The 69,081-nt window shown below is 34.4% G+C and overlaps 4 protein-coding genes and 2 pseudogenes across 5 annotated transcripts; all 6 read right to left on the reverse strand.

Moving 5' to 3' along the window:
- Window positions 1-11,232: 11,232 nt before the first annotated feature.
- Window positions 11,233-13,068, reverse strand: LOC123639687 (annotated as a pseudogene). The gene has a single exon (XR_006735790.1). The product of XR_006735790.1 is annotated as a eukaryotic translation initiation factor 3 subunit D-like (transcript).
- Window positions 13,069-15,721: 2,653 nt separating this feature from the next.
- On the reverse strand, window positions 15,722-16,657 carry LOC123639715 (annotated as a pseudogene).
- Window positions 16,658-24,833: 8,176 nt separating this feature from the next.
- LOC123639721 (olfactory receptor 6C2-like) lies at window positions 24,834-25,767 on the reverse strand. Its single transcript, XM_045553780.1, is given in 2 exon segments — window positions 24,834-25,701; window positions 25,703-25,767. Coding segments are annotated over 2 exon segments (933 nt in total).
- A 7,260-nt stretch (window positions 25,768-33,027) lies between these two features.
- LOC123639712 (olfactory receptor 6C2-like) lies at window positions 33,028-33,966 on the reverse strand. The gene is given in 1 exon segment (XM_045553772.1): window positions 33,028-33,966. A coding segment is annotated over 1 exon segment (939 nt).
- An 8,014-nt stretch (window positions 33,967-41,980) lies between these two features.
- Window positions 41,981-42,919, reverse strand: LOC123639709 (olfactory receptor 6C2-like). Its single transcript, XM_045553768.1, has one exon. It carries the CDS (start codon window positions 42,917-42,919, stop codon window positions 41,981-41,983), a length of 939 nt encoding a protein of 312 aa, XP_045409724.1.
- Window positions 42,920-57,084: 14,165 nt separating this feature from the next.
- LOC123639707 (olfactory receptor 6C2-like) lies at window positions 57,085-58,023 on the reverse strand. The gene has a single exon (XM_045553766.1). It carries the CDS (start codon window positions 58,021-58,023, stop codon window positions 57,085-57,087), a length of 939 nt encoding a protein of 312 aa, XP_045409722.1.
- Window positions 58,024-69,081: the final 11,058 nt, after the last annotated feature.

Here is a 69,081-nt window from a genome sequence, read left to right on the forward strand (position 1 = left end):
TTCAGAAAACATTCAAAAGGGTAAATAATTTTATACAAATAAGTCTTGTATGTAGGAATGTTCTTGTAACCATATAAATAATGGACATTATTGTTATTATTTTTACATAATATATTATTTCTATGTATAAGTTATTATTTTTATATATGTTATTTAAATGCCTTGATTGTGCTACAAATATTTTTCTCAATTTTTTGTTGGCCTTTAGTTGTGTTTATGCTATTTTCTTGACATGGAAAAAAGTTTATAGTTTTATGAATAGGACTCATATTTATTTAATATCTATTCTTCATAATTTATACTTTTTAAATGTTATGCTTTTCTATTTTTCAAATAATTATATTATTTAATAAAAAGATGTTTTAATATTGACATTGATAGTTTTCCTTCAAAATTGCTCAATATGTTTAACTTTTTCTCAACATGATTTACCTATGTCTTTTATTATTTGAGATTACCCTTTTTTTGCTCATACTTTATATTTTTAAAAAATTTTGGTAAAATACATATGGCATAAAATTTACCACCCAACTCTTTTTAGCTGTACTGTACTTAACACAGTAGTGTCAAGTACATTCATATTCATATATCTGTGTGCTACCTTTAGTATTTTAATAAATATATTTTGTTTTTTCTGTAATGTCTAGTAATGATTGATATCACAGAGCTTTGTTGCAAATAGAACAAATCACTTGGCCTTACTGTTTTCCTCTTTCCTTTGTCTTTGTATCATTTTATAAGGTGTTATCTAGTGCTTTATTTTGAGATTGTAATTCTTTTTTTTTTTTTAAGGTCAATATCATTTCAGATTTAAGAATAATTGTTATTCATTTTTCTAAATATCTTACTTCTCTTATACTACAGGTATTTTCCTCTCTTGGATTAATACTTTTTTCCCTAGAGTATAGCATTTAGTAATTCTTTCAGTTATAAAATAAGTTAAACTTTTGAGTTCTTTCATTTCTTCAATTGTATTAATTTTGCCCTCACACTTGAATGATTCTTTCCCTAGGTATATAATTTTCTATTTGAAATAATTTTCCTGGAATAATTTTATCTTTGTGCATAAAAGCTTGCAATATAAGTACCTGTTTTTACATTTGTATAATGACAGTTAATAATTATTGGGTGGGTTTTTGAATTTCTAGCTATATCTATTATTATTAAATTTAGTATTATGTGTTTAGGTATTCATTTCTATTTTTTTATCTTGCTTCTTACTCAGTGTTTAAGATCTTATTCATCAGTAGAAAATTATTTCTCTATACTTTCATTGCATTTCTCTTTATAACTATTTTTTTTTTTTTTGAGACAGAGTCTTGCCTTGTTGCCCAGGCTAGAATGAGTGCCGTGGCATAGACCCGTCAGCTTAAGCAATCCTACTGCCTCAGCCTCCCGAGTAGTTGGGACTACAGGCATGTGCCACCATGCCTGGCTAATTTTTTTTTAATATATATATATTTTTAGTTGGCCAGATAATTTCTTTCTATTTTTAGTAGAGATGGGGTCTCGCTCTTGCTCAGGCTGGTCTTGAACTCCTGACCTTGAGCGATCCACCCGCTTCTGCCTCCCAGAGTGCTAGGATTACAGGCGTGAGCCACCGCGCCCGGCCAACTATTCTTTTTTTCTGTCTAGCACACTGTAGGGATACTGGAACCAATGGATCCATCTTTTTTTTTATTTCAGCATATTATGGGGGTACAAAAGTTTAGGTTATGTATATTGCCCTTGCCCTCCACTGCCCCCGAATCAGAGCTTCAAGCGTGTCCATCCCCTAGATGGTGCACATCGGGTTTCACTGATCATCACCTAAGAGCACATTTAGGATCCATCTTTAATGACTCAAATTTTATTTCTTCCTTCTTTCTTTTTTTAAAATCTGGGAATGTCTTTATTACAACTTCACTTTTGAAAAAAATAGTTGTGCTAGGTTTAAAAATGTTTATTATTGATACATATTTCTGGGGTACATATGATATTTTTATACATGCATACTATGTATAATGATCAAATCAATATAATTGGGATATCTATTGCCTCAAACATTTATCATTTCTTTGTGTTGGGGACATTGCAAATCTTGTCTTGCTAATTTTTTTAAATTTCAGAGTATTATGGGGGTACAAATACTTTGGTTACATAAATTACCTTTGCACCACCGACAAGCATGCCCATCCCCCAGACAGTGCGCACTGCATCTGTTAGGTGTGGATTTACCCTTCCCCTCCTCCCCCTCCCACCTGCCCGACACCCTATGAATGTTACTTCCCATATGTGCACATTGGTGTTGATCAATCAGTACCAATTCAATGGTGAGTACATGTGGTGTTTGTTTTTCCATTCTTGTGATAATTCATTTAGAAGAATGGGCTCCAGCTCAATTCAGGATAATCCAATAGGTAGTTCAACTTTTTTATGGCTGAGTAGTACTCCATGGAATGAATACACACACACACACACACACACACACACACACATCTCAATCACATTTTATCAATCCACTCATATATTGATGGGCACTTGGGTTGTTTCCACATCTTTGCAATTGTGAATTGTGCTGTTACAAACACTAATCAGTGTTTGTCTATTGTGTTGATCCATGTATAGTGCAGTTCTGAGTACTTCTTGCAGGGCAGGTCGGGTCTTGACAAGTTCCCTCAGTATTTGCTTGTCTGAGAAGGTTTTTATTTCTCTCTCCTATAAGAAACTTAGTTTTGGAGGATAAAAAATTCTAGGCTGGTCATTAGTCTGTTTGAGAAAACTGAGAATGGGGTCCCAAACCTTTCTGGCTTGTAAGGTGTCAGTTGAGAAGCCTGCAGTTAGTCTGACAGGTTTTCCTTTGTAAGTTACCTGATTTTTTTTGCCTTGCTGCTTGTAGGAGTGCCTTTTTTGTGTTTTCTTTGGCAAGTCTCATGACTGTGTCGTAGTGTTTGCCTCTTTGCGATGAATCTCCTAGGAGTCCTTTTAGGTTCTTGTATCTGTATATCTAGATTTCTAGTAAGGCCAGGGAAATTTTCCTCAATTATTTCTTCAAATAGATTTTCCAACCCTTGTGTATTTTCTTCTTTACCCGCAGGAATGCCTATGATTCTTATGTTTGACCTCCTTACATAATCTCTTATTTCTTGTAGGTTTTGTTTGTTTCTCTTATTTCTCTGTTCTTTGTCTTCAACTGACTTGTTTAGCTCAAAGGTGTTATCTCAAGCTCTGAGATGCTTTCTTCCGCCTGTCTAGCCTACACTTAACTCATTCCACTGTGCTTTGTAAATCCTTGAATGAAGTTTTCATTTCCAGAAGTTCTGTTTGGTTTTTCTTCAATAATTTTATTTCTTTAGAGAATTTTTCATTCTTATCCTGCACTGTTTTTGTGATTGCTTTGTGTTGGGTTTCTATTTTCTCTTGTATATTTTATTGAGCTTCCTTATGGTCCATATTCAAAATTCTACATCTGTCATTTTAATCTTTTCGTTTAGGTTGGTATCCATTGATAAAGAGTTATTGTTTTCCCTTGGGAGTGTCCTTTTGTTTTAATTTTTCATATTTCTGGGGTTCTTTTTCTGGTTTCTTCTCATCAGGCCTCTCAATGGAGAGCTGAGGGTGCTAGGGCTGGCTTATGGACCTGTCTCTGAGCTCCCAAAGATCAGTCCCTGCCCATGCCAGGCAGGGCAGTGCTGATCCTGAATTGCCTTTGGGGTGCTTTAGCAGGTTTGGGGAACCTCTCAGCTTATGCTGCTGTGGTGGTTCCTCTCTCAGTACTGGGCTCAGCCAGGAACACGCCCCCACTGCCAAGAAATAGGCTTGTCAGCACTGAGCACTCTCACGGTTGCTATGGAGGGGGGGAGGGGCTGCAGTTTCCAGGTGCCACTCTCGTGTGTGTGTGTGTGTGTGTGTGTGTGTGTGTGTGTGTGTGTATGCGTGCGCGCGTGCACGGGTTGCGGGGGGCAACGGGTCCTGCTTGCTTGTCCAAACCACCATGCGGTGGTCCCATGAAACCCCACTGTGGCTGCTCTGCTCTCAGTGGTGGGCTCGGCCAGGAATGCGCCCCTGCTGCAGAAAAACAGACTTTTCAGCACTGAGCACTCTCTTGGTTGCTATCGGTCAGAGTCCATGGTCTCTCCACACTGCTCTTGTGTCCTGGGGGCACTGGGTCCTGCTGCCTGTCCAAGCTGCCAGTGGGTGATACTGTGAAATGCTCCTGTGGTGGCTGGATTCTCAGTGGCAGGTTCTGCCAGGAATGTGCCCCCACTGCAGAGAAACAGGCTTCTCAGCACAGAGCACTCTCGCAGTTGCTCTGGGGGCAGGGGCCATGGACACAAGCTGGCTTGAGCCCAAGTCACTTTCTGTGATGCCAGGTATGGAGGGGGTACAGAGGAGGAGGCATCTATGTATAAGAATGCTGGTTCTCTGGTCTCTTGTGGCACTCTCCTTGGGGTGAAAGTTTTGTGTCCCACTGCTCATCAGAGTCACCCCCGTGGTGGAGGGGATCCCCTGTTACCCTGTGACTGCACTTCAGGTCTCTTTGGATTTGGTCCCTGCCACTGTCCTCTCTTCTCTCTCTTCCTCTTTCTGAGCTTCACAGCCCTTCTCAGTGGGGTCCCTGAATGCCTTGGCTGTCTCTCCCTGTGGTCCACACCTGAGCCACAGTTTTTCTCCACTTTCCTCAGTCTGACCTTCCACCCTTCAGCTGGGACAGTCGAACAAGCTGTGTCTCTAGTCGGCCATCCTGGCTCCCCCCCTGGTTATTCTATTTTGATTCATTTTATTTGCTGTCTTTGTTTCTCTTGTATAAATTTTGTTGACTTCCCTTCCAGTTCCTTAACTATTTTATAAACTATGTCCATTTGGTTAATAAGACCTTTGAAAGAATTCTTTAGCTCTGTTTTTTTCTTTAGAATGTTTCTGTTTTATTTTTTTCTATCATTTCAATCTTTCTGCTCAGATTTCATGCATATTGTCCAATTTATCCATTTCATTATTTAAAATATAGTTATTTTAAAGTGCCTGTCTTATAATTACAACATCTGGGACATCTCTAATTCTGGCTTTGATTGCTTTATATTTTAATATGGGTTATTCTCTCTTTCTGATTATCAGACATTGTGCTTACTTACAGGAATAGAGAATAAGGTAAGCAGTATTTTTATGTGGGAATGAATGTTTCTTCTTTTGTCAAGCCATTAGCGTTCGTAGTTGAGTAGTTTAGTAAGGAGTTGAGCTCAGTTTGAGTTTTCTTGTTGCTATTGTTATCAGTAGTGCACCAACAAGCTTAAACTTTGTTAGGAGTGAGCTGCTATTGTCTACTGCTTAGAGTGTGGCTGGTGTGCTGGAGGGTTTCTCAGTGTTTCTAGTTTATGCTCAGTTTTCAGCTATCTTGCATATCTGTGATATACTGAAGGTCTCTTTCTAAAGTTCTTGCAACTGTCCAGCAGTAGATTTCTGATAGTTGTTACTCAGCATTCAGTTTTTGCGGGAGCATGTCTGTTGCCTTGATTCGGCCTTGGTCTTAGACAGACCCTGTGTGCTTGGGCCCTGACACTAGAGCTTTCTCACTATTCATGTCCATTCTCCCCATGAAATTCAAGCTCTGCCTTTTATCTATGTGATCTTAGGTGGAAATTTCCTTCCCTTCTCCCAATGGTAGTGGGAGGTAGAGCATAGGCAGAGAATTGTTAAGCAATTGGTTAAGCAAGTAACCAAGATAATTAAGGTGCTTACTAAAGTTTACAAATACTCACCTCTGGCCAATCTTCCACTGACTCATAAATGGTACTCTCAAATTTACCCATGTAACATGGTTTTATTTTTTTCACAAGCCCATGCTATGTTTTCTTATATCCCTCAAGGGAATATACATTCATTTTGGATGTTTAGATTAACTTTTACAAAAATTTGAATTTTTTATAATGATATCACATTATTATAATTGTGTCTCGCCCCAAGATGATGGGGTGAATATGGATTCCATGTATCTATATTCTCTTTTCTCTTTTCTGATTAATGATTGAACTGTATTTCTTTTCACTCAAACATTCTGTTGGATATTCCTTCCTTATTATTTGCTGATAACTTCTTAAGCAGATGTCATGACTATATGATTACTTTCGTTTGGTAATTGTATCTCATTATCATGTACATAAGGCCCTCAAGTCAAGATCAAAGCTTCAATTTCATATCCATGTTAATCATTCTTTCTTCCCACCAGGTAAGGTTTGTGGCTGGAAGAGACTGTAGAGAATTGAATTTATCAGGCCCTGGTACTTTCTGTTTTAAAAGGTCTTTAATTATTTATTGAATTTTCTTAATAGATATAAGCCTATACAAATTGTCTCTTTCTCCTTATGCTCATTTTTGTAGGTAGTGTCTTTCAAGGAATTTGTCCATTTCATCTAGGTTATCAGTTTGTGGGCATAGAATTATTCATAATATTCCTTTATTATCCTTTTAATGTTCATGGGATCAGTGGTGATGGTCTTTCTTTCATTTCTGGTATTAGTAATTTGTGTCTTCTCTTTTTTTTTCTTAGTTACCCTGGTTAGAGGTTTATCAGTTTTATTGATCTTCAAAAAAACCCCCAAGATTTGGTTTTATTGATTTCCTCTATTGATTTCCTATTTCCAATTTCATGGTTTTCTGTTCTTTTTATTGTTTATTTTCTTCTGCTTACTTTAGATTTAGTTTGCTCTTCTTTTTTTAGTTTCCTAAAGTGGGAGCTTAGATTATATTTTAGATCTTTCTTCTTTTATAATAAATGTATTCAGTGTTATGTTTCCCCCATGCATTACTTTTTCTGCATCCCACAAATTTCAAGTTGTAGTTTCATTTTTATTTATTTCAATATATTTTTAAATTTCTCTTGAGAATTCTTCGATGCATGTGTTATTTAGAACGTATTGTTTAATCTCCATGTATTTTGTGTGTGTGTGTGTGTGTGTGTGGGATTTCCAGTGATCATTCTGTCATTGATTTTGAATTTAATTCCATTGTCTAAGGGCATACTTTGTAGATTTCTATTTTTTAAAATTTGTTAAGGTGTGTTTTATGGGCCAGAATGTAATCTATCTTGCTGAATGTCTTGTGTGAACTTGAGAAATGTGTATTCTGCTGTTGTTGGATGAAGTATTCTATAAACGTCAGTTAGACCCAGTTGATTAATGGTGCTTTTCAGTTCAGCCATGTCCTGATTGATTTTATGTCCACTGGGTCTATCAATTAGTGATATAGGAGTGTTGAAATTTCCAGCTATAATAGTGGATTTATCCATTTCTCTTTGTAGTTTTATCAGTTTTTGCAATGTATTTTAATGTTCTGTTGTTAGTCACATCTACATGAAAGGTTGTTAAGCCTTGGAGATTTGGCCACTTTGTTATTATGTAATGCCCCTCTTCATCCATGATAATTTTCTTTGCTCTGAAGTCTGCTTTGCCAAAAATTGACAGAGATACTGCAGATTACTTTTGATTAGTGTCAGCCTGGTATGTCTTTTGTCATCTCTTTACTTTTAACTTAATATTTATATTTAAAGTGGGTTTCTTTTAGACAGCATATAATTGGGTCATTTTTTAAAAATCCAGTCTTACAGCTTTTTGTTTTCTAATTAGTGTACTTATACAACTGATATTTAAAATGATTATTGATAAAATTGAATTAATATCTACCATTGGTTACTGTTTTCTATTTACTGGCTATATCATTTTGCATTCTCACCAGCAATGAATAAGAATTGCTGTTGTTCTACATTTTCACCAGAATTTTTTGTTATTAGGGTTTTTGCTTTTAGCCATTTTAAAAGGTGAATAGTGGTATCTCCTTATTGTTTTAATTTGCAAATCCCTAATGACCTATGATATTGAGCACATTTTCATATGTGTATTTGCCATTTGTGTATCTTCTTGGTGGGTGTCTGTTCAGATCTTTGGCCATTTAAAAAATTGGTTGTTTTCTTATTGCTAAGTTTTAAAAGTTCTTGGTATATTTTAGATACCAGTCCTTTATTAGATAAGCATTTTGCAAATATTTTCTCTTACTTCGTGGCTCTTTCATTCTCTTAGCAGTGCCTTACACAGAGCAGAATTTTTAATTTTAATGAGGTCCAACTAATCAGTTTTTTTCTTTCATGGATTGTGATTTTGATATATCCAAAAAGTCATAGCCAAACCCAAGGTTAACTAGAGTTTCTTCTACATTATCTTCTAGAATTTTTATAGTGTTGTGTTTTTACATGTAAGTTTAATGATCCATTTTGTGTTACTTTTTGTGAAAGGTTAAGATTTAGTTTCATTTTTTTTTTGCATGTGTATATACAGTTTTTCTAGTATCAATTGTTTAAAAGACTATCCTTTCTCTACTGAATTGCTTTTCCACCTTTGTCAAGGAGTATTTGATTATATTTGTCTGGGTCTCTTTCTGGCCTCTCTGTTCTGTTCCATCAATACTTGTTTAATTTTTCACTTCCACACTGTATTTGATTACTGTAGCTTTATACTAAATCTTGAAGTCAGGTAGTGTCAACCTTCTGAGTTTATTCTTTTTCACTATTGTGTTGGCTATTCTGGATATTTTGCCATTTCATATAAACTTACAAATCAGTTTGCCAATATCTGCCAAATAACTTGGTGGGATTTTAACTGAGATTGCATCGCATCTATAGGTCAAGTTGGGCAGGACTGTCTTCTTGACACTATTGAATCTTCCTATCCATATATGTGAAATACATCTCCATTTATTTAAATGTTCTTTGCTTTTTTTTTCATAAAAGTTTTGTTTTTTTCCTCATATAGATCTTGTACATATTTTGTTAGATTTATACTTATGTATTTCATTTTGGTGCTAATACAAATGGTAATTTTTCCCCCTTAATTTCAAATTATAATTATTCTTTGCTGGTACATAAGAAAGCATTTGACTTTTGTATATTAGTAGTGTATCGTGAAGCCTTGCTGTAATCTTATTAGTTTCAGGAGCTTTGTTGTTGATTCTCTGGAATTTTCTACATAATCATGTCATCTATAAACAAAAACAGTTTTATTTATTCATCCCCAATCTGCATACCTTTTATTTCCTTTTTTTGCTTTGTTTCTGATTATGGATTGTTTTTAAGTCTCCATTTTATAAACTGGTCCAGAGTAAGCTTAATGTTAGATGAATTTTTTCTAATCACTAATGTATGACTTCTTGGGGTGTTATGTGATCTTCACTGAATGCCTGGTTGTTCTAAGAGAACATAATCCTCTTGCTGTTCAGCACAAAAAATTTTCTCTGATTTTTGGAAATTTTTTATGTCCCATCTTCTCTGCCTTTTTTTGCCAGACTTCACAGAGTTTCATCTTATGCATAGACAACTTAGTATTCAGCTCCAGACTGAAAAGATCCCTACACATACTTTTAGAGCTCTTTTTCCATTCTGCTGTCTCCTGTCTGGAACTCTGGCCCACAAATTCCAACTACCTCAGTCTTTGCAATCCATGATCCCTGCCTCCTCCATGCCATGAAACCACTGTGCTTTATTTTGCTTTTGGTTTGTTGCACGTTTCGGTATACTTTTGATTTTGTTTTGCTTTGTTATACTTCTGTCCAAGAAATTACCTTCACACAGAAAGATGGCGTCATAGCTGAGCCCAATTGATTTGTTTCTTGTAGGGACCGTTCCTGGGCAAGAATTGGCTTGAGCCCAGAGTCAGCGAAGCTGGACGTGCTTCTTGGGTCCAAAGGTCAATAGGTCCAGAACACTCCTTGACGCCAGAAGTCAATAGGTCCGGAAGCGGCCTATTGACTGCTGAATGCTCCCTAGAGCTAAAGGTGAATGGCCTATTGAACAGACAAACTGTTCCCTATGGAAAATAGCCAAGGGCCTTAGGTCCTGCACGCAAGCCAAGGCATGTCTCATTGTCCTGCACGTGGTAATGAGGTCCAAAGGTTAACATGCAAATGTCTACCTTCCTTGAGCAATTTCCATAACAAATGGAACATATCACCTCAGGACTCTAAAGATAGTCACGTACCAGAAAGTAGCTGCTGGACAAAAGGAGTATAAGAATAAAGCGACTGGTGCTTTTTGGGCGCTGTACTGTCTTTGTTTGTCTGTGTGTTTCTTTCTGTGTTCATCCCCCGTTCTGTAATCGTGCCGCAACAGTTTCTCATCACTCAGAAATCTAAGTTTTGTGTTGCCTGTTTCAAGTGACCATACAGTGTAGAGTGGGAAAGGTATGCTTATTCTTAGTTATGCCACTTCATGCCATGGCATGAAGTACAACTTTCAAATCATTTTTAACCCAATAATTATTTAGGAGATAACTACAAAATTTATGACTTGGACATTTTCATTCAGCCTTTATAAATATTATAATAATTTTCATTGTATTTTATTCAGAAAAAGGTAGTTTCTGTAATTTTTATGCATGCAAAATTTTGAGTTTCACATAATTTTTTTATGAAGAATGAATGGAAATTTCTTAAATTTTACCCAAATATTTTTTTCACTGTTGCAAAAGCCTACAGTCTGAGAGGAGGAAGAGTAATCCAGATCTACAGGGAATAATACACTGAAGTCTTATTTCATAGTTGTTACAAACAATGCCTATCATTTTCTTAGAAGAATACCATTATTATGAAAGAGAGCTATGTTATTTCGCTGGTAGAATTTTTCAATTAGGAGTCACAGCCATCATGGACCTTCTACTTAACTGTGTCTCCTGATGGTTTCATGACCCATGCACATATGCATCTCTTGCCATTCTATGTTAGGGTATATTAGTGTGACTATGATGCATTACTTTTCCACTTCCTAGTCTATTTCCCTCCCATGAGGACAATCATTTCCCTCCCTTGAGGACACTTCATAAAATGTCAAGACATTTTTTTTTATATGCTTATATTTTGTTGACATATTTGGTAGAAGTACCTTGCAATTAGTAATATCTACCTGTCATCCTTTTTTATTTTCTTATTGCAAAACAAGTTTCCATGAATACAACTCTCAAATCATCATAGACACAACTCTCAAATCAACATTTAGTCACATATCTCATTCCATTTACTAATGTTTCTTCTTAGTCTTGAGTAACCACTCTCCATGTGTTGGACTTTATGTATTGAGACAATCTGTCCCAGATTGATTAGCTGGATCATGCTATAACACATGATATTATAAAATGAGTAGCTATTCAACCATCTCTTCAAAAATTTGTTAAACAATTGGCATTTTTTTTTTTTTTTTTTTTTTTAGGATGAAGGAAGAGACTAAACAGACTTATACTTCATTCCATCTGTCAAATGTCAAAGAGCAAGAGTCAAAAACTCCAAGGCCATTCTGGGCTCGGTAGAATTACAAACCCCAGCTCCATGTCACTGTCTGGTTTAAGTTTCTTCCTCTTCTTCTTCATCTTCCTCCTCCTCATCATCTTCATCAGAGCTAAAGGTGCCATCAGGCAGGCTGTAGACGTGGATGACCTGCTTGTTGGGGTCCTTGAGGATGAGGCATTTGCCCTCTTCCAGCTTCATGCAGATGTCGATGACGCAGTGCAGAATGCCCCAGGCATTCTCCACGCTCAGGTTGATCTGGCTGGAAAACTCATTGGGCTTGAACTGCTGGGTGCCCAGGATGACGTGGCACGAGGAGTCTTTCACATGGTACCAAGACACGTAACCAAGTTTGAGGTACTCAGATCCAGCCAGCAGAGCACAGCAGGTCCACCGGGCCAACTTGTAGCTGTTGTTCTTCAGCTCAGTGGCAATGAGGGCCCCTCGCTGAGAGTCCAGCTTCTGACGCCAGTCAACACCATTACAGTGCCTGGAATCCCACTCATTGAGTGTCTTGATGTTGATGAAGGACACTTCCCCATTGGCTCCGGTCATGACGCCATCATGCTCACAACGAACAATAAGGTCAATATCATCTCCGAGCTTCCATCTGCGATACCGGTACACAACAGAGGCGATCTCATTCTTATCCATGTCATCCTCCACAAAGGGGTTTGAGTTGGGGAAATTGTATCTTTCCTTCCCCATTCTCAGGCACTGCTGGGAGAAATTGTGGTTGATGTAGGTTGCTTCCATGGCCAGGTTCCGGGGCAAATTGAAGGAATTACCTTCATCTTGAAGGGGCTCATTGGCCATCTCACTCACTGTCAGGAGGTTGAAGTCCGAGTTGTCCCTCTTGTCAAAGAAGAGCTTGGACCCGACTTTCTGGACAACAATATCCCGGGAATACACGGAGCGGGTACAGCTCATCAGCGTGGCCATAATGGCATCAGTGGCAAACACATTCCCCTGAGTTTTTGCCAGCTTTCAGATGACAGGGTGGAAGATGCGCTTGATGCTCCACAGCGGCCTCTCACTTCTCGTGGTGATGCGGTCAAAGGCTTTATCATAGTATTCTAGGGCCCCACAACACTCGATGTCCTGTGGCTCTGATACTTCCAGATAACGCATTTTCATCAGCTGAGGAAAATCCATTTCCTCTTTCACCTCCCAGTCACTGCGAACTTCAACTGAAGAGTCTCGGGGTTTCTGTGATTTTTGATCCCATTTCTGCCTAACTCCAAATTGCTTCTGGAATTTTTTCTGTAGTTGTATGCGTTCTCTCTCCTTCTGCTTAGCGCTCTTAGGCAGGGTTTGCAGGTTGAACTGCAACATGTTCCTTCGATCTTTGTCTCTGCGGAGGTTCCGCTGCGCAAATCTCATCCGATTCCGCTGGTAGGCAGTGTTCTGTATGCGTGCTGTATCCACCAGTTGAAAGCTAGTTTCATTCTCCTCATAGAAATAAGCATATTGACTTCCACCACCAAATTGAGAGGAGTACTTACTTGTGTACCTCTTATCCTGGTATGTGGCTCCAGTCCAGTCTGCAACCTTTCCCAGCTGATCTCCTTTGCTGAATGGCCGGTAAGGCATATCCCGAAACTGCTTGGGAACCGCACAGGGCCTCCAGCCTGAGGGATTGTCCTGGATCACAGGTGTCATGAACTTTGCCATCTTCCAATACCTGCAACGGCCTTGGCAGGCCGGGATGGCAAGAGATAGTCCGAGCCGGAGGCCGCGTTACCACCTGCACTCCATAAACCGGGAAAGGGGAGCAACAATTGGCATTTTTTAATGCAATAAATTTAATTGCATTCTATACTGTTAAGCTGAAAAACTAGAGTTAATTCTTTAATAATGAAATGAATGTGATAGTTACCTTCAGTTTCTTATTCATTCTTACATAAATTTTAATAATTCTTAATTTTTCTTAGTTATACTGACCCTTAACTTTTTATTAAAATATGCCTTTCAAGTTGGTTTTATTGTACATCATTAGTGAATTCTGATAATTAATACTAAAAAATTTTTCTAATTTTTTTCTTTTTCCCTCCAGATGGAATCCCCTATGTATGTAATTAACAAAATGATAAAACAATTCTTGTTTTATTTTTATTTTTATTTTTTATTTTTTTTATTTTTTTTTACAATTCTTGTTTTTGAAGCATAAAATTAGCAATGATATTGCTCCTTTTTTAGAGGATATCTTAACTCTTTGTATCAGATATTCTTGATTGTTTTCCATTTTCATTAATTATAAAGAATGTAAGAAAGTATTTCACTAGAGTTAGTATTAGAAATCATTTCAACATAAATGGAGGAAATATTAGCAAATTACCTCATCTGAGATAGAAACCAAATATGTTGTAGTTTTTACTACCCAGGTTCCTGAGCACGTAACCAGTTCAAACTAACATGGAAGGGTGAGGGTAAGGTGGTAGAAAGTTTACAATATTTGCATTAAGTTATAATTTAAATGTTATTTTTCTTTCAATTTTTCGTTGAAAAAATATTTTCTAAGAAAAAAAGAAAAAAATATTTTCTAGACAGTGATCATATTCATAATCTATTAGATTAGTTCCTGTTTTGCATTCTAGAAAAAGAATTATTGTGGAAATTAAAGGCAGGTGTTTACCAGTGATTTGTTCTTCTGCTTTTTGATTAATCTTAGTTTTTTTTTTTTGAGACAGAGGCTTGCTCTGTTGCCCGGGCTAGAATGAGTGCCATGGCGTCAGCCTAGCTGACAGCAACCTCAAACTCCTGGGCTTAAGTGATCCTACTGCCTCAGCCTCCCAAGTAGCTGGGACTACAGGCATGTGCCACTATGCCTGGCTAATTTTTTCTATATAGATTTTTAGTTGGTCATATAATTTCTTTCTATTTTTAGTAGAGACGGGGTCTTGCTCTTGTTCAGGCTGGTCTTGAACTCCTGACCTCGAGCAATCCACCCGCCTCAGCCTCCCAGAGTGATGTGAGCCACCGCGCCCGGCCTAATCTTAGTCTTTTATAGTATAGAAATCTATAATACAATGGAATAGAATTTAAAAGTGCACCAAAATTTGTGCATTGCTTTTTTTCTAATTAATTACATAAATTGAATATGGCAACGTGTGAGTGGAGAAAAAAAATGAATCAAGAGCTGGTCTCTAGAAATGAAGATTTCTTTACTCTATAGCTATTATTTTGCCACATTGCAGTCAGGATTTATTATTATTAATTATTATTATTACCTATTGCCAGGTTAGAGCCTCCTTTTAAAATATTTTTCTATTCAATAATAAAGAAAGATAGGTATAGGTTGCATGAGAGTAGATGTGAGTAACAATATGTTATTATAGTTTTGAAGCCAATAAATGGCAAAGCAAGCTAAGACATAGGAAATATCAAAATTATGATAAATTCTCCTCATATGATTTGAGAAATAATTGTGATACTCAGAAAACAGAAAAAAGAACAGAAAACACCAGAGAAGTTCAGATGCTTTGGTCAATTATGAGTAAATTATACAAGAAACAATACATAACTGTTCTGGGTAGTAAACAATTTTGAAATGGTGGGAATTGAGAAAAAGTAATAATACATAAAAAGATAAAATTTTAGGTATATGGTTAATTTTAAAAGGCAGCTGAAGAGAATATATTATGAAATAAGGCCATCAATAGAAGTGAGAGATTTCATAGGTGAAAATAAATCTAAAAAAGAAAAAATGTATTTTTCTCACTTGCTTGCTTTTTTGGTCTCTTAGGGGTAAAGTTCATGAAAAACTCCATATGAAAATAGTCCAGTCAGTTTTTATAGGTCTTACAAACATTTAGCTTATTTCAAAAATGTGTTTAGGAAGTTCAAAACTGTCATTTAAAATGTGACTGTAAGAGTTTGCATGTTTTTTGAACTCACAGAAATATATCCTCCTTTCATTTATATTCTAAAGTATTTTTTTGTCTTCTTCAGAGCTATTAATTATTAATTTAAATCTTAAAAGTAAATCCTGGATATACATAGATTCCTAAAGTTTTAGAGGTTTTTTTTTTTTTTTTTTTGTACAAGATTGTACAAAATGATCTCTGAAATCTTATTCAACTAATAAGGTGCTGTGATTTTCTTCTATGATTTTTAGGTCCCATCTGCAATTTCTAGATGGACCACTCTATTACCATGGGTTGTGAATATTGGTCTTATTGTTGCTTTTCCTGAAGCAGCAATATATAATACAGTGATTTTTAAACATTTTGTGCTTGCGTTCTTTTTCCTAATATAAAAAAGTTATTCTCAAACTTTTTTATTTGTAAGGAGAAGCAAAATGTGACTTTTGATCATAATAGGTACTGAATGTAAGGCTAAGCCTAGATCAGAAAGAGACAAAATAGAATGGAATTGAATTGAAACTTAAGAAAGTATGTATGGGGATCCAGATATCAGCATTTCCCTAGTTCCTAGAGAGCAATATAATTTTTTTTACTAACTCATTAAGGGCTTGTTTTGTTTGCTTTTTTCTCAGAGTGTAAATAAATGGGTTTAACGTGGGGGAAATGGAAGTAGCGAGTATTACTACCCCCTTATTGATAGCCATTTCATCTTTTGCTGAAGGTTTGACATATATAAAGATACAGCTGCCATAGGTGATGGAAACCACAATAATGTGAGAAGAACATGTAGAAAAGGCCTTTTTCCTTTGCTGGGCAGAGGGGAATCTCAGGATGGTTCTGATGATGTACATGTAGGACAAAACCACACACAAGAGTCATGATGAAAATTAATACAGAGCCAACAATAACCATTTGATCTATGAACCATGTGTCTGAGCATGAGATCCTCAGAAGAGCATTGGCATCACATGCAAAGTGGTCAATGACATTAGAGTCACAGAATTCCAGATTTAGTCCCAAGCTGAGTGGTGGGAATATGATCAATAAAGTAATCATCCAACAGCAGAAGATGAGTCTTTTGCAGACCCTGGGGTTCATGATGGTCATGTAATGCAGGGTTTGCAGATGGCTATATATCGATCATAGGACATGGTGGCCAGGAGAAAAAAGTCTGTTATTCCCAAGACATATGTAAAAAATAATTGGCATGCACAAGCATTATAGGTAATGGCTCTGTCACCTGTTGATATACTGTACAAGAATCTAGGAATACAGGCAGAGATGAATGAGATTTCTAGGAAGGAGAAATTTTGGAGAAAAAAGTACATGGCAGTTTTAAGGTGGGAATCCACTAAGGTGAGGATGATGATGGTCCGGTTTCCAGTTACACTTAACATGTAGGTGATAAGTAGAAATATAAAAATCAGAATTTGCAGTTGGGGGTCTTCTGTCTGTCCCAAGAGGATGAATCTGGTTAGGGATGTGTGGTTTCTCATACCTGGGTTCCAACTTCTTCCAAATCTGCATGTAAAACTGAGAGAGATCAGAACTTATAAGAGGGTAGGAAAATTTTTTTCCAATGGATTTTGGTTAGAAGAGCCAAGAAATGCATTTTCCATTTATTTTATTTCACTTGATAATGAATATCTTAAAATAATTCATGCTTTCAGATATTTTGATATAAGTAATTTAATAGGTTTGAAAACTTGGCTTTCAAACATTTTTGAGCAGAACATATGGTAAAATATACTTTACATGGTATTCCAGTGTATTTGTATACACACCTATATATACTTGCAGATATCTGAAGCAAAAATTTAAAAATGCTAGCTCTTAGACGCTTTGGACTCTAAGGTTTTCAATTCTAATTTATATCATTTAAAACAAATACAACTGTTACTAAGTTAACTTATAGGTTATTAATTGGCTGTGACCTGTGGTTTAAAAAAATCTTGATCATCTTGAATTCTTTCAACAATAATACACTCCAAATAATGATAGCATATCTCCTTTCAGTATATTTTCAAAAATTTACTCTACTCTTTTAATGTACAGTTTGGAGTAGATTTTCCATAGCATTCATTTATTTTTCAACAAGAAAAAGAGATCATGAATATATTAGAGTGTCCTTTTTTGTAATTTTTTTCCCTGTTACTAATTGAAATGTATAGTTTCATTTATTTGCTTGTAGTTTTTTTCCTGTATAAATTGCAAACGGCGGGGGGTGGTTATGATATGACATTTCTAGATTCTTCTGTTAAAACAGTGCAAAACGTAGTCCACAGCCATGACCAAACATATAACTAATTTATAAAAGACATTTATATTCATTTCCCCCATAACAATTATCCCCTGGATCTTTCCCATTACTCTCTAAAAATGTTTATGCTTTTGCCTGATATTCACTGATTATCTATGTTATTAATGAACAGAAAAAGTATATTGATACATACCAGTTCACTAATAAGTGAGGGAAAGTTTTGTATACAGCTGAAGACCGTTATTCTTACTGTTTTATGATTTTAGTCTGTTTTTATCTGGCTGAAACACAGTCTCTTTGTTATCATGACACAAGTTATTATTAGCACTATAATTATTAAATAGAATTCCAATTTCACTCCAACAATCTGCAATAATTTTTTCTAATTCCTGACTTTCCCAATATACTGTACTCTTGAACTGTTTATGAATGCCTTCTGTACACTCCATCCACAGAAGCAGCTCTTGGCAATATTACTTGTGATTTCTTTTAGGTTCAATGAAGTGTAGCCATTTTATTTGACTTATTGGCTGTGTTTGGCCCTGTCAGTCACTCCTTTCTTGATAAAATGTCCAAACATGTAGCTTGCTTGATATCCATGCTCCTAGTTTTTTTTTGCCCTTCTGATTTCTCCTTTGTAGGAATTTCTTCCCCTATTATTACAGTGATATTCCTCAGACATTATCCATAATTATTCTTCTCTGTTTCTCTATGGGTTTTTCCTGGGTATTGCATTAAATTTCATGGCTTTAATTTAGCATTTAAAATTTGATGATTAAAATATCTAGATATGATCCCTGTGACTGTTAGACATCTCCACTTGGAAATTTTACACTCTGCTCAAATTTAACATGTTCAGGATTAAATTCTACATCTTCTGCACCACCATTACTTCTTGCCCTATTCCTTGTTTGCTATACTGAAACCAAAAGCCAACATTTATTGCCCTGTATTAACAATCGAGATAATCTATATTGTTTCTTTGTGTAGCCCTATCTTGAAACTCTACTGACATTGTAGGTATTTTCACTTAATTTTTGTTGCTCCCCTGACTCTAACATGGGGAAGTTGTTAGGTTGGTGGCATTATTAATAGAATCATGGCGAGTGGCTCTAAAAACACACCATACTATGAGACAAGTGTGGTAGCCATTTTACATGAACTATTTGTCTGGAAAAATTTTCATCTGATCATTTGTGTTTTTCCCCTCTTCCTTATTCTATCTCAGTCTCAAACCTGAGTTTTAGTGACTTGTTCCCCAGTTCTCTGTTTAGACTGTTCAGCAAACTTTTTCTGAATCCCCGAAACCACATTAACTACCTCCCTATGTGTTTTGTTGCACACTGTATATAATGGAGGGTATAAAAATTTTGTTGAAATCAAGACTTTAATCTTGTTTATTTGTAATAGCCACAGAATTTTAAGAGTCTGAAACATAGCTTTATTCTTGATATTTACTCTCAGTTGTAGATCAAGAAATGTTGCTTCTTAGGTGAACTTGCTTCTGACACTGCTCTGACTCATGAAGATACTCTCTTCCTCTTAATTTTGCCATACTCCTGCCTCTAACATAGGGGGTTTTTGTTTGCTTTTCCTCTCAGTGGGAGAAATGTGCTGAGCAGCTCTTAGAGTACACTATAACCTGACTACCTACTCAGCATACATGTAATATCTGCATTAAAGTGAAAAAGTGATAACTGACTTCTCAGTTGGACTTGGCAGATAAATAGTTTGCTTTTTGTGGTTGTCATTTATAATCTTACGTACACTTGTCACAAAAATCTTAAACCATAGATTGAGGACTTTTAAATTCTAAATTTAGGTCCACCGCTACTCTGTGGTTATTCTACACTAGCATCTACTAAGGTGCTTCTTTTACTTTCCAAAGCTTGTTTCAAGACCATGAATGCTTTCTCTGACATCAATAAATTTTAAAAAATTCTCGTAGAAACCCCAATTAACTTAACTATGTTAATTGGAGTTAACTTTACTATGTGAAAGGTTTCACTTGATTGCTTTAAAATATTCCTTCCCCCCCCCCGCCCCCACCAGAAGTGGGAGATGGTGTCTCCCAACTGTGTGCTCGTTTCCCATAGTAAATCTACTAGAATTTATATCCTCCATTAGAGACAGGGAGGACTGATCTTGGCTTATGGTTTGGGGAAAAGCTGGGATACTTCCAAGACTGTGAGCACCACACAGGCAACAATAGACGAATTAAAAGTTTAACAATAGATCAAGCAATTAAATCTTTTTATTAATAGTTTTGAGAGGTAGGAAAGAATTGTATTTAGAACCCATCTACCTCTTTTTTTTTTTTTTTATCAATTTAGAGACATCTATTAAATAGTACTGGCACCTTACATAACCCTGGAAACTTTGAGCTATTTCCTTGCTACTAAATCTTTTGTCTGACACTTCTGTTTAATGTTTAAACATTTTTTTAATGCAGGGAACCTAATTATAGCTCCAGACAATGTCCAATTTGTAGCAATTATAAATATGTGTATTTACAAAATTAGGGTGAATGTTTAGCAGTGGCTTATTTTAGAAGTCCTTCATTTAAGCTATATTTAGATTGTCTGCTTTTTATTGATATATAAAACCAACCCTGTCAATATTTTCAATCAATTAAAAAATCATGAGTATATATTTCTTTTTACAACAATTCAATTAACTATTCACATCTCTAATTTTAGTAAAACAAATCAAAACCATTTATAAGACAAAATCATCATCTAAGTCTCCCAAAGAGGAAAGAAAGTGAAATAGCAGGTGTACACTTACTCTTCGGACAGTTCATAATGGTTTCAGTTGGTTATTTATCCTTGAACATCCTGAGGGTTAGAAGAAGAATATGTTTGCAGAGGGTTGTGTGGGGACTTCTGGTCACTCTTACTCATGGACCCATACTCATCTCACAGGCAACTCCAGATGGCATTGATTTAGCTGATTTTTTCATTACTAACACCTGACCAATACTTTATTACCAAGGCATTTTTCTTACTTGAAAGTAAAATGCCCTTACCACCTAAAGTGATCTACAGAATTAATGCAATCCCTATCAAAATACCACCATCATTCTTTACAGATTTAGAAAAAATAATTCTATGCTTCATCTGGAACCAGAGAAGACCTCTATAGCCAAAGATCTCTTAAGCAAAAAGAAAAAATTGGGAGGCATCAGTCTGCCAGACTTCAAACTTTACTACAAGGCTATAGTAACCAAAACAGCATGGTACTGGCAAAAGAACAGAGGTGTAGACCTTTGAAATAGGACAGAGATCCCAGATATAAAACCATCCTAATATTGTCATTTAATCTTCAACAAAGCAGAAAAAATATACACCGGGGAAAAGAATCTCTATTCAATAAGTGGTGTTGGCAAAACTAAATATCCACATGCAGAAGATGGAAACTAGATCCCCACCTCTCACTCTCACAAAAGTCAACTCACGATGGATAATACACTTAAACTCATGGTGGGAAATCCTAAGAATTCTGGAAGAAAATGTTGGGAAGACTGTTTCAGACACTGGCCTAGGCAAAGAACTTATGAAGACAACCCCCAAAGCAATCACAGCGGCAACAAAAATAAACAAATGGGCCTGATCAAATTTAAAAGCTTCTGCACAACCAATGAAACTATCATTAGAGTGAATAGACAACCTACAGAATGGGAAAAACTATTTTCTTTCTACACATCCGATAGAGGGCTGATAACAAGAATCTATACAGAAATTAAGAAAATCAACAAGAAAAAAATCAAACAACCGCATCAATACATGGGAAAAGGACATGAACAGAAACTCATCAAAAGAAGACAGACTCATGGCCAGCAAACATATAAAAAAGTGCTCAACATATCTAATCATTAGGGAAATGCAAATCAAAACTACAATGAGATATCACCTAACTCTAGCAAGAATAGCCCTTATCAAAAAGTCCCGAAACAACAAAAGCTAGTGTGGATGTGGAGAGATTAGAACACTCTTACACTGCTGGTGGGACTGGAAATTTGTACAACCCCTGTGGAAAGTAATTTGGAGATACTGTAAAGAGCTAAAAATAGAAATACCATTTGATCCAGCAATCCCACTACTAGACATCTATCCAAAGGAAAAAAAGACATTCTACAATAAAGACATCTGCACTCAAATGTTTACGGCAGCACAATTGACAATTGCAAGGATGTGGAGGCAACCCAAGTGCCCATCAATACATGAGTGGATTAATAAAATGTGGTATATGCATACCATGGAATACTACTCAACTACAAAAAACAATGGTAGTCTAAGATGTCTTATATTATCCTGGATAGAGATTGAGCCCATCCTTTGAAGTGAGGTATCACAAGAAGGGAAAAACATGCACCACATGTACCCGCCATCAAATTGGTACTAACTGATAAACACTAAGGTGCTCAGATGGTAGTAATACTCATTGGGCGCCGGTTGGCTGTGGGTTGGTGGAGTAAACCCACAACCAATGGAAGAGGAACGCACTGTATGGGGGAGGGACACTCTTGTAGCCATGGCTTGGGTGGTGCAAATGCATTACATGTAACCAAAATATTTGTACCCCCATAATATTTTGAATAAATAAAAAAAATAAAGGGATATACTGGAGACCTAATTACAAAACCTGGATCTTTCACTTGTCTTCATAGTAAAGTTCAACATATTTATTCAATGCAAAGGTATATGTGTCAGGGGGTGAACATTTTCTTCTTTATACATGGTTGGGGCTTTCTGAGCAAACTTTAATAGTACCTGGGTTAAAGGGAAGCCCTGGAAGCTGCAGAATGACTAAGTAGCTAGAGACCTCCAGACACATTTGCAGAATTACTTCCCTATGTGTACTTTAAAAGGGGTTGAAACCAGGAGGTGCAAAGCTAGTTTTTTATATTTCAAAGATTTGTAAGTGACTAGGCAGCAAAGGTTTCTCTCCCTCTCTCTGGATGGAAAGGGGACAGCTAATTAGCTCGGCGGTAAATTCCCAGATTAATAATTTTGGTATTATCTTCTTGTAGTGTACATTCATGTATTTCTTTGTATCACTTTTTAGTTAATTTTACTTTGAACTTCTTTATGACAGAGGCTAGAATTATGCTAGTAGCATCATTCTCTTTTTTCATCCCTATCTGATTTTTATTGCTATATTTTTGTGTTACAGATTAATCTTTCTGTTTAAAAATTTTATGTGTTTTCACCATTGTAAAATTTTGGAACTCCCTTTTATATTACATATCTTATACATTTCCACTGAGTATCTGTGAAGTAAATTTTATAAAATAAATTTAATTTTTTTCAAATAACATTTTGTCTGCATTATTTTATATTGACTTTTCCAGGTATGATTTAAATGTGCTTGTTTTAAGAAAAGGTAGTTGGTGAGAAAGGGAAGAAATAAATAAAATTAGAGTTAGTTATGCACATGTTAGTGATAACCATATATATGATGTGAAAAGTAAGGTTAACTCAACCATCTAAACTTGAGCATTAAGAAAAGATTTCTGAAATTCAATTTCTTTGTATTTGGAATAGGGTAAGAGAAATGTCCTAAAAATGGTGTGTGTGTGGGGTGGAGTCTTTTTTGTTTTTGTTTTGTGGAATTAGTAGATATGATTACCTTTGTCATTACACTAAATATAAGAAGAGATTTTTATGATAGTAAATTATACTACGGTTTCTTTTTCTATTTAGTTTATAGTTGAAACTAAGTAGTCATTTTAGCCTTTTCCTAGTGTTAAAATAACTTAAATCAGGCCTGAGGCTGCCCCCATACTTTGAAACACTATGTAGTAAACTGCAATCTAACTTAGTATGTAAACAAACTGAAACCTAACTTAAGAGTGCAATGAACAGCTGAGTTTCAGGTAATCACAGGTAGCAATTTATCACAGCATGCCCAAATAAGACAAATACCTAATTGTAGCTAATAAGATGATTTCTCTACTTCACTTGTGTGGTTAGCCTTATAAAAGCTCACTGCTCTGCTAGGTGGAGCTCTCTGAACCTCCCTTGGTTCAGGGTGTTGCCCAATCATGAATCATTCTTTGCTCAAATAAACTCTGCTTCATTTAGTTTGTCTTAAGTGTTTCTTTTAACACAAACTAATACATTTTTTAAATCAGAGCGTTTATTTCAATATATATATAAATCAACTTCCAGGCATATGGACAAAATTGGAGATTGCAATGTGTGGTGTTGGTTGTGACAGAGGGAAAAAAACTATGTGTAAACATATATGGTATATGCGTAGTATATCTGTGTGTGTGTGTATATATGTATATCCATATATACATATGTGTGTATATATATATATGTATAGTGGTATGGTTTGAATATTTGTCCCCTCCAAATCTCTGAATTTTAATTGCTACTGTAAGAAAATTAAGAAGTTGCACTTTTAAGAGGTGATTAGGTCACGAGGGCTCTGCATGTGATCTACCCATCTCACATACATACACAGCTGACTTGTTTTGTCATGAGGGCTCTGCATGTGATCTACCCATCTCACATACATACACAGATGACTTGTTGACTTAATTGGAAACACTGGTTTGGAGGTGTGATCTGGCTTGTTCTCCTGGACAATCTCTTTTTTTTTTGAGACAGAGTGTCACTTTGTTGCCCTGGCTAGAGTGAGTGCCCTGGCGTCAGCCTAGCTCACAGCAACCTCAAACTCCTGGGCTTAAGCGATCCTACTGCCTCAGCCTCCCGAGTAGCTGGGACTACAGGCATGCGCCACCATGCCTGGCTAACTTTTTCTATATATATTTTAGTTGGCCAGATAATTTCTTTCTATTTTTAGTAGAGATGGGGTCTCGTTCTTGCTCAGGGTGGTCTCGAACTCCTGACCTTGAGTGATCCACCCGCCTCGGCCTTCCAGAGTGCTAGGATTACAGGCGTGAGCCACAGCGCCCGGCCTAGGACAATCTCTTGATGAGAGATAGTCTTGTAGCACAATTATTTTGCAAGGGGGAGGAATAAACTTATTAGGATCTGTTTTAGCTTTAAGATCAAAAATGTTTTAAGATAGTTAATCTGAATGTAATGATGAGTACAACAATATTAAATAGTTTAATATTGAGGTTTATTGACCCATCTCTCATACTATCTGTGACGAAGGGCCAGTGCCCCCCTCCAATTTATTGAATATTTATACTTTTCTGAAATACAATAAAGATGGATTACTTAATAAAGAAATAAAAAGGCATAAATGAAAGTTCAAATTTTTTACTATTAGATTCAACAAATATTAATTCGGTCAGATTTCTCTTACAGTATATAAAAGTTTACTTTCAATTTCTGTACTTATCAAACATCAGTTTGCTGATCAGTTGTAGTCTTATACTAATCACTATACCAAACTTTTCTGATAACTTGAATCCACAATTTCAATATTTTCTATTTCTTTAAGAGAAATGCAATTCTTTTGATTGAGTCATTGAATGCTTGCTTCACTTGCTTGTTCCTCAAGGTGTATATAAATGGGCTTAGCATTGGTGCAATGGAAGTGGTGAGTACTGACACACCCTTATTAATGTCCACTTCTTCTTTTGCTGAAGGTTTAATGTAAATGAAAATGCAGCTTCCATAGGTGATGGATACAACAATCATGTGAGAAGAACAGGTGGAAAAAGCCTTTTTCCTTTGCTGAGCAGAAGGAAATTTTAGGATTGTCTTGATGATATATATATAGGAAAGAACTATACACGCTAGGGTCATGATGAGAGTCATCACAGCACAAGCTACAACCATCTGCTCTATGAACCATGTGTCTGAGCAAGAGATCTTGAGAATAGGAGTTGCATCACAGATAAAATGATCAATGACATTCGAGTCACAGAATTTCAAATTGGGGAACAGGGTAAGTGGTGTGAGTACTATCAACAATCCAGCCATCCAACAGCAGAGAACAAGACTTCTGCAGACTCTGCTGCTCATGGTGGTCACATAATGCAGCGGCTTGCAGATGGCCACATAGCGATCATAGGACATGATGGCCAGGAGAAAAAATTCTGTTACTCCAAAGACATCAATAAAAAACACTTGAATGACACAAATATTATAAGTAATTGACCTATCACCTGTTGCTATGTTGTACAAATATCTAGGAATGCAGGCAGATGTAAATGACATTTCTAATAAGGCAAAATTTTGTAGGAAAAAGTACATGGGTGTTTTAAGGTGAGAACCGAATAAAGTGAGGGATATGATGGTTAGATTCCCAGTTAAACTCAACATGTACGTGAGAAATAGAAAATAAAATTTGAATCTGAAATTGAGGGTCTTCTGTCAGTCCTAACAGGATGAAAGTTGTTATTGTGTGATTTTCCATCTCTGACTGCTGAATTTTATTCAAACTTCATGTAAAATTTGGAGATATTACTTGAGTAGAGTGATATCAAAGTCAGATATCAATAAACTGGCTACTAGAGACAGCAAACAAATTGACCTGTGGTTTCTTCTGTAATTGGTATTTCCAATACTTGGGTTTGGCTATTCAATTGTTTATTTTATTTTATTGTTTGGATAGTTTGTGATGGATTTTAAATATATTTTAAAAACTGTTCTACCATTCCAGTTTTCTCTTTTGTTTCACATTTGTAATCAATATTCACAACTGGATTTTCCTTTTATTAGATTTGACCTCCAATGTGTTGTGATTCCACGAAATTATAATTTTTTATATCTAAGCTTTCCTGTGTATTTTAAAGGTGAATATTTTAATGTAATAATTTTTAATATAGTTTGTAGATTTGGTCTTTCATCAAATATGAATATGTAGCGACTAATCTGGGCTTTGTACACAGGCTTAGTTGATCCATTTGCAACTTGTATTTTATATTTTGCCACTGTGACCAAGCATGTGTTTATGTTGTTTTGTTTTGTGTTTTAAAGTGCAACTTCCGCATTGTTGAATCACTCCTCTAACACTTATGTTCTCTGTTAGCATGTAATTTATACTTAGCGACCACTGGGATACACAACACAGAGTATTTTAATGCACAATCTATTTGCCACATGTGAAGAAACGTTTGGTCCAAGGATATAAAGCTGGAAAAAAATATTTATTTTATACTTTCGGTCTGCTAAGTATGGAAAGGATTTTAACACCTTGCTATCATCAAGTTCAAAATGAAATTTAAAATACCATATATACTCTCCACAAACTGCCTCTGTACAACTCCTTATTTGTGATCTTCAGTTTGAGTGTCACATCTACTGGAAAGGCTCCTGAAAGTCTATTGTCAGAGCTGACTGCTTCTCATTTGTGCTCCTGTGGCACAAGAGTAATTGTTTCTTCTATTTGAGCACTTCCTCTGAGAAAGTAAGTTTGTTGAAATCAGGGACTATCGTCTTTTTTTTACTGGAATAGCTACCAAACCTACACAATCCTAAATTTGTAATTAATGTGTAAGAAATATCATGGTATAAATATACACATATCTAGTTCATTGGCCTACACATTCAAAACTAGCTTCAGTCCTATTTGGGTTTCATCTTGAAACTGCTTTGTCACTGATTTTAATTATTTAAATTTTACATGTTCCTGTATTTAACATTTAGTTTTGTTTTTTGCATTTGAAACCTGAGTTTTGCCAGTGAATAAAGTCATACCATGAAAGTAGCACTCTCTGTGCTTATGTTATTACATTCCATGCTGACCAAACCATTAGCTGGTATCTCCACCTTGTTTTGGCTCTCAAGCAGACCAATAGCTGTACCTCTGTTGGTGGCAATTTTTGATTCTTTTGGCATCTGTCAGTAAGATATGTAAGCTGGAGGTCAAGGAATTTGCATACCTGAATACACAATTTTCACATCTATTCACTTTAAAAATATTGTAAATATTTTTACATTTTATAAAACAAGTACAGTCAATTCCATTTAATTTCAACCCACTGTATTTGTGTAACCAATTTTTAAATCCCTCTTTATTTTTTAAAATAACTATTTTAAAATTTCAAAAAAATAAATAAAATTTCACGTATATTAAAATAACCTTAGGAATACACTACAAGTTTTAAATTAATTTCTGACACAGTGTTATATATCTTTCTGTTTTCTACAATTCATAAAATAGCTATAAAAAGCATATTTTATAAACATTATAGCACAATTTCATAATAATTCTTAGAAAGGAATTTTGAGGGCAAAGGAGATATTTACTTCAAGCTTTTGTGTACATTTACCAAGCCATCATCTATAAACTTGATATTACTATTTTTGTTCAGCTCATTGTGTGACTGTGCAGTAGTATCCACATTCAAATCACAGCAATATGTCATATGCCTTTTTTCAAGTTTATTGACACTTTTATTTGATACAGGTTTTTGTCCTATCATTCTCAATTTACCCAGTTACACCATGGAATAGTCATCTGTTCAGTCTGCATTTAAGCCTTTCATCTTCGTTTTCTGCAGATAAAGGTTATTTCCCCTAAATTTTTCATCTATGCCTCTTCAACGGGTATTTTAATAATATTTTAAAACCAGAATTAAAGACTTTCTAGTGCTTAATTTGGATTAATAGTTCTACGGTTTTTCCTCAGCTATCACACTTAATTTTATCAACATACTCGAATTCTTAGTTTTGAATTAGTACCTACAATATTTGAATTTCTCTTAAATAGACAAAGAAAAAGAAATTTTCTTTCCCAAGAAAAATAGATTAGCTTGTTATATGAATGGTTATTATTTGTTCCTTTAAGATATTCACTTTCTCCAGAGATGAGGGCTGGATCACCTCTCACTATATCATCACTTACTACAGTTAAACTCCAAAGTTTACTGTCACCATCCCTGGGGGGAGAGCCACAATGGTTTTTTGAAGAACAGTAACATTCTCACGAAGTACAGGAACATCCTATAGAAGTTACAATAGGCAGTGTTAATTAAAGGGAAGGGTACTCTTCTCACCCTTTCTAGTCTCTCCAATCCACTCCTCAACCCCGTAGCTCCTCGAGCTGTATAGTGGGAACCGGCTCTTTGCACCCTCCGGGTGATAGTCCTTGTTCCAAAATATCCTCATTAGTTCGGTTTATTAATAATTCTAGCTTTTATGCAAAATGTAATAAAATAGTTGCATTTTCCAAAGATTTTTATATTCTAAGAAAGTGTGAGGATAACTAATTTTGTCAATACTATTAGATAAATTGTTATGTTAGGTGATTTTAATACAGATATTAAAGAGGAGAGTGAGGGTGTGGCAGAGACAACTTCTCACCAAGTATAAATTCACATGATCTTTATATAACTATAAAAATTGGCATTTAAAAATACATCTCAGGGGGCTGTGTGTTTTCTATTTCAATAGCTCTCTTTATAGTAAAAGTGTAATTATATAAAAGGTTGACTTTGTAAGCTCTACAAATAATTGACCTTTTGTAATTTCCTAAAATTAATAAAAGTAGTACAAAATTTTAAAGGCAGCTAACATAAACTTTAAAAATATTTAAAAAAATAAATAAAAAAATAAAAATACATCTCAGGTCTGTGGCTCTTTACACATTAACTGAAATAACTAATTGTGTTTAATTTTGGTAAATCCTGTCAAACCTGCTTCTCAGAGAAAATCACCATGCAGATTTACCAAAGATGAAAGTAAATGAAATAGCCACTGTGCTTACTATTCTGAGAGTTAATCGTCACTTCAGCTGATTCTCTAACAAGAGTCCTAAGGGCTAATTTGATCAAGAGGACCTAATAGCAAAGGCTTGGGTGGAATATTTTTGTCTCAGTTTATGACTCTCCACTTACTCTGACTTGTGTTCTGGGAGGGCCTGGGAGTCTGAGTTTGTCCGTCTCCAACACACTGGGAAGATTTTCTAACCAAGGACTTTGGTCCCTTTTTTGCCTCGGAAATATTTTCTAGCTCTCTTTTTTGTTGAAAATAAAGCGTTGTTTCAAATGTTGCCCTCTTTGCTTTTAAAGCATTGATATTATGACTTCTCTGGGTAGGGTGAGGGGCCTGCACAGTATTAATATTTATATTTGATTTATTTGCTAAACCTGAAACTAAATAATAAATGACTGAGTCCTTGGTGACCCACATTCAAACGTCACTAATGAATCTTCTTGATAATGAACTAGGGCAAAAATCCTGAAAGATGCTGCAGTGGGGACAGTGTCCTTCGAGACACAAAGATGCAACAGTAGCAACAGGCGTAGGTCCAAATAAAACAGCTAAAAAATCAGCTGGTCAAGAACAAGTCTGCTTTTCCTGCGTTTTTTCCCTACCACGTATGAAAATTGAAAGATCACATAACTAACCCACTTGGTATTTCTTCTCAAATATTAAAAAAGATAATATAACAGGAAAATATTAGAAAACTCAAAGCAAGTGATAATTATTTTTAATATTTTAAAATGGTGTATAAATATTCCTGTAAATATTTTAAAAATAAAAATATAATATCCATTATTTACAGCTATAACTTGCTTTTTTCATCTAATTATATTAACTATTACAACAATAATTATAGAGGTGCACTATGATGCATAATATGAGTTTTGGAACATGCTTTCACATTTCAAACCATTCTTATTAGTTTTAAATATTACATATTCAATAGCGATAAGCAACAAGTGTACACGTTACAGTTTCTACTACTTCCAACTACAAGTAACCAGGTCCCCGGGACAAGTGGCTTAGTCTAGGTTAGGGGCAGGAAATGTTGTATCATTTTTTTTGTCGCTGCTGTAACAAATTAACACACACAAATTTATTTTCTTATCATTCTGGAAGTGAGAAGTCTAAAATGGGTCAGCAAGGCTGTATTTTCACATGTCCTTCTCTTACTTTCCTGACTCTCTCTTTCCCTTATCAGGACTGTTATAATTAATTTGGGCCCACTTTGATAATCTCAGATAATCTCCCTCCTTCATCAAGATCCTTACTTATATCTGTAAAGTCCTTTTTGCCATGTAAGGTAACATATTTTCCAGAGGAGAATGGGACTTGGACCTCTTTGAGAGGCTATTGGGCCTGGAACATTTTGTCATACAAAAGAACCAGGGAGGTATGAAAGATTATTCGTTTTGTGTTAACAGGACTTTCAAACAAACTTGAAAAGGCTCATTGGTCAAAAATAGGCAAATTTGAACATCAATAGGATAATAACCAGAATACATTGAAACATATCAAATAAGTGTATTTACGTGCCTTCATAATGATAATTTAGGAAAAATAAATGAATTGTTCACTATTGGAGGAATTTAATGACTGGACTCACTATATTGATTTTTAATTGTATTTCTAATTTAAAAAAATTAGGAGTTTTCTATATTGTAGTATGAATTATACAGTAAAGTAACAGATAAGAGATATGTTCCTGGCCTATTTGAAAATGATAGCTGCTACCCATTGCGTGGCATAGCTCCACTTCAGAAAAGCAAAATGTGAATAAAATGAGAACTTATAATCACTCAAATGCAACAATTTTATGTATTGTTTTGCACACTTAACCTGAGTATTTTGTTTCCTTCTATTATTTCATGTCCAAGGTCTTTCAATAAGATATTGAACATTTCTATAATTGAGTAGTATTCCATTGTATACATATACCATATTTTATTAATCCACTTATGGATTGACAGGCACTTGGGTTGTTTCCACATCCTTGTAGTAGTGAAGTGTGCTGCTATAAACATTCAGTGCAGATGTCTTTATTCTAGAATGACTTTTGTTCCTTTGGGTAGATGCCAAATACTGCTACTGCTGGATCAAATGGTAGTTCTACTTGTAGCTCTTTGAGGTGTTTCTAAATTGGTATCACAAGAATGGAGGAATAGGCACCACATGTACTTGCCATCAAACTGGCACTGACTGATCAACACTAAGGTGCTCACACAGTAGTAATATTATTTGGAGGTAGGGGGTTTGGGGGTGGATAAACTCACAACTGATGGACGCGGTGAGCATTGTAGTGGGGGCAAGGGCACGTCTCAAAGCATGGTTGGGATGTGGCAAAGTCATAACATGTAACCAAAATGTTTGTACCCCCTAATTTCCTGAAATAAAAAAAAAGATTGAACATTTCTGTGTTTTACTCATTTACATCAATTGGAGTGGAATATATATATGCTTTTGGACTTTTCAAAGAGCTAGCTCTTGAATTTCTTGAAGTTATTTAATAGATTTCATTTTTTACTTTTAGTAAGTTACATTTTCCATTTTACTTTTATTTTTTATTTCTTGCATTTATTAGGATAAGCAGAAGTTCCTCTCTTTTGGTCTAGTTTATATTTTTGTAAATAATGAATACATTTAAAATAGAATTCTTTCAGACTAGTTTTTTTAGTACTTCAAATGATTTGCAATGACATGTCTGCATTTCACTGCTTTCTAGATGGCAGTTAGTTAAGTTGATGTGAATACCTTAATTTCCAATCACTTATATTGTGTGGATTTTTCAATTTTTATATCTAACAATTTAGATTGTTATGAGAGAATTTAGACTGTAAAATGCTTCATTTTTTTTTATTTCAGCATATTATGGGGGTATAAAAGTCTAGGTTACGTATATTGCCCTTGCCCCTCCACCTCGCCCAAGTCCGAGCTTCAAGCGAGTCCATCCCCCAGATTGTGCGCATCGCACTCATTATGTATATATACACCCATCACCTCCTCCCCCCTCCCACCTGCCAGATTAATGTTATTCCTATATGTGCACTTAGCTTCATTTGTTTTTGTAAATGCTTATGTAGGCACAGGCAATCAAGTATACTTGGGATTATTTTTCCCTTGACTCATAGCTCCATAAGTAGCAGATAATGCTTTCCAGAAAAAAAATTATAATCTTTCTGTGGAAATGGGCATGATTTTCTAATTCAAGCTTTCAATGAGTGTGCAACAATTTCACAGTTCTGACTTTAGGATATTATGCTCCACCACACTGATTCTGAGACTCTAAACCTAAGCCTTTGAAATCCATAATGTGACTTCCCATTCCCAGTGTGTGATCTTCTGAGCATCCACCAGTCATTTTATAGATTATTGCTCGACTTTTAATTGAATCTTTATTTTTGACACATTTTACTTATAACATTTCAGTGATTTCAGCTATAGATAAAAAAATTTCTTAAAATTTATACAGCATGTCTGTGTGTTTGTAATAGTAACTTTTTCTCTATTTTCTCAATATTGAAAGTGCTACTATTCTCTTTCCACATGTACTATAAACTCATCCATTTTAGATTTTTTACATAAAATTATTCTTATTACATATGTTTGAATATTATTGTGTATATTGGAGAAGAGGTACAAAGAACTTTATCCTATATTTTCCTGAGTAATGAATTTTATTATATATTAAAATTTAATACTATAAAGTTAATTTTATTTTAAAATGATAATTTGAGAAATCTATTTAGATGTTTTCTTAATGACATGGAAAACTATCAGACATTGGTTTGAAAAGTAAAGATACAAAAATGGCTTGAGCAGGACTCAGTGGAAGCTAGTTTAAAGAAGTATTGAGAACATCAAAGTAATTCAATTATATATTACTTACAAGGATGGATATAAACTTCAAAAATAAAGTGTCTGTGGCCATGTATCTTTTTCTTGTGAGATGTTTTAAAAAGATTTTCTTTTACTTAGTTGAGAGCAATGCAATTCTTTTGATTGCGTTCTTGAAGGCTTTCTTTACCTGATTGTTTCTCAGGGTATAAATAAATGGGTTCAATGTAGGCGAAATAGAAGAAATGAGCAGAGAAACTACTTTATTAACGGTCACTTCTTCCTTTGCTGTAGGATTCATGTAGATGAAAATGCACGTGCCATAGGTGATGGAAACCACAATCATGTGGGAAGAACAGGTGGAAAAGGCCTTTTTCCTTTGCTGGACAGAAGGGAATCTAAAAATTGTCTTGATGATGTAAGCTTATGACAGAACTACACAAGTTAGAGTCATATTCAGGGTCAGCACAGCACAGATGATAACTGTCTGTTCCATGAACCATGTGTCTGAACATGAGATTTTCACCAGGGGAAATGCATCACAACCAAAATGATCAATCATGTTAGAGTCACAGAATTTTAGACTTAAACCCAGGCTAAGTGGAGGGATTATTATGCATAAACCAGCCATCCAACAACAGATGATGAGAATCCTGCAAACTCTGCTCTTCATGATGGTCACATAATGCAGGGGCTTGCAGATGGCCACATAGCGGTCATATGACATAGCAGCTAGGAGAAAAAATTCTGTTACTCCACCGAGGTCAGTAAAAAACACTTGGATGACACAGTCATTATAGGTAATGACCTTGTCACCTGTTGCTATGTTATATAAGTATCTAGGAACACAAGCAGATGTGAATGAGATTTCTAAGAAGGAGAAATTTTTTAAGAAAAAGTACATGGGTGTTTTCAGGTGAGAATCCACAAAGGTGAGTGTGATGATGGTCAGGTTTCCAGCTATACTCAACATGTAGGTGAGAAATAGAAAGATAAAAATTAGGACCTGCAGCTGAGGGTCATCTGTGAGTCCCAGAAGAATGAACGTTGTTACTGTATCATTTTTCATCATTGACTGCTGTCGTCTCTTGAATCTATATGTGATATTCAGAGATATTTTAGAGATCATTTCAACTGTCCTAAAATTTTAACATATTTGAGCTTTTATTCTTGATATTCTCTCTCTTTCTTTCCCTTTCATTCTTTGTTTTCTACATTTATGTTTATTTTCTGTTTAGCCCATATGACTAAGTAGATTGCTGAAAAAGTTTAATTTTATAGGTAACAAGGTATCTATTTACAAACTAAACAGCAGAATCTCACCCTTGATTTCCCATCTTTTCTTGATATTTTCGGTCTTTTTGTAAAACAATAGTAATATATAACATATAATTAGGGTCTCATTCAATAGCTATCAACTATTTATATCAAATTGAGATGTAAAACAGGTGTTTTTGTTTTGCTGCTGCTTTCCTACCTTCCTTATATGTGTTCCCCTAATTACTCAGGTGATGTGCGCACCACTGTGAAATCTTAGTCCTTCAAACTTTGAGCATTAGTCAGTTCTCAAAATACATATGCTTTTCTCCAAGGTTTTATAATCTATTACATAATAGAAGTTAATAAATAGAATAGCACTAAAGTGTAATTATTTTCTATTTATTTTATCTTTCATATAAATGTTCAAAATGAATACAAAAATCTGTAATGAGGTGGTGTTAGCACTTTGATCAATATATTATTACATTTACTAGGGAGATGAAAGGGTATGCTTATATACATCTATGTATACAAAGATACTTTATTTTTAATTTGAGGTTGAATTTACAGCCAAAGTTACCATGGATAATTTTTATATTAAGTTAAATGCAGATTTAATGATCTATCTCATGCATAAAAACCTCCCAGACAATGACATTTACCTGTACAAGGGGGGTTCATTCTAAAAAAATTGTACCTTATAAATATATCTTGAATATATTAAAAATTAATAACTTATCACTTAAATCCATTTTATTTTCCAGAGTAAAATATAACCTACAATATTGCAATGAAAGAGACAAACTTTATCATACTTACTCTTCTGTTAGTGTATCAGAGTTTTTGTTGGTTTTTCAAACAAAGCAATACTAAGAGCTCAATGTTAAAATTATTGTTTTTATAAAGGTATTTATGTCTTCATATTCACTGGCATGTGTGGGAATGCACAGAGCTCTCTATGATTTCCACCTTCAACAAATTGGACAGCCTTCCTCATGATGGGCTTAGTGCTATTATAAGATTCCAAATATTTTCTTACTATCTCCATCACTGAAATTATAATGTTAGGATCCCTATCTACTGATGGAAGAGATGATATTTTAAATCATCAGGACAGAGAGAAATGCTTTTATAATATCAAACATGACTTTTATTTATAATTTGCCAAAAATGCCACTGAGTGGAAAAAACAAATGGTCCTTGGTGACCTACATTCAAGAGCCATTAATTAATTTTCTGAGTAATGAAGTTTGGCAAAAAATCAAGTAATGCAGACTTCATTGGGGACTGTGTCCTTGGAATTAGGAGAATGTTACAGCAGCATTTGACACAGGTCAGAAAGACAACTATATCATTTAAATTACACAGCTCATTTTTTAAAACTTGCACATCTACTAAGGCATTTGGAAAACTTTAATTCTTTGTTATATAAATGGAATCTTTTATGATATTACATGAATCATTTATCATCACTGGATAATTTTAATCAGATAAAAAAGGAAGCGTTTATACAATTACATAAGGCTACCGCTTACATTCCAGACCTTATTTTTGAGATATTTCTTTCTCCAAATACACCAACTAACTATGTCATAGATATTATTCATGAGTGCATACAATTTTTCAGCCATATTGATACAGGAACGTGCACCCCAAAACTGGGATCTAGCCTGAATGCCAAGTGAGTTCTTGGCTTCGTGCAACAAAGAATTCAAGAGTGAGCCAACAGAGTAAAGCAAAAGTAAGTTTACTGAAGTAAGAAAGAAACAGAAGGAAGGCTAGCTCCAGAGACAGAGCAGCAGCTATCTCTCAGAGCAACAAAGAATAACACCTTGTGATTTTGGGGGTCTTATTTTATACCTTCTGTTTAATTTTATGTTAAGCAGAGGAAGGACTATTTATAAGATTTCTGGGAGAGGGGTGAGTAGTTCCTGGCACCAAGAGTTCCTTCTCATTTTAAACCATCTAGGGTAACTTCTGGGAGTTGCCATGGCATTTGTAAACTGTCATGGTGATGGTGGGAGTTTCTTTTACTATAATGATACATTATAAAGAGGGTATAATAAGCAGTGAGGGTAACCTGAGGTCGTTTTTCATTGCTATTTGGGTTCTAGCTGGTTTAGGCCACTTTCTCTGCTGTCTCTTGTTTTATCAGAGACCTTGGTTTGAATCTTATAACTCCTTATTGAGCAAAGCCTGCTGGTTCCCTATTTCAGTATCTTATAATGGATATAAAAAAAAGGCTTTTATGGTTGCACAAGAATGTAAATGTACTTAATGCCACCGAACTGTACATTTAAAAATGGCAAATTTTAGATTATGTATATTTTACCACAATAAAAGGCATAGACTTTTATGTATGTAAACACACTTTAATTTATGACATAATATAAATTTCTGTTTTTTCCAGTTTTTCACTGTTAGTAAAGTTGGCTGTATACGTATTTTGGCAATTTTCAAACCAGTGGGGGCTAAGGGGACTCATATGCACATCAGCCACAGGGGTCTAAGAAATCAGGAAGGACTGAATGGAAGTTTGTTTTTTGTAGGCTGAGCCTGGAAGCAATGATCATCACTGTGTTCATATTCCATTGGCCAGAACTCAGTAACATCATCTTGCCCATAGTAAAGGCGGGCTGAGAAATGCAGGCTAACTTTGTTTCTAAGATAAAAGAGAACGAGTTTTGAAGCCATATACGATTTTCCCCTATATGAATTCTCTGATGCCTGCAGAGGTGTGACTTCTGGCAAAAGTTTTTTCCCACATTGATTCCACTCATAGGGTTTTTCTTTTGTATGAATTCTCTGATGTATAGTGAGGGCTGTCCTATGGTAGACAGAATTTCCACATTCATTATATTCATAGGATGTCTCTACATTCTTTGCATTCATTGGGTTTCTGTCCTATGTGATTCTCTGATGTACAGTGAGGGCTGCCCTCCCACAGAAAAGTTTTCTGTATTCTTTATGCTCACAGAGTTTCTCCCCTGTGTGTGTTCTCATATGCACAGTGTGGACTGCCTTCACAAAAATTATTTCCCACATTGATAATGTTCATAGGGTATTTTCCCTCTGTGGATTCTCTGATGAACAGTTAGGTGTACCTGATGACAGAAGGATTTCTCACATTCAGTACATGCATGGGGCCTGTCCCTTGTATGTGTTCTCTGATGTATTATAAGGATTGATTTGCTAATAAAAATTTTCTTACCTTTACTATATTCATAGGTTTCTCTCCTATGTGTTTTTCTGGTATTTAGTGAGGTTCACTTTTTATAGAAAGTTTTACCACATAGAATTACATTCAAAAGTTTTCTCTCCTGAGCTCTCTGAAGTAAGTTCTGTTTATATTTTTGCAGAAATTAGTCTCGCTTTGAAGACATTCATGATGTTTCTCTCCAAATAAGCTCTATGAAGACTCAAGATTATTGATATCTCACAAGCGGTTTTCCCCCATTTGTTACATTTATATGATTGTTTCCCACCTGGGTCATCCCTTGGGCAATGAGAGCTGATTTATCACAAGCTTTGTCATATTTATTATGTTTACGCGGGTCTCTCCCATATGAATTCTCTTATGTATGCAGAATGTTTCCTGCTTGTTGAAAGCTTTCCCTTGTCCACTACATTCAAAAGCCTGCTGCCCAGTTTGAATCTTTTGATGCTGGCTACGATGCTCACAATGGCTGAGAGATTTCCTGATGACAGTATGTCATCAGGCTTCTCTCCAGACTGCAGCTCATCAGCCTCACCAGGGAGAAGCATGTTCTGACATACATTAAAGTCCTCAGGCCTTATTCCTGAATAGTTTCCATTCTTTTATAATCAGTTTTGAAATATGGTTTGAGCTCAAATTTAATTTTTTTCCTAATTCAACTCTCTCCTTTGTTGATGTGTTGCCCTTTGTGATCACAACTTGCCACAGATGTCTGCCTTGATTTTCCTGCCTGGTCTTAATCAGGTCATCCACTTTCTGGACATCTCTAAGAGCTTCTTTGGAGACTGTATAAAGTACATATTTGATGCATGAGACCGTCTGTCCTCAGGTTTTAACCTGGAGAAAAAGATTGCTGGGAGGCTTTGGTTTGGGGGTTCTTCTGCCATCCATGGCTCTGCTCCTTGCTGTTTAGCTTGAAGGTCACTTCAGGTTTGGTAATGCAGGTCCTTTTTACTGTTTAAGGTTGGAAAAGTTGCCTCTCCCAGTTGTTTGACCAAGAAATGTCAGTGTAAGTCATTTGTGTCACTTCTGAGAAGATTTAAGAGCTGGCATTTGCTTCACTGCCCTTTTATTCCTCCTTCCAAAATGACCAGCTGTGTTGCAGTGATTTCCATCCTATCAGTCTGAGGCCACAAAGAGATCTGGTGGAAAGCTTGAATGTTTCAGCTTCTTAGAGGTTGGGATCATTGGTTACCATATCATAGCCTACTCCACTGCCTGATATCCAGGGGACCCTTCATAAGAAGAAGAATTACTAGAGATTTATAAGAAACATATGTGAAAATTAGCAACCTAATGGAAAAAGGAAGAAAGGATGACAGTTTATGTCCTATCTTCTACAAATCCAGTCTATAAAAATATGAAAAGGTGCTCAAACTCTCAGGGACACACAATCCAACTTCAGAACCTGTGAAGCAGCATTGGGAGAGATGCAAGGTCTAAAATTTTCAGGTGGCAGATGGTGAGACTGGTGCTGTAATTTCTGTGAGGAAGAGTCCCAGAAATGGAATTACCAGCTCAAAGTACATGGGTGCTTTGTAGGTTTTTCTGATTGATTAGCAAAAACTTTAGCAATTTAAATTTCCACATGTTCTGTAGGATAGTAGCCTTTCTCTTATGATATCATTCAACACCAGTTAAAAAGTTCCTTTCAATATTGACAGTTTGATTGGTATAAATTTATATCTCAATATTAATTTATTTGGTATGAAACTGATTTATTTATTTGGCATGAAACAAACTGATGCAGCCGATAATTATGTTCTTTACAAAATGGGATTTAATGTTCTCTAAATTGTCTATTTTTTGCTTATTTTTGTTTGTATCTTGTATTTGTGTTGTTAATTTACAAGAGCTTTCTGTAGACTTTAGAAATCATCCACTAATATACCTGTTATACATTTTTTTCCTGTTATACATTTAATTTCAACCATATTATTTGACTTATCAATTTTTTTCAGTAGTATCTTTTGCCAGTTAAAATGGTTTAACATACACATAATCAAACTGATGCCTTTTCTTTTGTCACATTCTGGCATTAATTTCTGGGGGACAGACACGCTTGAAGCTGTGACTCAGGGGGCAGGCAAAGGCAATATATGTAACCTAAACATTTGTACCCCCATTGCGGGGAGTTAGCTACGCTCCCCACAAAGAGGTTTTTTTCTCTTCCGATCAGGTCTCTAAGTTGACTACACCAGTTTGCAGGGAGTTAGCTACGCTCCCAGCAAAGAGGTTTTTTCTTCCGATCGGGTCTCTCAGGCAGGGGTCATTGCAAAGGATGAAAAAATAGTAGGAAACAGAAATAATAATAATAATACACAGAGCCAAAGATATAGTTTTTAAAGTAAAGGTTTATGAAAATAGATAAAAGGAGGGTATCCGGATGGGGATATTTCCTCTCGCCAGAAATATCTCCCAAACTTAATATCCACACAGGTATTATACTAATAGGCAGTTTGCTTTAGGGTCAAAGTCTTCTAAAAGGCTGCTACAGATCCTTTAACTAACTCTAACTAGGGGAACAATGAGTTGTAAAATCTTCTTGGGGCAAACTTCCAAGTTTTCTGGTAAGGCTATTACTTTAGCAAAAAACAGAGACATCTTGGCTCCGGTGATTGTGTTCTTGGAGACAGAGATGATTTCATAAGTCAACATGAGCTGTGCTTTGTGTTAACTACTTTAACCGCATGGCTCCTTCTGGGCCAGGCTTGGCTCCTTCTGGGCCCGGCTTGGGCATTAGCATATCTCTTTGATAAACTCTCACCTCCGGGGGTCCTTGCCAGCTCCGGCAACCCATGGCTCTAGGAAGAGGCCTGTCTTGTCTTTCAAAACAGGTGAGAACCATAGGCCCAGTTTACAGCTGTCTCTTTGAAGTGCAGCTATTACTGACCAAGGAGACGCCCTCCTGAGACCAGGCAGCTTTTGAACTAACACATTTCTTTTTTCTTTAAGGCAAAGCCTTATGTGACTTCTGAAATCAAATCTTGTCTCCAGAAATACAGGGGGCATTTCTATAACTCAGTATTCTTAGGCTCAACGAGTCCCCAACCTTTTTGGCACCAGGGATGGTTTCATGGAACACAACTTTTCCATGGACTAGGGGCAGGGAGGATGGTTTCAGGATGGTTCAAGTGCATTACATTTATTGTGCACCTTATTTTTACTATTATTATGCTGTAATATATTAAATAATGAAATAATTATATAACTCACCATAGGTTGGGGACCCCTGACCTACAGGATAAAACACCATCTGGAGGAGGGCTCAATAGTCTCAGTAAAGAACCATCCGACTTCTCAATTTGTGAGTGAAGCCCTACTAGACAGCACGACACAGCCATCCATGACGGCTGTGCTGTGAACAAACCTAGCTGAGATCAGCTGATTGCTCCCCGGGTCAGTATAAACACCGAGCTACCCCAAGAATCTGTGTTTGAAGCCACTGATTTTGAGGTGATTTATTTATTGGCTGTAGCTAACTCTTCAGAATGTGACAAGAGCATATGTGAGGGATACCAAATGCAGGCTTAGAGTACGTAAGAGAGCTAGGGAAGAATGCAGGGAAGAAAATCCTTGTTAGAAGTGACACCATGAACACAAGTCTAGACATGAAAATTAGAAAGTCAAAAACATTCTAGTTTGCATCACAGAAATCATCAATGAGAAATATGAAAGGTCATGAAAAATAAAATAACCAAATGTGGAAAAACCTTCTTTGAGAAATAGCAAAGTTTACATTTTTGTTCTTTAATCTTGAATCTATTCTTTTCAGGAAAATAATTACAATTTCCTATTTGGTTTCTATTCTCTAACTCAAAGCTTCCAAATATTTTGCTGCTTTGATGTTCTTGATATGTTATTATTTTCATTTAGCTGAGACTTGCTGCCTCCTGTTGGTTTAATTTAGCTGCATTAAGGAATTACATTTTATTCCATATTTCAGTACTGGTCTTGGTTTGCCATCCTAAAGGTGGCTTTATTGTTTCAATAAGAGTTTATCAGATCACTGCCATGTGGGTTATCATTTCATGCAGAGGTTCTGGTCTTTCACTTTGGAGAGAATCCAATGAATCTGAATGCCCAATCTTGGAATTTTAAAATTTTCTTTTTCTAGCTAAATGTCTCCAGGTTTCTAAACTTGTATCTGTTCCTCTTCATTTTGTATTAACTTATTCTGGTTTTATTAATTTTCAAAAATTATTTTGTTTCTGATTGTGAATAGTACTAATATATGTGCTCTTTTCTGGAATCATTTGGATGTTTGAATTGGAAGAAGGAATGGGTCCTATTGCCCTTTCCTTTCTTCCTGCTAATTAAATAATTCTACTTTTTTTTAATGCTTAAGCGTAATAGTTTGAATTATCCTGGTAATCTGATCACATGTGTTCTTGATGAGAGATGTCACTGGAGAGAAAATCTATTTGTAATGACAAAAAAAGTGAAAAGATAATTTTGGATCCTTAATTCAATAATAACTGTGCTATAATCAAGATAGTAAGAATATACTGGGGACAAGGAAGAGATAAAATAATTAAAGATATAAGACTATACACTTAAGGCCCCCTGGTATATTCTGATATATTGAATACTCAACTTCAACATTTCTTTACTTCTTTGAGATCAATGAAATTCTTTTGATTAAGTCTGTGAAAGCTTGTTTCAGTTGCTTATTCCTCAAGGTATAAATAAATGGGTTTAACATGGGGGCAACTGACGTGTTAAGCATTGAAACACCCTTATTAATTGCTACTCTATCTTTTGCTGAAGGTTTGATATAGATAAAAATACAACTACCATATGTGATAGAAACCACAATCATATGAGACGAGCAGGTAGAAAAGGCCTTCATTCTTTGCTGGGCAGAAGGGAACTTTATGATGGTCTTGATGATATATATATAGGACAGGACTACACACAGAAGTGTCATGATGGTGGTGAGCACAGCAAGGGCAATGATCATCTTCTCTATAAGCCATGTGTCTGAACAAGAGATTTTTAACATAGGGGAAGCATCACAGGCAAAATGATCGATGACATTCCTGTCACAGAATTCCAGGTTTAAGCCCAGGCAAAGTGGTGGGAATATGACCAGCAAACCTGCTATCCAACAGCAGGTAACAAGCCATCCACAGACTTTGCTATTCATGATGGTCACGTAGTGCAAGGGTCTGCAGATAGCTACATAACGATCATACGACATGACGGCCAGGAGAAAAAATTCCGTAGCTCCAAACAAGATGGCAAAAAATAGTTGAGCAACACAAGCATCATAGGAAATAGTCTTGTCCCCAGTTGACAAGCTATATAGGAATCTGGGAATACAGACTGTGGTGAATAAAGTTTCTAAAAAGGAGAAATTTTTGAGGAAAAAGTACATGGCGGTTTTAAGGTGGGAGTCCAGTAAAGTGAGTGTGATGATGAGCAGGTTCCCAGTCATACTCAATATGTAGGAGACAAACAGATATATAAAAACCAGAACCTGCATTTGAGGATGATCTGTAAGTCCCAGAAGTATGAATGTAGTTAATGAGGTATGGTTTCTCATCACTGACTTATACTTCTATTAATAACTCTTGACAAACACAAATGACATTGAATTGAGAACATTTGCATGAAATCTCACAGACCTTGGCTACCAAATCCAATCATTGCAAACAATAATCATTTTCTTCTTTAACTTAGTAATGACTCTTGTCAAAATTCTGGTTGATTCAGCTTTATTAATGTACATTATATGCCTTGTTAAGAGAATGTTTTCTTTAAATATTATCTGTACTACAGTTCATATTTTATAGCCTCTTGCACTTTCTCACATCTTTTTATGCATTTTTTCTGTGTCATTTTTTTCTGAAATAAGTTAAGCTATAGGAATAGAAAAAGATCACCCGTGTGGTATAGTTTGATGAGTATTATAACATCCTGTTGTTGCTAATAATCCTTCACTACTCACAGGTTGAATCCAATGACTCTGCTTGACATGTTGCTTCCTGTTAAATGGAAAAACATAGTTACTAAGTTTGACAGCTGGACAGTCTGAAGGCCTTGTGTATAGTATTTCAATGTTCTCGTTCATTGTTATGACTAGGAGGTTATTTTATTTTTGGCATCAGAGGAGGGTCATCCAAGTAACAACCATTGCTCTCAAATTTTGCTATTTATTTCTAAATTTCTACCCTAATAATTGACTTATATTCTAGATTCACTCTGACATAGAATGTGGTGCTTTCATGTGTGGCATATAAATAATTTATATGCTACAGTTTTGCATAAAGCAATCATTAGGTACAAACTAAAGAATGTTGAAGAATAGCATCTTGATTGTTTATGTTTTCATTATTTTTAGATAAGACTTATAATGATTATCAAGTTCACTCTAATTATAACCAAACTAAAAATAAGTACATGTTATAAGTCATTGCCAAATTGCACTTATTCTCTTTGCTTCATTTCATCTACATTGACAGTTTTACCTCTCACCAATCATTTGGTCCTCAATCCATGATAACCTAGACTTGCCACACATATTCTATTGAACCCTCTATTATTGAGTATATCCTCTTCCATAAAGGCAATATACTCTTTTTAGTTGATCTTACTGATGCATTGTACTCTTGATAACTCTTAATTTTTATACCATTTAAAATCTATTGAACCATTAAGTATAAGTCTATATGCAGACAACTCTGACACTAGTTTCTTTTCTCTACTCTAATTTTTAAAAATTTTTGTAAGATACTATGATCTAGAGAATGCATAAAACATATCTGTCCAGTTCATATAATCTAATTAAGAATAAAACTGCAGTTATCAGTCAGGTCAAGTAATAGTCCACAGGCCGAACCCTTGAAACCCCTGTTTGCTCATCAGTGATGATGGCCTTCTTCCTGCTCCTTTGAGCTAATCCAGATCTTGATTTTTAAAAATAATTTCTTTTTTCTTTATCGATTTCTAACTATGTATATATCCTTAAACATTTAAAATTTTTACATGAGTTAAATTGTTCCGAATATTGTTCCAGATGTGTGTTGACATTGTAATGCAGAGAAGTAGTTCATTTTCATTGCTGCAATCCATTTTTGAATAGATTCCAATTCATTTATTTATCACAATTTATCGACATTAAAGACAGTACTGTTATGAACATGGAATCTTCCCTACATGACCACTCTTTCTTAATTCTAGATTTCTAGAATAGTAGAAATAAGAGGGATTAAATCTCTATTATTTATTCTATCCAAGTAATGCTTTTATCAGATTTACAGTTATATTTTATGATAACACATGGTTTTCTCATCTCATTTCTAAACCTTTGTTGATCCATAAAGATCTCTCCAAGCCTCTCCTCTCACTTAGATACATGTTTTCTGATATTTTGTATGAATCCCATGAATATCTAAAGGTTTGTAATCCATAAGTCTCTGTCTAGAGACATTATTTCTATTCTGAGCTATTGACACATACTTACTTGAATACTAGGCAAGTCTCACAAACATCTCAGAATCAACATGTTTAAAAATCCGTGCAGCCCCATAGCTACTCTTTATCCAGTGTTCCCTATTAAAAACAAGCAAAAAAGTAAAGGACGAATGCTAGAATGACCCCAGTGGGATTTTGCTATGTGTACAAATAGATATTGAAAGTAGGTATGTGTGCATTTACAAGTATGCTTGCATGTATCTTTCTCAGTCCCAGAAAGCACATTTAATGCCCAATTCTTGGCTTTTAAATACTATTAGCCAGGGCCCTTTAGAGATAGGTTGATTATAAAACAAGGGCAGAGAAAATTTGAAAGAGCATAAACTATATTGTGGTACTAGAAAATAGTTACAAAATAAACAAAAAAATTGACAGCACATGAAAAGGATACGATATCCAAATCTGGAAAAATTTGTGCAACATCGTAAATAATAAACCAGATTGATTAAAGCCCAGAAATTGGCAAACTTTCTCTGCAAAAATCTAGATAGTAAATATTTTATGGTTTATAGTCCACATAAGGTCTTTGTTTCTCATATTTCTTCCTGTCCTCTTCATCCTCCCTCTTCTTATCTTTACTGTGTAAAAGAAATTCTTCATTGTGGGTTATACCAAACGGGCTTCAAGATGCATTTGGCTCATTGGCTGCCGTTGGCTGAACTATGTGATTACTTGAAGAATACAATAGTTACCAATGATTTCATAAAAATAAAAACAATGGCTGAATAAATTAAAATTTGTGGAGAAGGGACAATTCTTCCTTAAAGAAGAGGTCAGATTAATAAATATAGAAAGAAAAGTATCTTCACAGTGGTAATAATAGCTGTAGGTGAGGTCCCCTAATAGATTAAAAAAATTAGGGGATATTGCACAGTTGCTAAATATCTTCCCCTCAACATTTATTAATTACTGTGGAATATGTCTACAAATTTTTTATACTCCTTCTTCCAGGAGGTTGAACTGAAGTCACCTCCCCTGAATGTGGGCTGGATTTAGTAACTCACTTCTGATTAATAGAGTATTAAATGAGAAAAGTAGTGAATGGACAGTGAAGAAACTTGAAAGGCACCAATTTCACTAAGTTATCAATATTGACATTGGCAGCAATAGGACATCTTGACATCATGTACACTCATATGTTTTGGTGATAAAGGCACATCCTCTCTGTGATATTGTTTCCCTAAAATCTACTACCTAAGCCTCATCACGAGAAAACTTCAGACAAGTGCAAAATATCTTACTAGTACTCTACAAAAATATCAAGGACATGAAAGACAAGGACAGCCTGAGGATGAGTCACAGGTTGGAAGAGACTAAAGGAGACATGTTAACTACATACAATGTAGTATCCTGAATTGGATCCTGTAGTAGAAAAAGGACATTAGTGGAAAAATTGGAGAAATACAAATAAAGTCTGTGTTTTAGTTGTTAGTATTGTATCAATGTTAATTCCTTAGTTTTAATAATTGTACTATGATTATGTAAAATGCTAAGATTAGGGGTGAGGGTTATCCGGGAACTGTCTGTATTCTCTTTTCAAATCTTATGTAAAATTATTTCATAATTAAAAATTTAACAAAATAAAAAGGAAAGAAAAAAGGCAAACCACAGTTGCTACGTGCTTTCTCTATGCCAGGCAGTATGTTGTGACAAATCTTCACATGAATAATTTGTCTGGTACTTACTCTCCTCCAATCATCTGTGCTTCTTCCACCATATTTTTTGTGATGTTGTCAGTTTTATTCCATTGATAAGTAATAGAATATCATTTGAAATTAATGTGCACAGTTAGATTTTATAGATTAATTTTAATTAGTGATAGCTGAATTGCATGGAGTCTATCTAAACGTCAATATCATAACATCTACTAACAAGACCTGAAATGTGTGGACTTTTTGACCATTGAGATTACACTTGTAAGATAATGATGTCAATTATTAGAAAGGAATATTTATGTATGAAACAATTCTTCAGAATCTTTCCACCAAAGGAAGACATTAGCTTTCTACAATCCCAAACAACAACATATCTACACATTTGAGTGCAGTCTGTGTCCTGCTATAACTCTCTCCAACAACGACTTCACATCTCATCCTTACCTTCATTAGGCTAATATTGATATTCCTTCCCCTTTGTGGCTTTGTTGTAATCTCCAGTGAAAAAGCTTCCTAAAATTTCCTTGTCCAGGTTAGATGCCTCTCTTTTTTGCCTGCTCTATCACATTATGTTGATCTTTATGATATCACTAAATATGTGAATATAATTTTATTGAGATTTCACTGTGTCTTATTCAGTGAGATTCCACAGGAACTAGTACTACTCAAAGTTTATCAAGTACTGAATAAATTTTATTGGAAAATAAATAAAGTTTACATTTACTCTTCTTACTCAGAACAAGCAATCTACTTTCTCATTTACTGAAATTTACATTCTCTTTTAAGATATGCTTTTTAGCATGAGTATGCTATATCCTAGACTAGGGTCCACAAACTTTTTTTATAAAGGACCAAATAGTAAATTTTAGAAGACACATAGGATCTCTGCTACATGTTCTTCTTCTTCATTTTTTGAAAAAACAAAAACAAAAACAAAAACCCTTTAAAATGGAAAATTTGTTGTTGGTTCTCTGGCTGTACAAAAAGAGGCTGCAGATAAAATAAGGCCCACAGGAAGTAGTTTGCTGACCTCTCTCCTAGACTAACAATAAAAATGTCAATAATTTATAACTCTTTTTTTGGGTCAATAGCTAGTTTGTATTTGGTCCTCTTTTTGATCTAATTACTAATTTAACAGCTACTCAAATATTTTATATCTTCAATCATCATCTAGATACTTTGTTATTTTCCTTTATTGCTGAAATAAAAGGCATAATTCTTAGTGGTTCCAGTTAGATTCTGACATGAAATTTCACTTGGTTGCTTTAAAATGTTTCTTTCCTAACTAGGGAAGGGCAAATATCAGCTCCAACCTGTTTTTAGAAACCAAAATAAGGGAAAGAAAGGTCAGAGTCTGCCTATAATTTAGATTCCCCACCTTGACATCAGTTTAGGCTCATAAAGGGACAACCACAGCATTTCCAACTGTGGTATAGAAACGCATTTAGTCTGCAGCCCAGGCACCTCCCCTCAGTTCTTGTCATCTGAATTCACAGATCTCTAACTCATGAGATAAGTCATTTAGCCTACATGAGCTGACACAGTACCTTTCCTTTCAAACCCATAACTGTTTTCTTTCAATAATTAATATTCCACATTCATAAGAGAAGTGTCATGATACTGACACTGATTTAGATACAGAGATTAAAAATTGAGTTTGCATTAAAATGTGAAAGACTATTAGAGGCAGGGTTATCAATTGATAAAACATTAGCAAATAAGTCACTCAATGGAGGAAAAATTATATATTTTATATGCAGTTTTATTTAAAGTGAGGATGAGATTGTGGCAGAGGGTGCTTAGGGGTGTCCCCCTCAAATTACAGTACATTTAGATGACCTTTCATTGTATAGATATGTACAAATAGGTTGTCAGTGACTATCATATATTTGTCACTCACATTAAAAAGCTACACTTCAGAAGTCATGTTGAAATATTTCATAAAATATAAAACAAAATAACAGATTATATTAGTTATTTTTATAGATACTTTCCTCAGAGGAAAGCATTATTCTAGAGAGTTCAAAATAGAAAAAGAAAAAACATAAAAAAACTTACTTCTCTCATAATTGTGGCCTCAGATGTTTGCTGAACTCCAAAGTTGTCAGGAGTGAAAAAGATAATCCAGGAATATCTTATAGTGGATGTAAGTAGATGGGCTCTGATTGCTTATTCTTATCAATCCACACTCATACTCACGCAGAGCTCTGCAAAATGCAGTTTTCACTAAATCTTCCACCCTCCACAGAAGGTGAAGATTTTCTCACCAGAAATCCTGCCTCCACTGAGGCTAGTAAATACTTCCTTTCCTTTTTGTAACTGTAAAGCAAATAGTTAAAATGGCAAGGAAAGCATCTTTTACTGTTGTTGCAAAAATTGATCTTCTCTTTTCTGGCAGAGGAATATATTTCTCACTTGCAAAATTGCCTTTAAAAAATTAGGTCCAATTTTCAAATAAGTGGAATTAAAAAATACGTCCTTGGTGGCCCTATCTCAAACATTAGTAATAAATCTCTTGTGTAATAGACTTAATACACTTTGGGGTAGGGCACAGATCAGGCAGCAAGTGGAAAGTGTCCTCAGGGACTTATTTAATCCACATTAGCATGAGAAGGAGACTAGGTATGCCACAATAACTATCAGCTTACAAGGAAAGGCACACTTTTTTAAAATCTCAACATCATTTTAGGTATTTGTAAGACGATAAAGAATTCTTTTTCTGATTTATCAATCCTGTAAAATACAGAATTAATGGTTAAGGTAAATATAACTATTTGGATAATGAGAGACAAAAATCAGATAATATTTTCTGTTCTATATTCCAAATTTTTACTTTTCTTATAACAGTAGAAAAGGCAAAGTGATAACTACTATTGATATTTTGTATAATAGAATAAACTTTCAGACTTTTATAATTTTTAATGTTTATTGTTCTTTATTTGTGATATTCTATTTTTATATTTTAAAATTTATATTTCTATTATTCATATAAATGAATGTTTATATTTTAATTTTATTTTATATGTCACTTTTTAAATGCTTTCTCTGTGCTTTGATTATAATATGTCTAGGTATGACTCTCTTTTTATTTACTACATTTGAGAGTTTATCAAGCTTTTTAAATGTATAAATTTACTTCTTTCCCAAGATATGGAAAGTTTCTAGCCATAATTTACTTAAATATTTTTTCTGCCCTATTCTTTCTGTTCTCTTCTTCTAGAATGCAAATTACACTTAGGCTAGACTTTAACATTGCACCTCTAATATGCACATATGGGAAGTAACATTCACAGGGTGTCAGGCAGGTGGGAGGGGGAAGAAGGGGATGGGTAAATTCATACCTAAGCGATGTAGTGCTTGCTGTCTGGGGGATGGGCACGCTTGTAGTGCTGACTCAGGCTGTGCAAAGGCAATTTATGTAACCAAAATTTTGCACTCTGACATTAAACAAACACACATCTCAAAAAAACTGGAATAAAAAGCATGTAAATATTTTCTCATTTCAATAAAGAAGAATCTCTTGTAATTTTTTAATATTCTATTTTGTTGTAAGGATTACATAATTTCTCTAGTTCTAATTTCAAGATCACTACCTTTCTCTTCTGTAATCTCTATTATTAAGCTAAGAGAGTTAGTTTTTTCAGATATATTAATATATTGCATTTTTTATTTCTAACATTTTTACTCTTAAAAATATATATTTTTTGTGATACATATGTATGTGTGTGTGTATATATATGTATGTGTATACACACACACACACACATACAAGAGAATACTGTTCAGTCATGAAAAAGAATGAGATCATGTCTTTTGCAGCGACATGGACAGAACTGGAGGCCATTATCTTAAGTGAAACTACTCAGAAAGTCAAATACTGCATGTTCTCACTTATAAGTGGAAGCTAAATAATGTATACACACAGACATAGAGTGTGGAATAATAGACATTGTATATTCAGAATGGTAGGAGGGTGAAAGGGGAAAGAGGGAGGAGAAATTACTTAAAAAGTACGATGCACATTATATGGGTGATTGTTACGCTAAAAACTAGACTTCACCACTACACAAGATATCCATGTAACAAAGATGCACTTATACCCCTTAAATTTATACAAATAAAAAATATTTTTATTTATTTTCTGAGGTTTCTTAACTTTTCATCTATTTTGAGTGTGTTATTTTATCTCATAATGTATAGTTGTATAGATTGATTTAAAGTTCTTATGTTATTATACTAATGTCTGTGTCATTTTTTACTTGGCACATAATGATTGTCTCTTTAATAAGTGATTACCTTTTGGAATGGGTAACATTTTACTGGTTCTTTGTGTATTCAGTAATTTTGGATTGGATCCTGGACACTGTGAATATTACATTGCTTGGACTCTGAGTTCTGTTATATTCTATTAGAGAATGTGAACAATTTTTTTAAGTCAGTAATCAACCCTGTTAGACTCAGTCTACAAACTCAGTCTTTCTTTATGTATGGCTCAAAAATCATTTGTGTATTTTAAGCTTTTCCTAAGGCTATTTTATTTTTAAAACCATGGGTGTATGTTTCAAAGTTAAGCTTGAAATTTGTTCATGCTTGTATAAATAGTTAAGGGGTTGATTCTCTTCTATGACTCTTTCTGTTCAGAAAGCCTGCCTCTGTCCCACACCTCCATAGGTACATTTCTATGTTTTCTGCTATTATTTTTAGAGTGTTCTATCAATGTCAGTTAGATCCAGCAGATTACTGGGTTGTTGAAATCTTTTATATCCCTGTTGATTTTCTATTACTGAGTGAAAAGTATTTACTTTTTCAGTTACAATTGTAAATTTGTCTGTTTTCAATTCAGTTATGTTAATTTTTGATACATGTATTTTGAAGCTCTGTTGTTAGGTGCTGTATGAGTTTGCTGGGGCTCCCATGAAAATGTGCTATAAACTGGGTGGCTTAAAAGAACAGATACAGGCTGGGCGCGGTGGCTCACGCCTGTAATCCTAGCACTCTGGGAGGCCGAGGCGGGCGGATCACTCGAGGTCAGGAGTTCGAGACCAGCCTGAGCAAGAGTGAGACCCCGTCTCTACCAAAAATAGAAAGAAATGATTTGGACAGCTAAAAAATCTATATAGAAAAAATTAGCCGGGCATGGTGGCTCATGCCTGTAGTCCCAGCTACTCAGGAGGCTGAGGCAGGAGGATCGCTTGAGCCCAGGAGTTTGAGGTTGCTGTGAGCTAGGCTGATGCCACGGCACTCACTCTAGCCCGGGCAACAAAGTGAGACTCTGTCTCAAAAAAAAAAAAAAAAAGAACAGATACATATTGTGTCACAGTTCTAGATAACAGAAGTTCATAATCAAGACATTAGCATGTTGGTTCCTTCTGATGACTCTGAGGGAAAATCTTTCCCACGTTTCTTTCCTAGTTTCTGGTGTAGTCTGGTAATCCTTAGTGTCCCTTTGCTTGCAGTTACAGCACTCTAATCTCTGCCTGCCTTATCACATGGCCATCTTCTCCCTCTGTGTCTGTCTCTACTTCATCTTTCCACTGCTTGTGTCTGTTTCTGTGTCCTTTTTATAAGTACACCAGTCATACTGGATTAGAGCCCATCCTAATGACCTCATCTTAACTTGGTTACACCTGCAAGAACCCTACTTCCAAATAATGTTACATCTTGTGGTACTGATGGTTAAAACTTCAACTTACCTTTTATTGGGGGACACAATTCAACCCCCAACAGGTGCATAAACCTATAGGATTATTATGGCTTCTTAATGAATTGGTCTTTTAATCATTATAAAGTCTTACTTTATCCTTGATAGTTTTCTTTGATCTGTAGCATACTTTGTGTAATGTTACTATAGCCCTCAAACTTTTTTTCAGTAAGTATTTGCATGGTTTATCTTTTTCTATCCTTTCACTACCTATATCTTATTATATTTGATGTAATTTTTTGCAGATAGCATATATTTAAATCATGTTTAAAAATCAGTTTTGACAGCTCTGCCTTTTTCTAGGGGCTGTTTAGATCATTTATATTTAACATAATTATTGATATGGGTTTTTTTGTATTTTAATATTTTATTGCATTGCATACACGTGCATATGAATATTTTGCTATGTGTGAACATGTATTTGTAGAATATGTTTGGGGAAAGAAGGGAGAGAGTGAGTTGCATTTTTTCTTTCTTTTTTTTTTTTTCTATTTCAGCTTATCATCATGGGGGTACAAAAGTTCAGGCCACATACACTGCCCATGTCCCGCCCATCCCCCCGAGTCAGAACTTCAAGCGTGTCCATTCCCCAGACAGTGCACACAGCACTCGTCATGTAGTTATACCCCCATCCCCTCCCCCACCCCCATCCCTCCGAGTCAGAACATTCAAACGTGACCATTCCCCAGACGGTGCGCAACGCACTCATCATGTAGGCAGACACCCATCCCCTCCCCCCACCCCCCACCTCAGTCCGGTACCCAATTGGTGTTATTCCCAAATGTGCACTTAGGTGATGATCAGGGAAACCAGTTTGCTGGTGAGCACATGCGGTGCTTGTTTTTCCCTTCTTGGGATACTTCACTTAATAGAATGGGTTCCAACTCTATCCAGGAGGACAAAAGGGACTCCATATCACCGTTATTTCTTATAGCTGGGTAATACTCCATGGTATACATATACCACAATTTACTAATCCACTCATGAATTGATGGGCATTTGGGTTGTTTCCACATCTTTGCAGTTGTGAATTGTGCTGCTATAAACATTCGGGTACAGGTGTCTTTTTTATAGAATGACTTTTGTTCCTGTGGGTAGATGCCCAATAATGGGATTGCTGGATCGAATGGTAGGTCTACTTGAATCTGTTTAAGGTATCTCCATAATGCTTTCCACAGGGGTTGCACTAGTTTGCAGTCCCACCAGCAGTGTATGAGTGTTCCTGTCTCTCCGCATCCATGCCAACATGTGTTGTTTTGGGACTTTTTGATAAAGGCCATTCTCACTGGAGTTAAGTGATATCTCATTGTGGTTTTGATTTGCATTTGCCTGATGATTAGAGATGTTGAGCATTTTTTCATATGTTTGCTAGCCATTCTTATATCTTCTTTTGAAAAATTTCTATTCATGTCGTTTGCCCACTTTTTGATAGGGTTGTTTGATTTTTTTCTTACTGATTTTCCTGAGTTCTAAATAGATTCTTGTTATCAGTCCTTTATCTGATGTGTAGTATGTGAAAATTTTTTCCCATTCTGTAGGTTGTCTGTTTATTCTCATGACTGTTTCTTTGGCTGTGCAGAAGCTTTTTAATTTAATCAGGTCCCATTCATTTATTTTTATCGTTGCTGTGATTGCCTTAGGGGTCTTCTTCATAAATTCTTTGCCTAGGCCAATGTCTGTAAGAGTCTTTCCTACATTTTCTTCTAGAATTCTAATGGTTTCACACCTAAGGTTTAAGTCTGTTATCCACCATGATTTGATTTTTGTGAGAGGTGAAAGCTGTGGGTCCTGTTTCAGTCTTTTACATGTGGCTATCCAATTTTCCCAGCACCATTTATTAAACAAGGAATCTTTTCCCCAGAGTATGTTTTTGTCTGCTTTGTCAAAGATTAGATGGCTATATGAGGATGGTTTTATATTTGGATTTTCTGTTCTGTTCCACTGGTCTGTGTCCCTGCACTTGTGCCAATACCAGGCAGTTTTAAGAACCACAGCCTTGTAGTATGGTTTGAAGTCTGGCAAATTAGTACCTCCCATTTTGTTTTTATTGCTTAAAATTGCTTTTGCTATGTGGGGTCTTCTCTGATTCCATACAAAGTGTATAATTATTTTTTCTATATCTGTGAAAAATGATGTTGGTAATTTAATAGGGATTGCATTGAATTGTAGATCACTTTGGGTAGTATAGACATTTTAACAATGTTGATTCTGCCAGTCCATGAGCATGGCATGATTTTTCACCTGTTTACATCTTCTGCTATTTGCTTCCTCAGTGTTTCATAGTTCTCCCTGTAGAGGTCTTTTACCTCCTTAGTTAAATATATTCCTAGGTATTTTACTTTCTTTGTTGCTGTTGTGAAGGCTATGGAGTCTTTGATTTGATTCTCAGTTTGACTGTTGTTGGCATATAGGAATGCTACTGATTTGTACACATTGATTTTCTAACCTGAGACTTTGCTGAATTTGTTTATCAATTCCAGTAGTCTCATGGCAGAATCTTTGGAATTTTCTAGATATAAGATCATATCATTAGCAAAGAGTGATTATTTGACCTCTTCTACCCCCATTTGGATGCCCTTGATTTCTTTCTATTGTCTGATTGCTTGGCTAGGACTTCCACTACTATGTTGAATAGAAGTGGTGATAAAAGGCAACCTGGTTTGGTTCCAATTCTAAGTGGGAATGCTTTCAATTTTTCCCCATTCAGTATAATGTTGGCTGTGGGTTTGTCATATGTGGCTTCTTTGATATGTGTAATTTTAAATTTTATTTTAATTTTTAAAAAGAAATTTCTAATGTCTATTTTGAATGCCAAAGACCAAAAATCCTCATGTTTTAAAACATGAGACAAGATCTAACATAAAGGTTAGTAAATACACTATTTTTAGGAAAACAGTTATTTTTTCCCAGCAGAATTAAATAAGAACTAGTGTCAAAAAATTTTCATGTTGGTTAGTCCCTTTAGTTTAAGGTGGTCTTGTTCAAAAATCAATGACTATTTTTATGGAAGTGTGGGAATATCTGGATGTGTGACATTTCAGCTAACCAGCACTTGAGAGGGACAATATCTTACATTTATGACACATAAAAGATGTTAGCCAACTGGCAGGCAGATCATGCAGATAACCTTAACCAGAAATAAGAGGCCATAGGGAATATGTGGCTTGATTTTGAATTCCATAGTGTGGTTTATTTTTTTCAGGGAGGATTGAGGTGAGATTCAAGATTTATAGAAATGAGTGGGCTGAACATAATTTCCTTTAAATGACAAGCAGGTAACTTCCCTGTTTGTTATAAAACACTGATGTGGTTTTAATTTTCATTGTTAGTGTGAGATCTAGGTTGGATAGAAGAGGCAGGATTCCCAAAATTCATGATCTTTAAAAATCTGTTTTGAGAGCTTGTTTGGAGGTTCTAGCAGGGGAGCGCAGCTACTCGTATACCCTTGACTGCAGAATGGTCCTCTTCTATTGGGGAAGGTTGTCCTCTTCCACCGAGCACCAGCATGCAGCTTTGGGAGGGGAGGGATTCACATGGAGCGGTGAGAGAGGAAGGGGATTCTCACCTAGCTAGCCAGATCAGCCAAATCAACCCTGGCGATCAATGGGGTGACAGATGTGGCAGCCAGATCGCCCTCACATCCTCAAAATCTGTTTTGAAGTACATTCAGGGACAATTTTTTTTGCCGTTGTCTAAGTTTACTGACTCTTGCTCTAGGATGTGATCCTTACTCCTAAGGTACTCCTAAGTGGTAATATTCAGGTACAAACCTGTAGTTTTTAGGAGCTATTAACAAGATCTCTTCACTCTGCCTGAACAAAAATTTTCAAGCTCACAGATTACTTGGCCTCTAGTGTCTTGTTCAATACTCTGGTAATCCTAGACTACTCTTGCCCTGCATGTGTTCAGTAAATCCCTGTCAAGCACACGTGGGAAATTCCACACACAGACCCCTTTTGCACAGATCTTTCTTCCATGTAGCCTGAACCCATAGATACTAACGATTTCATCGTCTCAATCTTTACCAATTTAGCTCAGAGAGAAAGTCATGCTGTGCTTAGTCTCTAGCTCATAATGCAGGCTGAGCCAGTATCAATTGTAGGCTTATTTATTATACTACATTTCCCTTTTCTGGAGGATAGGAGTTTTGAGCTGCTTGTTGTCAAAAGTTTCCTCATATAGTTGATTCAGTTTTATGGTTATTTCTGGCAGAAAGCATGAACTCATACTTGTTTCTCTGATAAAACTAGAAGAAAAAGTACTTTTGTTATTTTTATTTTTGTTTTATTTTTCTGTTTGTGTGTATATACAGAGATGTGTGTGTGCATGTTATTGTCAAGCAGCTATGTTCTAACTTTTTCTCCAAGTTTTCAAAGTAGTAGATATTCTGGCTTGCTTGTATCCTTTGTATGCCATATTTTTTTCCAGATTCTTGGTATTTATTTTCTCCCTTTAGTTGTAGTATGTTTTAATTTTACTTGATTAATGCCTTAAAGCAATATTAAATGCCTCTTCTTATATTTTAAATGTTTCAGCATATCTACATGTTTAAAATAAAGGAGTCTTTCAAAACCATTGTTCCAAAAATGTCTCAGGAATCATAAATGCTATGTTATCAAGTTATACAATTTCTTTTTGAATGATATTTAAAAATTCAAGTGAAAAATGAAGAAATATTTAATTTCCTGGAATCAATTCTCATATTTGCTTAATAATAGAAAGAATTCTGATTGAGATTGAACAAAGAAAGAAATTCTTTGATCTAAGTCATTTCACAAAACAAGATTGTTAAGTCTGAGAAAGTTAACCTGGCTGAACTAGTTAGGACCTCCAGAGCAAATGTTAATCTTTATTTAATTGTTCAAGCTCAGCATGCTCTTACTTGTGTAAGATAAATGCAATTTTTTTGATTGTGTCATTGAAAGCTTGTTTCACTTGCTTATTCCTCAATGTATAAATGAATGGGTTTAACAAAGGGGCAACAGATGTAGTGAGCACAGATACCCCTTTATTAATGTCCACCTCTTCTTTGGCTGAAGGCTTGATATAGATGAAAATGCAGCTGCCATAAGTGATGGAAACAACAATCATATGAGAAGAACACGTGGAAAAAGCTTTTCTCCTTTGCTGAGCAGAGGGGAATCTGAGAATTGTTTTGATAATATATACGTAAGAGAGAATCACACCTATTAGTGTAATAATAAATGTCAATACTGCACAGATTATAACCATTTGTTCTATGAACCAAGTATCTGAGCATGAGATCTTAAAAAGAGGAGATGCATCACAGCCAAAATGATCAATGGCGTTGGAGTCACAGAATTCCAGCTGGAGGCCCATACCAAGTGGTGTGATGATGATCATCAATCCAGAGATCCAGCAGCAGAGGACAAGGACAGTGCAGACTCTGTTGTTCATGATGGTCATGTAATGCAGGGGTTTACAGATGGCCACACAGCGGTCATAGGACATGGCAGCTAGGAGAAAAAATTCCGTGGCCCCGAAGAGTCCAATAAAAAATATTTGGCTGGCACAGGCATTATAAGTAATGGTATTGTCCCCAGTTGATAAGCTGTACAAGAATCTGGGAATACAGACTGTTGTGAATGAGATTTCTAAGAAGGAGAAGTTTCGAAGAAAAAAATACATAGGTGTTTTAAGATGAGAATCCATCAGGGTAAGAATGATAATGGTCAGGTTTCCAGTTATGCTCAGAATGTATGTCAGAAATAAGAAGATAAAAACCAGAACTTGCAGCTGTGGGTCATCTGTAAGTCCCAGCAAGATGAATGTAGTTATTGCTGTGTGATTTCTCATAAGTACCTTTGATATTTTAGGCAATCTGCATCTTAAAAGTCAACATAAACATATCTAAACAGAGGAAAAGAAATAAAAACACAAAAATGAATGAAATAGAGACTAGAACACTGAGATTAATGAAGTCAAAAGCTGATTCTTAGAAAGAATATATAATATTGATAAAACTTTTGTGAGAATAATCTGAAAAAAAGAGAGAAGATGCAATTCATCAGGTATGCCATTATTATAGAATATATACATATTGAAAAGATGAGATTGAATATATTGAAAACTCTGCGTATATACTGGGTAAATTACATGAAATGAACTAATTCTTTGAAAGATACAATCTATCAAGTCTCATTCAAGATGAAAATCTAACTTATATAGCTCTGTATCTATTAAAGTAAATGAATATATACTTAAATAATCCAACAAAGAGAACTAAAAATTGATGGATTAATTGTTGATTTCTACCAAAAATTTTAAAACGTAAAAAGTTTACCAGTTCTCCACAAATCCTCTTAGAAAAGTGATTGTTGAAATTAAAATTTATCACTTCTGAGAGCATTTCCAATACATAAAGATAAGACCATAAATAAATAAAATTGAAAACAAAAAGACAATAGAGAAAAACAATAAAACCGAAAGTTGTTTTTTGAAAGAGCTGTGTAGTATTGATGAACTTCTAATCAAGGTGACAAACAAGGAGAAACAAAACAAAACACCAATAGAGAGAAAACAGAATAAGATCAAGGCAAGAATGTCAAGTCTCGTTGATCTTATTCAACTGCTCTAGAAGTCATATTAGCAAGATCAGGAATTAAAGAGGGGCTATCACCACAGATCTCAAAGATACTAAAAGGATGGTGACAAAACATTATGAGCAATTCACATAAATATATTTGACAACTTACTCAGAATTCTCTAATACTCTGAGGATGGTGTGTAAAGCAATTTAAATGAAAATTTTGATATCAAAATTATAAAAGGTAAGGGACAGGAAGTGAAAATGTACAGTTTTTGTATACAATTAAATGCAAATTGTTACCAGCTTAAAGTAGACTGTTATAAGGACAAGATATTTTATGTTAGCCTAATGGTAATCACAAAGCAAAACCTATAGTAGTTGCCAAAAATATAAAAAGAAAGAATTCAAAGCATATCACCACAGAAAACCATTGACCCATAAAGAAATACAGCAAGAGAGGAAGAAAGAAATAAAAAACCTACAAAAAAAAAAATAAATTACAAAATGGCAGTAGTAACTCTTTACCTATCAATAATTATCTTGAAAGTAAACAGATCAAATTATCTGATGAAAACATATTGAGTCATTGAATGAATTAAGAAAAAACAAGATCCAACCATATGCTTCCTACAAGGCACTCACTTTAGTAGCAAGGACACACATACTGAAAGTGAAAGAATGGAAAAAGCTATTCTATGCAAACAGAAACTGAAAGAGAGCAAGAGTGGCTATACTTACATTATAAAACATAGACTCTACATCAACAAATATCAAAATGGTCTTTACATAATGATAAATGAATTAATTCACCGTGAAGACAAAATGATTTTAAATATACATGCAACCAACATTGGAGCACCTAAGTACATGAAGCAATTATTGAATGATTGGAAGGAAGAGATAGAGTGCGATATAATAGGGGACTTCAATAATCCACTTAAAGACAATCTATGTAACCAAAGTGTTTGTATCCCTGTAATACTCTGAAATTAAATAAATAAAAAAATAAAAAATAACCCACTTTGAACAATAGACAGATCTAGACATAAAATCAATAAGTAAACATTGGACTTGAATTATACTTTAGATGAAATGGACATAATGTACATATATAAACACTTCATCCCACAGTAGAAGAATACACATTCTTCTTAAGTGTACACAAATCATTTCCAAGATAGGGTATTTGTGCAGCCACAAAACAAATTTTAACATATTTAAAAGGATTGAAATCATATCAAGTATCTTTTCTGATAACATAAACTAGAAATTAATAACAGGAGAAATCTAGAATAATACACAAATATGTGGAATTAAATAACATGCTCTTAACCAACAGATCATAGAAGAAAAAAATTTTTAAAATACCTTGGGATAAACTAAAATGGAAACACCAAAATTTATGTGATATGCTAAAAGCAGTCCGAAGAGGGAAATTTAGAGTGATAAATGCCTACATCAAAAAAGAAGAAAAGTTACCTGCTGAAATAAAAAAAAAATTCAAAAAAAATAATGACAGCTAGCTAACACTGATTGAAGGTTTAGCAGGCATTGTATTTAATGTACTGTATAGATTATGTAATTTAACAATCCTTAGAAAACTTTGTGAACATGTTTGGTTGTGAGAGAGCAATGCATATAAAGATATAATCCGTGATAATTAAAAAAAAAGAAGAAAAATCTCAAATAAATAATCTAATGGTATATGTCAAGGAACTATAAAAAGCAGAACAAACTAAGTCTAAAGCTAGCACTCGGAAGGAGATAACAAAGATCAGAGTAGAAATAAATGAAATAGAGACTAGAAAAGTGTTAGAAAAAAACAACAAAACTAAGAGTTGTTTTTTTGAAAAGGTAAGCAAAGGTAAGGATTTTGACAAATCCTTAGCTAGATTACTAACAAAGAACAAAGAGAGAAGACTCAAATAAGATCAGAAATGAAAGAGGCGACATTACAGCTGATACCACAGGAAGCCAAAGGATCATATGAAACTACTATGAGCAATTATACATCAAAAATTTGGATAATCTAGAAGAGATGGATAAATTTTCATACACATACAAACTACCAACACTGAATCATGAAGAAATAGAAAATCTGAACAGATCAATAATGAGTAAAGACAATGAATCACTAAGAAAAAGTCTTCCATCAGAGAAAAACCCAGTAGTGGACAGCTTCACTGCTGAATTCTACCAAACATCTAAAGGAGAACCAATACCAATTCTTTTCAAATTCCTTCAAAAAATCAAAGTGGAAGGAATACTTCCACACTCACTTTACAAGATTATCCTTAACCTGGTACCAAAGCCAGACAAGGACACTACAAGGAAAGAAAATTACAAGACAATAATCTGGATGAACATAGATGCAAAAATCTTCAACAAAATATTACCAAACCTAATCCATGATCACATTGAAGGAATCATTCACCATTATCAAGTGAGATTTATCTCTGGGATATAAGGATTGTTCAAAATATGCAAATTAATAAATGTAATACACCACATTAACAAAATGAAGGATAAAACTCATATGATCATTTCAATAGATGTGGGAAAAAGCATTTGATAAAATTTAACCCCCTTTTATAGTAAAATTTCTCTAAGGTGTTGTATTTACCTGGACATTTACCTAGAAAGTCCTGTAATTGTGTGAGAACACTCTTTTAGATGGTTTGTTCCAGCTGAAGCCTACTCCTTATTCCTTCTTTGAAAGAAATGATCTCAGATGGAATTTATGTAATAAGAGGCAGCAGAATTTCTAAACATTATCAGAGAGGGCAAACAGTGATATAGGCTCACAGGCAAATTTTTTTTTTTCCTAAATGCTATTTCTAAACAGTGGTACTGTTCTGCAGATCCACCCTTGAAATATCTGCAAGAGCTAAAATTGAGAAATACAGGATGGTTGTTCCCCAGTGCCCACCTTCCTTCCTTCTTGCAGTCATCTTCTTTCCCTTCCCTATTGTAACTTCTAGCAAAAGTCCCTGCTGACTTTGGGTATTATCCAAGGATGCAAAGCAATCTTTTGGCCTTTTCAGTTATCAAATTCTGATAAATTGATTATAAAGCAAGTATAATTGATTGATTTTTGCTTAATATACTTAAAAGTATTTGTGTTTTAAAAAATATAGGGTATTTTATAGATAAAATGTCAAACCAAATTTCATTAGGTCGGGGGTAGGTATATTTATATATTTGAGGTTGTGTGTGCATGTGTGTGTGTGTATGTGTGGGGGTCTCTGTTGGCAGTGGGGGCAATAACTGTTACATTTTATACCCATTGAATTTGACTATTTTTTGCCCATATACTTTACCATAAAACAGTCTTGGGGACTTCTGTATTTGCTTCCAGAGATAATATTCTCAAAAGAAAGGATATTCAAGAAATAAAATGAATTTCTCAGATCCTTATGGACTATCTAAATTAAAATACACACACACGCACATACACACAGGAGCTTAGAAAGGTGACAGAAAATATTTTATTTTACCAAATTTCACAAAAGAAAAAAATAGTTGGTTTGAGAGATATGAAAATACTTACTATTTAGTTTGTCATTCAGGCATTAGTTTTTGTTTTATCCACAGATCCTTAGTGCAATTCACAACAAAACAATAACGTACTTGCAGCAATATGGAAGTAAGCTAGTCATGCTTTTTTATTGAACTTGTACTCAAAAGTAGCAGTGGAAATACATCTACAAGCTATCTCAAATTTTACATTCCTATGTCTAACCTTTATCATGAAGGCCAATATCAGTTTAAAATTTAAAAAGAATTATTTCTGTATAATCTGAGTGGCTAAATAGAAGGAAAGACTAATTAATGGGCAGAGAGAACTAGAAATCCTCTTTAATTTTTGCAAAGTGGAGGACCTGACCCAAGCATCTTAATACAGAATGGGTCCCTTAAAAGTTTCACCACAGACATGATTGAGGATGTTTTATATGGTCAACCTGTAAGAGGTAGGATCAGCTAAATTAAAAAAAAATCTTTGGCAATCCTGCTTCAAAGTAACTAATGAACATCATATGTAATTAATACTATAGAAAAAACAAAAGATAACTAATGCACATAGGAATTGGGACAGTGTCCTTGGAGAATAGAAGATGCATTAATGGCACCAAGGTTAAAATGCATTATCAGTGTAGAAAATCTGTGCCAAAATAATGACTCAAATAATATTTTGTCCTTTTGGTCATTTAAATTCACATTTCATCACTTACGGATGACATATAGCAATTTCTTCAATGTTTATTGGTAATTTATACTTAATTAATAGAATATCACTGATCTTTGGCTGTTTTTGAATACAAATAATATATATTTGCCTCTATATCTTATAGAAATAGATATAACATCTTATGGATATATAACATCTTATAGATATAGATAACTATACCTAGTTATCTACAAAATAACTAGATATAGTTATTTTCAAAAGATGATAATTTATCTTAGATTACAAAGAAAATATAGAAATAAAAAAATAAAAAATCTAAAAAGAAAAAACTTTAAACTTGAACATCCTCCCCCTAGCACACATATTCAAATAAGCCAATAATGGTCTTCATTGGTATTTTTCCTGACTGTCATCTTAATTCAGAATTCATTTGACAATTTGTTTCTGATATATAGAACTGTTTCCCTATTCTCTATTTTTCTTTCATAATCTAGATATTTTTGAAGAATCTAGTAATTTTTCATACTATATACTAAATAGCTGTTTTCTGTTTTTTATGATTACTTTCAGATTAATTATAATTTTCAAGAATACTACATAGTCATATTGTGTATATACCTTACATTAAGAGGCACAAATGACAATGAGTCCCAGTATTGGTGATGCTGCTTGGTCATTAGTTAAAGTAGGTCTGTTAGACTGCTCTATTGTAGAGATTTCTTTTTGCATTTGCAATCATGGTGATAATATTGATGATCCTTGCCTTAGACAATCATTAAGTTATTTTTGAAGTGAAGATTCTTAAAATTCTTTCATTCATTATAAATGAATAATTTGGCTTTAAAAATATTTTGTAAAGCTTCCATTTCTTTTTCTATATTCATATCCATATATATACCATAACCATATTCATATCTATATCTATATGTACAGTGATATTGTGGCAACAAAATATTAATTATTCAGGTGTAAATTTAACTAAGGAGGCAAAATAGCTGTATACTGAAAATGATTAGTATGAAACTCTGATGAAATAAATTGAAGAAAACACAAATAAATAAAAAGATATCCTGTGTTCATGAATTGGAAGAATTAATATTGTGAAAATGTCCCTAATTCCCAAATAAATCTACAGATGCAATCCCAATCAAAATGCCAATGCCATTCTTCTTATATATAAAAAATAACACTAAAATTTGTAAAGAAACTAAAAAAACTCAAGATAGTCAAAGCAATTCTGAGTAAAAAAATAAAAAACAACAACAAAAACAACAAATGAAAAAACACAACGCTGTAGGCATCATACTACCTGACTTCAAAATATACTACAAAGCTATAATAAGCCTGACAGTATGGTATTGGCATAAAAAAAACCCCAGACACATAGATCAATAAAACAGAACAGACAGCCTAGAAATAAATCCGTGCACGTACAAATGATTTTCAACAAAAGTTTCCAAGAGCAAACATTAGGGAAAGGACAGTCTCTTCAGTAAATGGTGCTGGGAAAATTGAATATGAAGAAGAAAGAAACTGGACCCCTGTCACACACTATATGCAAAAATTAACTCAAAAAGGATTAAAAAATTAAATTAGGACCCATAGCTAAGAAACTACTGGAAGAAAATATAGGGAAAATACTTCATGACATTGGCCTGGGCAAGAATTGTTGGGTATGACTCCAAAAGCATAGCCAACAAAAGCAAAAATAAAAATTAGATTACATCAAACTCAAAAGCTTTTGCACAGCAAATGGAACAATCAACAGACTGAAGAGACAACTTTCAGTTGAAAACTGTACATTTGACAAGAAGGTTAATATACAGTATACATAAGTAACGACTCCATAGCAAAAAACGAAACAAAATCAATTTAATTAAAAAATGGGCAAAGTATGTGAATAGACATTTCTCATAAAAAGACATACTAATGGCCAAGAAGTATATGAAAAAATGTTTAGCATCACTAATCATTAGGGAAATGCATATCAAAACCACAATGAGATACCACCTTACTCCAGTGAATGACCACTGTCAAAAAGACAAAAGATAAATGTTGGTGAGGATGGGGCGAAAAGGGAATCCTTATACATTGTTGGTGGGAATGAAAATTAGGACAACAATTATAGTACGATTACAGAGATTTCTCAAAAAGTTAAAAATAGAACTACTGTATGATCCAGCCATCCCACTATTGGGTATCCGGTCAAAGAAAATGAAATCAGTATGTCGAACAGATACCAGCACTCCTATGTTTATTGCAGCACTATTCACAATAGCTGAGAAGGAAATCAATTCATTGTTTTTTTGAGAATGCTAATACCATCAAAATGCTGTATGGGATCTTTTGAAAAACAAATCTAAGAAAAAGCACAATAAAAAATCATTAGTTTACACAGATACCTCTTATTTAAATCCAACACCAATGAATTATTTTCTCATTCATATTTGATTTCCCTTTTTTGGCCCCTAGAGTGAGATTCCTAGCTCCCAACATCAATATATTTACTAATTTGCTCAATGCTGAAGTTCACACAAAATAAAATCAGAAGTACTCTTTCAGTACCCCAATAACAACATATAAACTCAATGAAATGAAAGATTATTTGTTTTACTCTTTGGAATATATCCCATGGAGAGTTAATAATCAGAGCATAATATACAAAATTATGCATTTAACATTTGTATTTCTTTGTTTTCCCTTGTGGTTATTTTATTAAATGTGAAATACTGTAACTTCATTTGTTTCCATTTATATTCAATTGTAGTTTTTTTCCTGTGCTTGTCTATATAATATAATACTGTAAAACACTAGAATATATAGAATAGTAATTTGGCTCAAAAATCAAAATTTTGTGTAAAATGTAAACTTAGAGAAGCTTCATGAATTCATTTTGTTTCTTGAAAAATATTTGCAAGCTATGGTATAAAAATATCACTCTTTTAATTATATGCTTATTTGATCAAAAAATATTGTTCAACATTCAAATCCCATTTATGATTTCAAACATCAGATCATAGAGTATTTTCTAAATTAAATATCTCCCTCCCTTTATCTATCTGTCTATCTATCTACCTATCTATCTATCTATCTAACTGCTCATCCATTTGCTTTATTGGAAGTATGTCATAATGCTTAACAAACTATATTTTGAATCAAAGATCTGATTGTAATTGTGTCTTTATAATTTCTAATCTTCCATGAATGTGAACAAGCAAACTGATTTGCCTAATTCTCAGTTTTTCTAATGGTAAAAAATATTCACAATCATGTCTCCTTTGCCTATTATGATGATTAAATTGAATAATGTTATCCACAACAATTAACACAGTGCTTCATGTATAAAGTTCAGTACATGATAGGTGTTATAATAATTAATACTACTTTAGGAAGGTTGAACTTAGGTGCCAATCCTCAATTTACTGAAGAAAATGTTCAAAAGTTTGTTCTCAAATTATAATATTATGCAAAAATTCTATTTTTTAAAATCTTGAACACAATTGCTCTTTTAAAAAATAAGTAATATTTGTATTAGGTACTCATATACTGTTATCCTACTGATACATTCATATATTGAAGGGAAAAAAATCCCTCAGAATGGATCATCTTGGCATCTGGGCATATATGCATTAGCTTTTATCCAAAATAATTTGTGTCTCCATGTTTGTTTTGAAATGATTATTTTTAATGTGACAAACCTAATGGTACTTAATATCATCATGCTTCAAACAATAAACCTATTTTTAACTAAAAGATAAACAAGGCCAACAGGCTGTTTTGGCTATTTTCTAATCTTCCCTGTTTTTCGTTAGGGACACTATCCTCTGAGATTTCCCACAGAGAAGCATTCACTCTTTTAAATTAATTGGAAACTAGTAAATCTTTCACAAGTTTCTAGCAAATCATCTCAGTTATAATAATCTTTGGGAAGGTTTATGAGGTGAGAACAGTTGCACTTACATATTATTACATATCTTATAATTTATCTGATATTAAAAGAGAAAATTATTAGAAATATTTATTGTCTAAGACATAGATTCTTCCATGTATTTAGATTCATGTGATAGTGAAGAAAAATTGCATTACAAAACATTCACATTTTGGATTTCTGCTTTGAATTAACCTTAGAGATTATATATGTTAAATTTCCTGCTGAAAAAATTAAATATTATTTTCCAGTGACTGTATTTGTCTTTTATTATGGTTGCTTATGTATTCCAGAAGAAAAGAAAAGCGATACCAACATATACTGCTAATGGTAAGTAAAATAGTGGTGTTACTTTTCTTTCAAAAATAAAAGATGTAAGTTACACACAAATAAATACCGGTGATTCAAAGATGGTACTTTATTATTTCCCTTTTAATAAAACACTAATAATTCTTCATTTCTATGTTATGAATTGATGAATGCAAGAGCATAAAGTTTCATTTATGCACTGTACCTGCATTTTTAATGCTTTAGTGATTTATTTTTTATTTTTATTTTTATTTATTTTTTAATTTCAGCTTGTATGGGGGTACAAAAGTTTAGGTTATAACTTTAGTGATTTAAATGAGACACTACACTACAGAATTGTGTAGGAAATAATGCTTATTCTACTGCTGTCTAGATAAAGAAATTTAAACAATTTTAGAAGTTGATCAAACATAACAAGGTCAAAAAGATATTTTTCCTGGAGAACTGACTTCACTGGTTTTATATATTTTAACAAGTAGCAAAAAATAGCTCTTTGTAAGTGTTGATTCTGATTAGTACATGTGAACAATCACAAGTTATTGATGATTATTGATTGCCAAATTTGCTCTGGTTGAAGAATAAATGTTTGCTTTCTGGTTTTGAAATTACTCTGATATTCACACTGAATCTACAGAAATGCTCAATGTATTTTTTAGAAAAATTATGTATTAGAGCACAGACATATTAGAAAATGAACAGTACCAAATTGAGATGAAATCAAGGGAGAAAAGCAAATTCGTCTATGGTTCTCTATCATCTACCATTTCCACTAAAGCCTGGAAATAATTTATTGGAAAATTAGTATAAGAGAAGATATAAGAAACATGAAATTAGAAAACAGTAACTTGCTAAAGGAATAACATTGGTAATGTTGAGTTCTTGAATTCATATATGAGATAATAGGCTAAATCACGTAGAATACTGTACATTACATAACATAGTTTATTTTTTCCCTCAAGGCTTATGTTCTAAGTTCATTTGGAAATAGTTTAGCTATTTTGCAAATTTGATTAAAAGGAAATAAAGTGCATCACTATTTTTTAGTTGAAAACACAACTCTAAAATATACAATCAGTTTCTGAATTCATTATTAGTTTTTGTTATTAAATAACAAAATGGAGATTAAGAAAAATATATAATTATTTCCTTTGATAGATATTAATAATGACTAGATTATTTTTATCAAAAATATAAATGTACTATAATTAATATCTGTATAAGAATTTTATATTTAATCATAGTTTTATTCTTTTATTTCAAAATATTAAGGGGAAACAAATGGTTTTGTTTTATGGATAGCTTTCATAATGCTTGAGTCAGGGCTATTAGTGTGCCCATTACCTGAAGAGTGTTTATTGTACCCATTAGGTAGATTTTTGTATACATTTGCAGAACTCATAGCTATATGCATAATATGTAGGCATTTATAAAAAAATAAAATGCAAACTTCTTTGGAAATTTGTATCTAAAATATACTTGGAATGTTTTTCATGAGAATGTATATTCTCCAATGTCCTCACTGTCACAACAGTTATTATATGAATGACTAAACTATTTAAAGAATTGTTTATTTTTAAATATTTGGATTGTTTTGTATGTTTTACTCTTAAACCATAACATGACATTTAGCTGTTACATAATATGGGAGTTCAATTATTTGGTTTTTGAGAAAGATAAATTGTACATTATACATTCTAAACATGGTTTTCATTTTAGAAATTTGTTTAACAGTTCTTATTACTGAACTATCTTATGTTTGTAATACTTTTAGTTTATTATCTTGCATATTCTAGGGCTGATCAGATCAGTAGAAAGTAAATCTATTTTATCTACCAATCAAATCTTTAATTGAATTTTATAATGTATAATTTCTCTTTATAATATTAATTGGTTACAGAT

Source organism: Lemur catta, chromosome 6 (genome assembly GCF_020740605.2).
Source record: "Lemur catta isolate mLemCat1 chromosome 6, mLemCat1.pri, whole genome shotgun sequence".
In the NCBI taxonomy this organism is placed as follows: Eukaryota; Metazoa; Chordata; class Mammalia; order Primates; family Lemuridae; genus Lemur; species Lemur catta.

Coding starts and splice junctions, on each gene's coding strand:
- LOC123639709 (XM_045553768.1), bottom strand. CDS start 42,919: ATGAGAAACCATACCTCATTAACTACATTCATACTTCTGGGACTTACA.
- LOC123639707 (XM_045553766.1), bottom strand. CDS start 58,023: ATGAGAAATCACACAGCAATAACTACATTCATCTTGCTGGGACTTACA.